At 41.6% G+C, this 71,576-nt stretch overlaps 4 protein-coding genes across 10 annotated transcripts; 1 reads left to right on the top strand and 3 right to left on the bottom strand.

Annotated features, from left to right (window-relative positions):
* Nucleotides 1–24,730: 24,730 nt before the first annotated feature.
* LOC103712850 (serine/threonine-protein kinase D6PKL2-like) lies at nucleotides 24,731–33,455 on the bottom strand. Of its 3 annotated transcripts, none has more exons than XM_008799530.6 (3): nucleotides 33,083–33,455; nucleotides 31,297–32,415; nucleotides 24,731–25,795 (listed from the first exon to the last, which is right to left on the bottom strand). In XM_008799530.6, exons 2-3 carry the CDS (start codon nucleotides 32,283–32,285, stop codon nucleotides 24,931–24,933), a joined length of 1,854 nt encoding a protein of 617 aa, XP_008797752.4. In that variant the 5' UTR covers nucleotides 32,286–32,415; nucleotides 33,083–33,455; the 3' UTR covers nucleotides 24,731–24,930. The 3 variants fall into 3 exon arrangements, with proteins under 3 accessions (XP_008797752.4, XP_008797754.4, XP_088572570.2); XM_008799532.6 differs by having other exon boundaries at nucleotides 31,297–32,454; nucleotides 33,083–33,447; XM_088716444.2 differs by having other exon boundaries at nucleotides 31,297–32,218; nucleotides 33,083–33,222.
* Nucleotides 33,456–34,981: 1,526 nt separating this feature from the next.
* Nucleotides 34,982–44,674, bottom strand: RPAC43 (RNA polymerase I subunit 43). 2 transcript variants are annotated; one of them, XM_008799528.6, is made up of 9 exons: nucleotides 44,404–44,674; nucleotides 42,989–43,174; nucleotides 42,607–42,736; nucleotides 42,429–42,509; nucleotides 41,838–42,025; nucleotides 38,372–38,467; nucleotides 38,175–38,268; nucleotides 35,609–35,722; nucleotides 34,982–35,269 (listed from the first exon to the last, which is right to left on the bottom strand). In XM_008799528.6, exons 1-9 carry the CDS (start codon nucleotides 44,512–44,514, stop codon nucleotides 35,166–35,168), a joined length of 1,104 nt encoding a protein of 367 aa, XP_008797750.4. In that variant the 5' UTR covers nucleotides 44,515–44,674; the 3' UTR covers nucleotides 34,982–35,165. The 2 variants fall into 2 exon arrangements, with proteins under 2 accessions (XP_008797750.4, XP_088572571.2); XM_088716445.2 differs by having other exon boundaries at nucleotides 42,989–43,170; nucleotides 44,404–44,574.
* A 2,495-nt stretch (nucleotides 44,675–47,169) lies between these two features.
* LOC103712848 (tropomyosin) lies at nucleotides 47,170–52,652 on the bottom strand. 4 transcript variants are annotated; one of them, XM_008799526.6, is made up of 13 exons: nucleotides 52,565–52,652; nucleotides 52,207–52,330; nucleotides 51,971–52,057; nucleotides 51,134–51,267; nucleotides 49,646–49,704; nucleotides 49,515–49,569; nucleotides 49,335–49,382; nucleotides 48,917–48,959; nucleotides 48,584–48,630; nucleotides 48,404–48,517; nucleotides 48,248–48,295; nucleotides 48,016–48,135; nucleotides 47,170–47,512 (listed from the first exon to the last, which is right to left on the bottom strand). In XM_008799526.6, exons 2-13 carry the CDS (start codon nucleotides 52,253–52,255, stop codon nucleotides 47,429–47,431), a joined length of 888 nt encoding a protein of 295 aa, XP_008797748.3. In that variant the 5' UTR covers nucleotides 52,256–52,330; nucleotides 52,565–52,652; the 3' UTR covers nucleotides 47,170–47,428. The 4 variants fall into 4 exon arrangements, with proteins under 4 accessions (XP_008797748.3, XP_026662649.3, XP_026662647.3 ...); XM_026806848.4 differs by having other exon boundaries at nucleotides 52,207–52,318; nucleotides 52,565–52,627; XM_026806846.4 differs by lacking the exon at nucleotides 52,565–52,652 and adding an exon at nucleotides 52,401–52,539.
* A 12,397-nt stretch (nucleotides 52,653–65,049) lies between these two features.
* On the top strand, nucleotides 65,050–66,624 carry LOC149768325 (uncharacterized). Its single transcript, XM_089928184.1, has one exon. It carries the CDS (start codon nucleotides 65,050–65,052, stop codon nucleotides 66,622–66,624), a length of 1,575 nt encoding a protein of 524 aa, XP_089784310.1.
* The last annotated feature ends 4,952 nt before the right edge of the window (nucleotides 66,625–71,576 follow it).

Genomic DNA, 71,576 nt, shown 5'->3' with positions numbered 1-71,576 from the left:
CCAGGGGCCAGCCGGCCAGGCCGCCAGGGCCCAGGCTCCCACGGTCCCACTCCCACCGGGCCACCTCCCGAGACTCGAGTGGGCCGAGTCCCGACCTCCTCCCCTCACTCCCTCAGGCCTCAGTCCTCTGTAACTGTAAGGCTGTAACCCTATTCATTAGTTTTTAATTATTTTTTGGTCTAATTAATTTTTATTTAGTTAAGTAATTAATTTAAAATTTGTTATTTTATGGTTCAATTGTAGATTGGTTGTGACTTCACTACTTCAGCGGTTCGGCACTATTCGGCCTCTTCTCGCCGTCGAGTTCGGAACTATTCCACCTCTTCTCGACATAATTAAGTTCGGCACTACTTGTCGGGATCCAAGTTTGTTTTTCTTGACACAATTAAGTTTTATCATTTTTAACTTTTTAAATAAAAATTTTAAAATATTTTTATACTTATTAAAAAAATTATTATTTAAATAATAATAAAAAAGGCCCCTTCTAATGAGTTCGCCTAAGGCCCCCAAATGTATTGGGCCGCCCCTGGTTACGTGTATGCACAAGTATACATAAAGTTGGCACGAACGGTTTGCGTAGAGGTTCGATTTGGCAAGGGTTTGACATTATCTGGCTAGACCACAAAATATTGCCCGGTAAAATATGGCAATGTTGTTACACGTATGCACACGTATACATAAAGTTGGCATGAACGGTTTGTGTAGATGTTCGATTTGGCAAGGGTTTATCCGAGTCTGCATTATCTAGGCCACAAAAAATTGGCTAGGAAAATACGTATCAAGTTAGTTTTGATGAAGCACCAACCATTTTTATGATATTTAGTTTGAATCCTCAGCTTGATTTGCCATGTATAAAACATATGGTGCATGGATGACATGTCCTGTTTTTAAACATTCACTATTGCATGTAAGCTAATGGTGAGGGTCAAGTTGGTTAGATGAGTTTATTATATGAAATTCAAAATAAGAAATGCATGCTAAATGAGAATTTATAAAGTTATTATGAATAGTTGGGATGGAGCTTAATAGTTATATAGGGATATGCTTATGTCTTGGTAGGAAAATTGTTGCCCCTCTTTGCTAATAGCGGTCTATTGTTCACCAGCACTCAGCTTGGAGGATAGGGTTCTCTGCCTAGGTGGTGGAATCTGAAACCTGTGTATCTATTGCAAAAAGCTAGGGATGATAAGTTGTAGGATTCGCTTTCCGGTAAAAAGGCCACTAATAACCAAATTTCATTCAAATTTCTTCACTAGTTATATTTGCTAATTCACCAATGTAGAGGTAATATACACAAGGATTGATTGACCATAGCATACGGAAGTTTGAAATGGTCGTAGCTGATTTTGTAAGGGTATGAACGTAAAAGAGACGAACAATTTGAAAGATGGTCAAATAGTTATTCAAAAAACAACAACACGTAGAATACAAAATTCAAAAGAGAACCACATCTTGTAACCAAGTCTATGGTGGAATAGTATTAGGCCTTGACTAAGAGTGTCACGACGTGCTTTGTTGGTTGGTTGAATTGTTTACTTCATCATTGTTGTTGTTTCTTGTGTATTCATATTTTTATAGTAAAACAATTTTTTGCTTTATTTGCCAATATATTTGATATTTTGTTATTTATTATAATATATTTTGGAGAAATATGGTGAGATTCTCTACCGCAATATTTGAATCCTAAATCTTCTCTCTTTTTGAGAGAGGGTACTAATAGTTCTTATAATGTAACTTCCTCTTGTTACCAATTCTTATACAGATTTGAATCCTAAATCCTCCTCCTTTTCGAGAGAAGGTACTAATGGTTCTCATAATGTAACTTCCTCTTGTTACCAATTCTTATACTCGGAAGACAAATTTTTATTAGATCCAACACACCTAAATCATGTAGAAATGCATCGAACAAACTATGAAATCAAGTTCCATCCCTGTTACTACAAGTCAAATTGGGATGATTGAAACCCGCAGTTTTGATCTTTTATTTTTAGTTTTTAGCCTCCTCCCACACCAGTTTGATCTCCGTGGGGCATCTTATTAGTAGTGCCATTTTTTTAGGAGATACTCTTATTCCATTCTAAAATAACTAAAAGAAAGAAGAGAAATACATTGGATTGAACAAAAAATTCATTTATCAATCTTATTCCAAACAATCTAGATCATTTAAATAATAGCTGGTTAACAAATAGTTTTAATCTCGAACGTATTGTATGCATCGTACGTGCCAAAAAATAATAAATTTTAAAGGACATATTGTTAGGTGTACACGTGGTTCTAGAAGCTAATTTAAACTTTATTTTTTTTTTTAGATCCACAATCTTCTCGTGCTAAAGCTATGCATGCTTGGATTGAACTAGAGGATGCTCGGGTTAGACCGTCAAGCCTCCAGCTTAACTACATATACCAAAAGTCAAAATGTTTAGGCAGCCCCACTTTTTTTGGAATAAGAATACTAATGGTGGATAAGGTTCGCAGTTGTGGGGTCTAAAATAAAGTGGCACGTAATTGTCTAAATGTTAGAAGCAAAAAAAATGCAATTGAAGCTCCAATAAATGTTTCGAGCTAAATTGAATTGTTATGATGGCTTTGACTATCAAAAGAAGGGTCAAAAAAATTCCCTATCCTTAAACGAGCATAGTCATGCAATGAAGATTTTAAGACCTTCCAGAAGAAAGGGGGAATTTTTTGAATGGGAATAAGGAAGAATTAGGCGCAATCCCTTTTTCTTTGAAAAGAAAATTAGGCGCAATCTCGAATAAAGGCGAAGTTATATACTTATCGTCCCCAAATGCGGGGATGCATGTCTTATAACCGAGGACACGTGATGGATTGCTACTCCACTTGCGAGTTGACAGCATATTTTATTCGTATTATATTCTTCAAAAGGACTCGTGAGCTGGCAGTAATATTTGATTCGTGTTAGATTCTTTGGAAGAAAGAAAAGTAGGAGCTGATGACGGTGTGTTTGCAAATTTTGGGAGCTCGGGGTTGGAAATTTATTTTTCCAATCCTCTCGTGTCCTCAACTTGGAGGGAAGGGAAAAAAAGAAAAGGAAAAAAAGAAAAGGAAAAAAATTGATGGAACTGTGGAAGATCGTCGGATGCGAGACGTGGAATCTTGACTGTGGCCACCAGATCTGAAGCTTTTTACACGAAGACGACGAGAGGGCACGTGCTAACGGGACAAAAATGACGTCGCACCGCTTTATTGCGACGTGCGGAAGCATGTGGCGTAATCGGCGCTGGAATATTTTTGATTTTGAAATATTCTTGACATCGCACCTAAAACTGGTTGAAGGGCATATGGCGGAGAGGATCCGATCCCTTCCGTTATCTAGATGTGCAGGTTCAAACGTGCGGATTTGGAGCACCTCTACCGAAACCAACATCAGGATAGGCGACCTCCCACATTCTCCGGCGGCAGTACAAGCCTAGGCCAGACTACGCCAGGATTTGGCGCCAGGGGCGGCCCAATACATTTGGGGGCCTAAGGCGAATCCAATGAATAAGGCCTTTTTTTTAATAATAAATTTTTTTAATAAATATAAAATATTAAAAAAATGATATGAAAATGGATAGCTATCAAGTACACTATTTCAACAAAGATACATGAATCTAACAAAGATAGGCCAGAAATCTTTTTAATTTAATATTATTTTTGAATGGAAATGCAGAAAAGTAATTATCCTAAAAGAAGGGCCATAAAACTGATTAAATAACTGAGATAATGCTTGGCAATTTTGTTTATCATGTCAAGCAAGAGCAGAATAGGAAAAGGTCATCCCATGGCACTTCATGGTCAAGGTAAAGAAAAGAATTTCTCCAGGAGCTTCTCCATAAGAGAAAGTAGGGGCATTATGAGAAATTGACTCCATCTAATTAATAAAAGTCCCATCCCTCCATCTCCCCTTCAAGTGAGTACCCAAGCAGCAACCGCAACATCACAGCACAGCAGCCATTCAACCCCCTCCCTCCTTCTCTCTCTACCACCCAAGTGGGGAGAAGAAACCGAGAGGAGAAAATTAAAAGAATCTCCACCCTCCAAGAAGTCCATTTCCAATCCCCCTTTCTTCGGAAAACCAAGACCAAAACCAAACAAGAGAAGGGATGAAAGGTAAGAGTGGCTTCAGCCTTCAGGCGTGTATCAAGCCAACCAAATCCCTCCTCTCTCTCTCTCTCTCTCTCCATCCAAAACAAAACTACCGTCCCCAACTTCCTAAATTTCCCCTCTGCAGGCCAAGAAACTCTCCACCTCCCTTCCATCAAGGGGGAAGACTCGTAGCCAGCTCATCCCGTTTTATATGGGGCCTTTGCTTCCTTTTGGTCACGGTCCCTCCCTCCCTCTCTCTCTCTCTCTCTCTCTCCACCTTCCGGGGGCCTTCCGTTGGCCCGGGGCCTTAGGCGACCGCCTCAGTCGCCTAAGGCTCGGGCCGGCCCTGTCTGGCGCTTGGGACTCCACCCGAGGGTAGCACTATTCCTCTGAAAGATGGTCTTGGACCGGCTTCCGACGAGAGCAGTTCTTAGTGAAGGAGGATTGAGGATTCCCTCGGTCTGTGGGGATTGTGGTGTGGACGAGATGGTGGACCATGCCTTATTTCAATGCACATGGGCTAGGGCGACTTGACGACTGGCAAGTTTCCCGCGGAAGGTTCGGGGCCGAAGGGACCAGTTTCTATAGGCCATATGCCGATGCTCGGAGTCCCCTCTACTTCGCTAGGAGGTAGCTCGGGTGATTTGCACGTCCTACTAGATCTAGCTGGCTCGGAACGCTCGAACTTTTGGCGAACGCAGTATGTCGCCGAGACTTGTGGTGGAGAGTGCCCGTGTACAGGCGGCGGAGCTCAGTCACATCTTATCTGTCGAAGAGACCTTGACAGCTCGGGACATCTGGAGTTTTCATTCTGCTTCGGCATTCCTGTACGGTGTTATTCACCTGGGAGCCCCCACCCCTAAGTTTTCTCAAGGTCAACTTCGATGGGTCTATCTTAGATGGAGGTACGAGGAGCAATGCGAGTTTTGTTATTCAGGACCCGTCGGCCAGGATTGTGGCTGCAGGGGACAGTCAACTCTTCAACATGCCAGTTCTGGGAGTGGAGCTGAGGGCTGCTTGGGCGGGCCTTCGTCACTCCTGGTGTGTTTTACGTGCCAGTTCCATTATCCTGGAGGGACATTCGGCCACGATCATCGGTTGGGTCTATAGGGGGCCAAGGGGTAATGGTTGTGTCCACCTTTTGCTCCGAGATATCTGGGCAATAGTGGGGGCTGGAGGGGCCTTTCAGGCCAAGCATGTTTTCCATGAAGTTAATGGGGCTACAGACTAGGTGGCTGCTTATGTAGCCAGTTACTTTGGTAGTACCCTATAGGCTGAAGATAGAGAGTTACCCTGATACTTCGTAGTAATTTATTTTTCGATTTTATTGGGTGTATCCATACTCGTCAGGTATGATCCACCTGCCTTGGCAAAAAAAAAAAAAAAAAAGCTGGTTACAGACAATCTAAATTCTATTCATTTCTAATCGGACCTCAAGCTGGGTTTATTTAAAATTTATTTATTTATTAATTTAAGTCTGGCTTATGATCAGCTTTATTACTGAAATTTAAGATTCTTCTCTAGAGAAGAAAAGAGTTGTAAATAGAGAAGAAACGAATTGTCTGACCCATAATTTATGCTTTTCTCTATTAGTGAGATTCGAGATCTTCCTATAGAGAAAGGAGGAATTATAAATAGATAAAGAACGAATTGTCATTTACCCGTAATTTATGCTCTACCCTTTCTTGTAATTATTTTCAAAAGTATATTATAATTATCTTCTATAAATGAGATACACAGCAGACCACACAAAGCGTGCGCGTTTCTTGCTATTACTCAATTCAGCATTCTCTCTTTGGCCATATCACAACTTGTATACAATAAAAACCAAGAGTAAATCATACTTTTAATTTTGTTCCAAACTATTCCGGAAGCTGATATCAGATCTATGGAGGACAAGTGTCCTTGCCATGGATGTAATTTGGTGGTCAGATCTCGGGTAGGTCTAACCGGTCGAGGCAGATTCAGCTAAAAAAATGATTATAAAGAGAGTAAAAAGAGATTAAGAAAACCGAAAAAAAGCACAATTAGCACAGTTAAGGATGGATTTTTTATTAAAAAAATAATATTGAAACATCAATTGATATACAAGTTTAGTTATTGTTTTAAATTTTGCAAATTAAATTAAATATTCATTGACAGTGTATTGAGATCGTGCTTATTGATATTTGGACATATTTTAATTTATATTAGCGAGTGTTTTTCTTCTTTTATTGGAGGGGTGGGGGTTAAGATCGGTGAATGTTTATCAAGCTAAGCAAAATTATTTATGTATGGTTTGTTAATTTGATTACTAGAATTTTGACATATTTTTCCGGCAATACTTACAAAAGCTATAAGGATGGTGTATTAGAGCTTATTTTGTAATCCAACCGAATTAGGCTGAATTTTTTGCTGCATTCATGGATAGAGCAATCTATTTGGATATATGCCCATACCAACCAAAAACTGTGAAAGTTTAAAAGAAAAAACAAGATCTAGTCTTTTTTATACAATACAGCATAGTACAATACAATACAATATATACATACTTTGTTAAACAATTAGTTGCCGACCAAATTTTGGTTTCTTCCTTCGAAGCATCTTTAGCCATAATTGCATCCTAACAGTAGTAAATCATGTTATCCTTTCAAATACCAGCCAAGCAAGAATTATTTTAAAACGTCCCGAACTCTGCACAAAGCCAAGCAAGAGTATTTTAAAAGGACCCATCACATGTAATCCAGCGGAATCTTTCAATGGCCAATTTTGTGGCTCAAATCAACATCCGTTGAACGTGACGTGAGAGAACATGATTTATTTCAGACATAAAGAAAAACTTACTAAAGGTGTGGGAGAATATGTGGATGTATATTTACTCCACATTGGCTATGCACCGAATAGATCATGGATACTTATACAGAGTCAAAGAACTCAAATAACACCTTTCAACTAATCTTTTTACGTAAAGTTATGTCGAAGCATATTCGGCCGGTAGCTTATATGGATTAGAAGATATTGCAGCATGATCCATTGAAGTGGATCACAAGTCGATCATAGTGCTTGTGATTAGATTTGAATGGATTTGAATCAAGTATACCATGGCTTAAATGGGAGAGTATATGAGTATCTGTGTGGGCATGCTTTTAGGTCAACATCGGCTATGCATTGGAGTATTTATACTGAACCAATGATCCCAAATAATATATTTTGGCTAATTTCTGAGTGAGATCCTAAATTGTGACACTATGGAATCCTCTCAATGGTTCGATTAATCGGGTGACCAACAAGAAATAACATTTCGGGGTAATGTGTTAAGCCATGATTGGCCGATGAGGTAGGGCCCAAATGTGTTGAGCCATGATTGGCCGATGAGGTAGGGCCCTTGGGCCATGCCATGGTAAAGACATGTTGGCAGCACATGAGCCACTTGATGCGGCTTGCAAGTGCTGCATTCGCTAAAGATTGAAATTTGAAACATATGCTGCAAGGGCATCAAGTTGGACATGATAGCTAGGGTTTGCCAAGAAACACAATGTGAAGTTACGCATGAACAAGAGAATGCAAGGCAAGCGCTCATCTAGCATCTAGCATTTTCAAGATGCATGGTGTCATTCCAATGAAACGCCTAGAACTAGTAAAAAGTACAAATTACTTTTTAAAAGACTAATTTTAGGTAAGTTGGATATGAGTATTTGCTAGTTTCATTTTCTAATGGTTTCTAAGAACATAGGGATTTTGTTGGATTTTCAATTATACTAGTGGATTGGCGACTCCTACGTACTAACTTGTGAGCCAATACAAAAATAATTAATATAATATATAGTAAAATATCTTAGTGATATGGACATATAATACCGTATTAAATATATTTAAATATAAATATGCAAATTATATAAAAATTAAATATATAATATAATATCAAATTAATATGAAATAATCAAAAAATAAATATAGAGTATTAAATATTATTTATATGATTAATGTGAATGCATTATAAATTGAATATAGTTTTATAAAGATAATTCTAAAAGTTGATTAAGTTGGGTCACCAATCCACTCAAAAACCCGATCGAGTTTACACAGATACAATCTGATGAGCAATCCATCTAGAAATTCTATTGATTTGACTCAAAGTGGATGATCCTTGCGTTAGATTGCTAAATTTAAATAATGCTTTCTAATATCTATAGCTAGAGTATGGCATGTGCCATGCACATTGCACAAAGAAAATGAATAATAGAATATAGTGGGGAATGCATGTACACGTTAATAAAAGAGTAGTTTATATAAGAAAAAGATTCTAGATGTTCATATTGCAAAAGGATTCTAATTAATATAAATGCTATATAATTGGAGAAAAATAAGGAACATCACTGTTCTTGAGTACATGAAGACTATAGTAACATCAACACCAAATGCAATATTAATACTAAAGTTCACATTAGATAATAAATTAGATTCTGTAGTTAATTATGTACATCTAGTGCACGTGTTTTTTTCTAATTGCTCAACCCAGTGAGGGGAGGAAGAGGCAGAAGAGGCCACAGTTTTTTGCTCTCTCATATAATATGATGGATCTTAAAAAATTAATCTAGACCATGCTTCAGTTCATTTGGCTAGCCTCAAAGCATTTTCTATTATACATTATTTTTATTTTTTTATTACTGTAAGAAAATATAAAATATATAAATAAATCTACCTCATTCTATCAATTTAAGCTTTTGGGATAAGTGATGATTTTAACATGGTGTCAGAGCATTGGTTCAAAGTTTGAATCCTGTTTTCGCACTGTTTAACCTCATTATTAAAAAAATTTACTTGTTGGGCTCACCTATTAAAGAAAAGTCCGGCCCACATGTGAGAAAGAGTGTAAAAAAATATAAAATATATAAATAAATCTACCTCATCTTATCAGTAGCTTTTGGGACAAGTTGTGATTTTAACAGTTGTCTACACCCAAAAATTAATCAATCATTGGCTATATTTTATCATGATATTTAGAAAGACTATATTTGATAGTCATCAAAAATGTAGGTAACTTTTTGTTGGAATCAACTTTAAAAAAAAGGTTATTTGGATAAGGAGAAGCTAATCATGCAAGAAATGACTAGTAACCGCCCAAGAGAAGTTATTGTTGGAAATAACTTTTTCTTTCATGATAAAAAGGCAGCAAAAAGACCTTATGGAGTCTCTCTCTTACATTCTTATACAAGACTACAACAAATATGCCATGGTATCTGTAATGTCCGGGCCCACAACCTACTAGGCCCAATAAGAAATGGGCCCAGTTAAGGGTTTGGGCCCAAATTTCACTGTGGGCAGTGCTGTTATAATGTTTTAAAAAAAAAAAAAAAAACGAAGGGATAAGACCGACAGGGAAGGGTGACCCTCACCCCTGCTGGCAGCCGATGCCTGCGCACCGGAGACAGGGGGGCGGCGGCCAGTCCCGGAGAGGGGAGGAATGGAGCGGATGGGACCTCTCAGAGGGGGGTCTCATCCTCTAAACAATTGTTTAAGCCTCTGCCGGCAACCCTAAGTCACAGACCCCCAAGAACACTGAACGAGAGAGAGAGCCGAAGCCCTGGAGCCGAAGGCGAAGGAGCCCTGAAGCTCCAAGAGGAAGGAGGGACTACCAGGGGGAAGAACTGCCCAACGGTAACCAGCAAAAAGCCAGGTAAGCCCCTGCCTTCTCTCCCCCTGTTTTGTGCAAGACAACAAAGAAACAAAGAAAGAAGGGAGGAAGGGGACTGCTGGCAGACCAAGGGAGCGGCCGCGGGCATCCCGCAGTGCCGCCGGCTTCTCCCGGCATCTCTTCCCCGTGGGAGAAGAGAAGGCCGCCGCAGGCGCGGCCGTGGGCTCAGCCGCAGGCGCGGCTGTGGACGCCGCGAGCTCGGCCGTGGCACCGCCGACTGTGGCTCGGCCCTCCCAAACCCCCCTTCTTCCTTCACAGGGGAAGAATGAAGAGAGGAAGAGAGAGGGTTTGGGAGTGAGAGAGAGAATATGGGGGGTTGGTGAAGGGAGGTTGAAGAAAAGACGAAGAATGAAAGAAAGAAAGGAAGAGGAAAAATTAGAATGAACTCACCGGAGGAGATCCAGCCGTAACCCCACCTCCCGGCGCTTCTCCCCTTCTCCGGCATCGCTTCGGAGAAGAGGAAGGGCAGGCCTTCCTTCCGCCGGCCCTCCGGGGGGGAAACTCCGCCTCGGTCTGTGGATCGGGAGGAGCCTCGCCTCCCCGGCCGCCTGCAAAAAAGAAAAAAAAAGGGAGAAGGTGGAGGGTTACGAAAGGGACAAAGGGGTCGGAGGCTAGGGTTTTCGGCGGAAAACAAAGAAGAAAGAAAGATAGAGGGAGAAAGAGAGGGAAAAGGGGAAGAAAGACCGGAGCCGGAGAAAGCCGAGGGCTCGGCCGGAGGCTAGGGTCTCGGCGAAAACAAAGAAGAAAGAAAGAGAAAGAGAGAGAGAAAGAGAGGAAGCTTCGGGAAGGAGAAGAAAAGAAGAAGGAGAAGAGAAGAAAAAGGGAAGAAAAAGGGAAAGAAAAAGAAAAAGAAAGAAAGAAAGAAAGAAAAATATAAAAAGAGGGGGTTTAGCCAAATTTGACTAACCTAAGCCCAATTAGACTGGGCAAGTCTAAATCCGAGCCGAATTTAATTGGGCTAAGTCTGGACGAGCCCAAACTGCAAATTGGGTCAAATCCGAACCAAATTAGGCCCAAATTGATTTGGGTCCGAACCCAGTTGAGTGGAGTTAATCCCAGCAGGCCCAATTAATACTAAATTAGGCCCAGTAAATTAACAGAGGACCCAATTGGCTAGAAAAGATTGGACCCAATTATAAACGAGGCCCAATCCTTCAATTAAAAACCCAATCAACCCATGTGGGCCCAATCTGGTTTCAAACTGAGCCCCAAAGGCTCTAAATTGGGTAAATTGGACTTGGCTAGATCCTTGGATGGGATCCAAGCAAGTAAGTTCATAGTATGATGAACTAAGAGATTTTATAATAAATAAATGGGGAATAATGTAAACCCTATGATGTTGTTTTAGGTGATTAAGGATTTGTCACCTGGACTTGAGCAATTTGGAAAGCGAATTGAGGTAAGTAATCTACCTTAATCTTATCGTAGATCGTGTATTACGTTTTATAAGATGAACCAGTGTTTTTCATACAATTTGAATTGTATACATGATTTGTGAAGAAAGTAAGTAACTGGTTTTAATCTTGTTGTGAATCATGTATGTAAGTAGCCTGCCCTTATCTTTATGGATCATACATGAAATTTAACATGTTATGCATGTACTGTAGGCTAAGAACGATATGTGTATCTGACATGCTCTAGTTACACAAGATATGATGATATAGGCTTTATATTCCGTTATGCCTACAAAATACTGGGATTACACTACATGCTAAGATATGAGTTATGAAATATGAACATGGGTGGTACATGTCAATCACATAATTCATAGTTGTGCACATATTATGTTTTCATAGCTCTTGTGATACATGCAAAATGAATTGAATTCCATATCATGATTTTTATCAGCATGAGTGTAAAGAATGATAATGATTTGCTCTAGCGGCATATTGCTTGTAAAGGAGTACCTAAGAACTCCTATTGCTACGGGCCGAATGCAACTGAGCCGGCCTTGCCAGTGGCCGATAATGACTGAGCCAGCCCCGCCAGTGGCCGACTAATAACTGAGCAGGCCCCGCCAGTGACCAATAATGAATTCGCCGTAGCATCTATGAGGTACTACCTATACGAAGCATTATTTACTCTTAAGAGCTACTGACCCAATGTAACTGAGCCGGCCTTGCCAGTGGCCGAGAATGACTGAGCCAGCCCCGCCAGTGGCCGCCTAATAACTGAGCCGGTCTCGCCAGTGGCCAAGAATGACTTCGCAGTAGCATTTAAGAGCACGACCCCGGCATGCCGGGGGCACGGTTTCATATGCATACTTTATGAAAATGATATTTGAAGCATGATCATGAGGCTCATTTCAGAGCCTGGGTATATGAGGCGGGTGCTTCCAAATCCTGCAGATGTGTTTTTGGGGAGAAGCATAATCGGTGAGGGGTGAAGGACGCTTGCGTGAAGCCCCGGAACCGGCCAGCATCTGGCAGGGGAGCCCCGTGTTTCCCCCTCATGTGGGCCCGATAGTCACGTGCCCTGCGCAGGCGGGCCGTGACATTTATGAACGTGCTTCGCCAAAGCATACATTGTTTTACAACGGGTTTTTTTGAATATATCCTTATGCAATGTTGTATTTTGCTATAACGGCTATCTCCTTTAAATTGCATACATATTATGCCATGATGATGATTAGATAAATATGCATGTCAGCTTCTCAAACCCTGCATAAATATGGTTACCGTTATGTTCGATCCGGTAAGATTATGTATGATTACTTACTGAGTCGTGTAGCTCATATCCGTTCGTTTACTTTTTCTTTCAGATCCTTACCACTGATAGCTGCCAGAGACACGTTAGTTTGGTATCAGGGCTTCTTTCTTTTGGGGTAAAGCAAGAATACTTTTGTGTACATAAACTACATAGAAGCTCTGTATTTGGGTACTGACCAGCATGATGTACTAAGAATGCTTTCATATGAAAAGATTCGGTTGGTTTGACTACCCTGTTACCCAGGTATGAGGCTTCGTGCTATTGTGGGCGATAGTCGGCAATAGCACGGCCGTGTCACGGATCCGGATCCGGGGCGTGACATTTCGTGGTATCAGAGCAATAGGTTAATCATGAGTAAAAAATTTCAAATTTTAATAAGGGAATGGGTAGTTAAGTCTCATTCGGGAGGATTCTGCATACTTGGAGAGAGAAAAAAAAAAAATTGGTGTTTTCAAACAGAATGGTAGCGAGCCATGCCAAAATAAGAATAAGCTAGTTTGGAGATTTCTCGATGGAGTAATTTGTATTTTGGATTATGATTAAAGTATATTTTGACTGATATTAAGTGGAGTACTAGCTATGGAATATTAAAGTACATGGTGATTATTTGTGTATTAGTATATAGGTGATTTTGGAAGTTTAACTTGATACCGGGTACTGTGGATAATACTTCTAGTTTGAAGTTAATTATTTTGATGGCAAGATAGGGTTCATTCATAAGTGGTTTAAGGCTTGGACAAGGAAAGATATTTTTTAATATTCTTCGAGGATAAAATCTGTATGACAATTATGCAGGCAACTATTATATAGAAAGAAAGTATATTTGAGAAATGAGATTTAAGAATTTCTCCTTTGTTTACTTGGAATGTGAAATATTAGATCTTTGCAAATTATAATGCAAGATTAATATTTCGATTGGAAGTCATTTAGTAAATTCTGAGAATAATTTTCAATGTTGAAGAATATTTTAGGCTCAAATGTTCTACTATGGATAAAGTGCAGTAGTTTGTGATCCTGTGATAAATCAATTAAACGAATATTAGTTGATGTTTTGACAAAAAAAAAAAAGAAGAAGAGAGAATGATGATGATATGGGGTCATTAGGAAATGCGAGTGGAATCAGTAATAGAGTTGATATGGGAACATGCCCAATAGCACATGATGTTTCAGGAGTTTGTATTTAGCAATCCCTGCTTCTAAGATTTGGAATAAAGTGTTTCATCTCTAATAGATGAGCAATTACTAAATGCCTTCGTTTATCATTGAGAAGCAAGTTTAAATTGTTTCATGAGGAAGGTGAAAGTAATGGATGATAATTTTACATATCATCGTCTAGTGGAAGGAGCACAAAAGAAGAAGATTTTTAAATAAAGATCTTACGACAAAAGTATGCATCTCTTTCTTTTAACGGATATGTGAGATCGAGAATCACCTTCTAGCAATGCTAAAATAGGGCAGATTATTGTTCATGCAATTTAAGGATACCTAATATAAGAGATTGGGATACTAAGGAATAATTTTCAGAAGTTTACATAATTCCGAGCTTAAAATGTTCTAAGATGGCTTGAGGGCTAATCTCTTATTAGGAAAGAAGGCTTATTTTCAATAAATGAAGTTGTTGAAAATGTAAAATTCATTTAAAGCGTTGTCGCTTATTTAAGAGGATCTTATGTTGGGATACCCTTTCTTTACTCGCTCATGGAAAAGTAAAAAAAGAAGTTTTGGCTAAGTAACATTCGATCAAGATGGAGGAAAGATTTGAAATGCAAATACAGATGAGGAATTAAATAGTTTTGTTTGTAGGCAAATAGTATGTTGATCAAAAGTTATTTGTGAATTCAAAGGAATTTGATCAGAATGCGCAGCGAAAACATAGTGATCTGAATTATTAATCTAAGTTGGCCAGAAGTATTATTCTTTTAATTCGGAAAGTTTTAATAACAAAAGATTTGATCTGTTTTCCTGTGTAGTAAGATTTTTCTGGATAAATAAAAAGAGAATGTTCTGATTTTTGGATAGCACTGTGCTATCCTAGATTCTCCAGTTTTATGTCATGCTAAGAAACTTCTTAGCATCTTTTGACATGAATTAATAGATCATCGATTTTGATCTTGGATCTAGAATACGTTGGTATGAACCTTCTCCCTCCTAAATTTGAAGCTTGAATTTTTTAATTAATATCCATCCTTTATTCGATTGAAAGAAATTGAGGTTGTCAATTGACTTTGATGAATATCTATCAAGGGTGGATTGAAGTTGTTTATGATCTAATCTTGTGATAGATCGGGTAATCGAGAGCAGTTGATACTTTGACAAAGAAACTCGAAGTTCTTATTCAGAATTGAGATGTAGATTTTTGTGTATAAGAGAAAAGTTTGATTTAGATCACCTACCAAAAGAATCAAATCTGAAAATGTTAGACCTTATTCTTTTGATAAGATCTAATAATGAAACTGTATTGATGAATAGAATTATTGAAAAAATTTGAATTAGAATTCTAATGGAGAAAAGTGTTGTTGATTCTCTGAATAATCTGGAGATAGCTATATAATTTCACCAGTGAGTTTTTCTATTGTTGGCAACTCCTGGGAGATTTTGAGCATCTTAAATTTAGTATTAACGGATTGATGGTGCCTTGGATGGGCTCAAACCTGGAATGTTCCTTACTCCTAGCTATGACATTTTCGATCTACCTATTTGAAAGGGGTTTGAAGTTTTGCTAGGGTAAAAGTTGATCATTAAATTGTAGGCAAAATCAAGAGAAGAAAGAGGATTATAGATTATGAAAAGTGTTTGATGTTAATGCTCTCACCTATTTCTATTAACCCGATTACGACCGTTGTGTGGACTTAATCGAGAGCAATTAATTTCTTGGGCCAAGAATCATAGCATTTAAAATCTAAGGTTGGAAGATTAGTCTTCTTTTGGGAGAGATCAAAAGAACTCCTATATCATAAATAGAAGGGATCAAGTTTTGAGATGCCATGATTTTGCCAAAATCTTATCAGCAAGCATTTTAAGAGGGAGACTAACCGAGAACTAGAGGGTGACTCGATGGTTGAATACTTTTAAAGCTTGAACCTTAAGGTATGACTAATTTCGAGGACGAAATTTATTTTAAGGGGGGTAGGATGTAATGTCCGGGCCCACAACCTACTAGGCCCAATAAGAAATGGGCCCAGTTAAGGGTTTGGGCCCAAATTTCACTGTGGGCAGTGCTGTTATAATGTTTTAAAAAAAAAAAAAAAACGAAGGGATAAGACCGACAGGGAAGGGTGACCCTCACCCCTGCTGGCAGCCGATGCCTGCGCACCGGAGACAGGGGGGCGGCGGCCAGTCCCGGAGAGGGGAGGAATGGAGCGGATGGGACCTCTCAGAGGGGGGTCTCATCCTCTAAACAATTGTTTAAGCCTCTGCCGGCAACCCTAAGTCACAGACCCCCAAGAACACTGAACGAGAGAGAGAGCCGAAGCCCTGGAGCCGAAGGCGAAGGAGCCCTGAAGCTCCAAGAGGAAGGAGGGACTACCAGGGGGAAGAACTGCCCAACGGTAACCAGCAAAAAGCCAGGTAAGCCCCTGCCTTCTCTCCCCCTGTTTTGTGCAAGACAACAAAGAAACAAAGAAAGAAGGGAGGAAGGGGACTGCTGGCAGACCAAGGGAGCGGCCGCGGGCATCCCGCAGTGCCGCCGGCTTCTCCCGGCATCTCTTCCCCGTGGGAGAAGAGAAGGCCGCCGCAGGCGCGGCCGTGGGCTCAGCCGCAGGCGCGGCTGTGGACGCCGCGAGCTCGGTCGTGGCACCGCCGACTGTGGCTCGGCCCTCCCAAACCCCCCTTCTTCCTTCACAGGGGAAGAATGAAGAGAGGAAGAGAGAGGGTTTGGGAGTGAGAGAGAGAATATGGGGGGTTGGTGAAGGGAGGTTGAAGAAAAGACGAAGAATGAAAGAAAGAAAGGAAGAGGAAAAATTAGAATGAACTCACCGGAGGAGATCCAGCCGTAACCCCACCTCCCGGCGCTTCTCCCCTTCTCCGGCATCGCTTCGGAGAAGAGGAAGGGCAGGCCTTCCTTCCGCCGGCCCTCCGGGGGGGAAACTCCGCCTCGGTCTGTGGATCGGGAGGAGCCTCGCCTCCCCGGCCGCCTGCAAAAAAGAAAAAAAAAGGGAGAAGGTGGAGGGTTACGAAAGGGACAAAGGGGTCGGAGGCTAGGGTTTTCGGCGGAAAACAAAGAAGAAAGAAAGATAGAGGGAGAAAGAGAGGGAAAAGGGGAAGAAAGACCGGAGCCGGAGAAAGCCGAGGGCTCGGCCGGAGGCTAGGGTCTCGGCGAAAACAAAGAAGAAAGAAAGAGAAAGAGAGAGAGAAAGAGAGGAAGCTTCGGGAAGGAGAAGAAAAGAAGAAGGAGAAGAGAAGAAAAAGGGAAGAAAAAGGGAAAGAAAAAGAAAAAGAAAGAAAGAAAGAAAAAAAAATATAAAAAGAGGGGGTTTAGCCAAATTTGACTAACCTAAGCCCAATTAGACTGGGCAAGTCTAAATCCGAGCCCAATTTAATTGGGCTAAGTCTGGACGAGCCCAAACTGCAAATTGGGTCAAATCCGAACCAAATTAGGCCCAAATTGATTTGGGTCCGAACCCAGTTGAGCGGAGTTAATCCCAGCAGGCCCAATTAATACTAAATTAGGCCCAGTAAATTGACAGAGGACCCAATTGGCTAGAAAAGGTTGGACCCAATTATAAACGAGGCCCAATCCTTCAATTAAAAACCCAATCAACCCATGTGGGCCCAATCTGGTTTCAAACTGAGCCCCAAAGGCTCTAAATTGGGTAAATTGGACTTGGCTAGATCCTTGGATGGGATCCAAGCAAGTAAGTTCATAGTATGATGAACTAAGAGATTTTATAATAAATAAATGGGGAATAATGTAAACCCTATGATGTTGTTTTAGGTGATTAAGGATTTGTCACCTGGACTTGAGCAATTTGGAAAGCGAATTGAGGTAAGTAATCTACCTTAATCTTATCGTAGATCGTGTATTACGTTTTATAAGATGAACCAGTGTTTTTCATACAATTTGAATTGTATACATGATTTGTGAAGAAAGTAAGTAACTGGTTTTAATCTTGTTGTGAATCATGTATGTAAGTAGCCTGCCCTTATCTTTATGGATCATACATGAAATTTAACATGTTATGCATGTACTGTAGGCTAAGAACGATATGTGTATCTGACATGCTCTAGTTACACAAGATATGATGATATAGGCTTTATATTCCGTTATGCCTACAAAATACTGGGATTACACTACATGCTAAGATATGAGTTATGAAATATGAACATGGGTGGTACATGTCAATCACATAATTCATAGTTGTGCACATATTATGTTTTCATAGCTCTTGTGATACATGCAAAATGAATTGAATTCCATATTATGATTTTTATCAGCATGAGTGTAAAGAATGATAATGATTTGCTCTAGCGGCATATTGCTTGTAAAGGAGTACCTAAGAACTCCTATTGCTACGGGCCGAATGCAACTGAGCCGGCCTTGCCAGTGGCCGATAATGACTGAGCCAGCCCCGCCAGTGGCCGACTAATAACTGAGCAGGCCCCGCCAGTGACCAATAATGAATTCGCCGTAGCATCTATGAGGTACTACTTATACGAAGCATTATTTACTCTTAAGAGCTACTGACCCAATGTAACTGAGCCGGCCTTGCCAGTGGCCGAGAATGACTGAGCCAGCCCCGCCAGTGGCCGCCTAATAACTGAGCCGGTCTCGCCAGTGGCCAAGAATGACTTCGCAGTAGCATTTAAGAGCACGACCCCGGCATGCCGGGGGCACGGTTTCATATGCATACTTTATGAAAATGATATTTGAAGCATGATCATGAGGCTCATTTCAGAGCCTGGGTATATGAGGCGGGTGCTTCCAAATCCTGCAGATGTGTTTTTGGGGAGAAGCATAATCGGTGAGGGGTGAAGGACGCTTGCGTGAAGCCCCGGAACCGGCCAGCATCTGGCAGGGGAGCCCCGTGTTTCCCCCTCATGTGGGCCCGATAGTCACGTGCCCTGCGCAGGCGGGCCGTGACATTTATGAACGTGCTTCGCCAAAGCATACATTGTTTTACAACGGGTTTTTTTGAATATATCCTTATGCAATGTTGTATTTTGCTATAACGGCTATCTCCTTTAAATTGCATACATATTATGCCATGATGATGATTAGATAAATATGCATGTCAGCTTCTCAAATCCTGCATAAATATGGTTACCGTTATGTTCGATCCGGTAAGATTATGTATGATTACTTACTGAGTCGTGTAGCTCATATCCGTTCGTTTACTTTTTCTTTCAGATCCTTACCACTGATAGCTGCCAGAGACACGTTAGTTTGGTATCAGGGCTTCTTTCTTTTGGGGTAAAGCAAGAATACTTTTGTGTACATAAACTACATAGAAGCTCTGTATTTGGGTACTGACCAGCATGATGTACTAAGAATGCTTTCATATGAAAAGATTCGGTTGGTTTGACTACCCTGTTACCCAGGTATGAGGCTTCGTGCTATTGTGGGCGATAGTCGGCAATAGCACGGCCGTGTCACGGATCCGGATCCGGGGCGTGACAGTATCTATAACAAATGGGTTACTCAAGCCTTCTATTTTAGAAATAAGATTCTTCTCTAGAGTAGAGGTTCGATCTAACCTGCAATGCATCTCAGTTTTTGTATATCAAAGATGCTTGAAATCAAATTGAATGATGGTCTAATATTCTCCCTCTTTTAATCTTATTCTCTCTTTGGCGCCCACCTTATTTTATCTTTTCTTTCTCAACTATATATATTAGATGTATCAACAATTGTATGAAATTAGATTAAATAAAGATTGATTCGATCCCTTTGATTTTATCTTATTCATGCTTTTAGTGCATATTTTATTTCCCTTCTTTTAATCACTCATTAAGTCCTTTTATTTGAGGTGTGGAAAAATTCAGGGATTATATAGAAGTACATGCTTGGTTTGGATGAGAGATATGAAATGGATTTTTTCTGAACTCTTCTAGAGGGGAGTAGTTTAGCTGTCTCCATTTAAACAACTATGAGCTGACGTGAAAAATCTACTGACAAGCACAATGAAATCTCCCCAAATTACCAAACTATTATCCTTTTTTTTTTTGAGGAATTTTCACAGCAAACTAATTAGGCCTGAAGATATAATCTCATAGAAATATATATTCTTTAGATTAGTTGATAGACATATGGAAGTACATGCTTGGTTAGATGAGAGATGGAATGAACTTTTCTAAACTCCCTTTAGAGGAAAGTAGTTTTTTTTTTTTTTTATATTACCGAAATGGATGATTCATACAGTTTTAATACGGATCAATCAAATAAGGTTAGAAAACAACAAGTTCTAGAGCGCTCTAGGCAACTCTCCTTCCCCAACCTACAGGGTACTTCCAGAGTGACTGACCACATATAAAAAGTTATCCAGTTCGCGACCCCGTTTGCATCTCTAAAGACATGCTTGGTTTGAAAGGCCACACCACCACTCATCATAGGTAGGGCTGGAAGTGGGCTCGGGCCGGCCCGAAGCCCATCGGGTCGGGCCGTCCGCGGGCCAGGCTCGGGCTGAATGAGTAAGCATTTCGGGCCGGGCTCGGGCTGAATGAGTAAGCCCATATCTATTTCGGGCCGGGCTCGGGTATTTCATTGGCCCGGCCCGGGCCCGTCCAAGCCCGAGCGCGCTGCCAGCCCGACTCGCAGGCCCGAATGAAGTGCCAGCCCCGACTCGGCTATGAAATACTCGCAGGCCCCCGAGTGAGCGAGTCCCGACCCCCGTTGCCCCTATCGGCTATCAGCCTATCACCCGATTCACCCCATTTGCAGAGGCGGAGGCGCGGAGCCGCGGAGGCCGGAGCGGACGAGCGGTGGAGGTGACGAGGCGTGGTCCGCGTGGAGCTCGGGTTTCTCCGATCGTCGTCGTCGTCGACCGGTCGTCGTCGTCGTCGACCGTCCGTCCGTCGGCGGAGGGGTGAAGAGGAGTTCCGACCACCCTATCATCGGCCAAGCTAGGTTTTGAGGTACGATTACTTAGTATCTTCTTCCGTTCTTCATTTTGGTTGGGATTTGCAGAGGATTAGAGCGGACGAGCGGCGGAGGCATGGAGCTAGGGTTTCTCCATCCAAACTCGGCGAAGCGGTGAAACCCTAGTTCTGAGGCAGCCGTCGTGGACGCGTCGTCGACCGTCCAAGCTCGTCGTCGACCGTACTCGACCGTCCAAGCTCGTCGTCGACCGTACTTCAAGGATTATTGCAAGTTGAAAGGCCTAATGAATGGTTTTGATCTAAAAATCCTTGAAGTACGGCAGTAGTGATGATATAGAAAAGCTTGAAAAAACATTAGAGGCAATTGTTGATAGGAATGCCTGGAGAAAGAGGATTTTTAAATATTCTAATGTTTTTTGAGTTCAGAGAAAGAGAGAGAGAGAGAAAGAGGGAGATGGAACTCAGAGAAAGAGAAGAAATTAGATTGCTTATAGATGATGGGAGGATGGCTTCCTCTTGCTCTCCTCCTTCTATTATTCTTTCTTCTTTTTCATCCATACGTCTGTGTAGAATCTGTCATGAAGAGGAGGAAGAGAGCTCCACAAGCATGGAATCTCCCTGTGCTTGTTCTGGGACTTTGAAGGTAATAATCTCTAGTTTTGGTTTGCTATGAATTCATTTGAGATCTATTCATCAAAAAATGATCTTTATTTGCTAATATTGCTGATTTGGTGTTCCCCTGTTCCAGTTTGCTCACAGGGAATGCATACAGAGGTGGTGTGATGAGAAACGGGCCGGGCTGGCCCAAACGGGCTCGGGCCAGGCTCGGGCCGGGCTCGGGCCTGGTTCCTTTAAGATTTTTCGGGCCCGGGCCCGGCCCGAAGCCCGGAAAAAAATTTCGGGCCGGGCTTGGGTAGGGGTTTGGCCCGGCCCAGCCCGGCCCACTTCCAGCCCTAATCATAGGCCGAATATTCCAAAGCAAAAGGTGGCCCCCTCCACTCATTTGAAAAAGATTACAATACCAATATCTCAAAGGCTTTTTTTCATGGTCGACATCCATTTTCTTATATCTAGCAAAGCAAGGATATATATATGCCAACTAGTGGGCATGATCACTTGAGTTAATGGAAGTCGGAATAACCTAGTCATCCTACTAAATTGATACCATAATGTTGTTAAGTACAGTACGATCAAAAGGTTGATTATTTCTGAAACAGAATGTTCTTTCTTTGTTTTTCCTTATTTAAAAATGAAGTGACCAAGGTTAGGAGATGAGATGACACCTCATCGGCACTTTCACTAAACTTGGAGAGTAATCTATGGATTAAAGTTTGGAATTAATGAGTAGGAGACTTACTAATCGTATGAACTACCCATGTCTGATCCTAAAAGCTGCAGAAAAATAGGACGACCCTTGGAAAAAAGAAGAGAGGTGTTTACTCAAAAGGAACTCTTTTGTTTTCTAATATCAATCATAGTGTGGGTTTCATTGGATGGTGGTATAACTTTAATTCCCTGCAACATAACCTGATTACCAATTTAGAGATTGAATATCAAGTTACTATGTGGCAGGTCATAGGGCACCATGCCAGGGTTCGGGTTGTAAAAGAATGATCGATCTTCTTTCGTGATGTCGATCATTAGATCACGCTTTACATAGATCTTTAGGCACTCCGAACTACTTCATTCAACCATCTCCAATGGTGGATTCACATAAAGAAAAATAATTCTTCCTTTCAGGTGAAAGACACAATCTCTGTCCCTATGACGCTACCCAACCCAACGACTTGACCTTGGAGGTATATAAAGAGAAAAAAAAAAGGAAAAAGTTTTGGCCCAACTAAACATGCATCAAATCGCGCTGGTTTTCTCCTTTTTTTTCCTAATTGTTTAAATGTAGAGGCATGAGTGGAGATTCCTAATACTTAAATTACTTAAAGCAAGATTATATTCTAAGCACGGGTACCATCATGGCCTTAGATGACAAAAGTTAAAACTTTTTACTTTAATTAAATAATCCCAAAGCAGCTATATGAAATTATATGTATTCAGTTAGCAAGCACTCGTGGATATAAAAGTAACGACAATTCTTACAGTATTTTCCTTTTCCGTTGCGTAATTTTATTGAATGATCAAGTTACGCAACGGGACGTCAGCAGCAGTTTCGCTTCCCGACCTCACCGAAGTGAAACGATACGATACTATCGCCGGTTTTTCGGATGTTTGGAACTTTTCACTTTAATCCATAAAGGAATAGTGAATGAGTAGGAGGCAAGGAGCGAGTTGTTTTTCAACTTTTACTTTATTCTATTAATTGACTTGGGGGTCAATTCAAATTTGTAGGATCAGATGACTCAATGCCTAAATCTTCACTAAGTTCCTGGTTTCTCCTTCTTATTAGATGGAAAAAATGGAGAAATTTGCCAAGGTCGTTGGTCATTTATCTAGGGATACTAATTGATCAAGAATCAAAATGGTTCGGTTCAGGTCAAATCAAATTAGTACAATAATATACGAGCCTTATCTGAAATTCATACTTTTCTTCCAAGCCCATCCCCATCCATGTGTTAGCTTCCATGACTTAATTTGATATGTTTGACTTCTTGACTCCCCCAGCCTCACTTATATCTAACCTAGTTAAATAGACCATGAGTTGTTTGGGATAAGAAAAAGTTATACCAAAATATTAATTTATATTAGTATAAATAGGTATATCATAACTTTTGTTTGGAAAAATATTTTGTTATACCAAGTAATGATGGCAATTATTCTTTCTGCATGTTGGGATATTTTATATTGGTAAGAAAGCTATTTGGATATGGATAAGCAGATGAAAAAGATGCTTGTTTTTGTGATACTAGACAATTTTACCCTCCAAATCCCTATTATGTTGTAAATATTTTTATAGGAAATTATAACATGAATATTATATGATGATATTATATAATATAATATAATGACATTACATAATAAGATTTAAATGTGAAAATATTATATAAGCATCAATTCTAACTTAGGTTAGGTCCTATTAACTAGATTCTCAACTCTGACCTGCATTTCCATAGAATTATGGCTTGCTAGGCATCCTAATTAGATGAAAGTTTATTTATGTAAAATTACTTGAACACCATATAATTAGCATCTCCAGGCAAAACAAATGTCCAACAGGTATAGAGGGCAACAAGTAGAAATCGAAATCGGATGGGTTGGGTCGGGTCGGATCGGGTTAGCCTAGTTCTAAACCGAGATGTTAAGACCTCTGTCAGATTGCAACCCAACCTTTAACATGAGCTTCTCAACCTAACCCAACTCAACTCAACCCAACCCAACCCAACTTTAATTATTTGAACTCTGATTCAAAATCAGGTTGTTTTGCTTGTGTCATGCCAAGTCAGGATAAGTCGGGTTGGTTGGATCAATTTAGTCTAAGTCATTTTTAAATGCTTCCTTGTCATACCAATAATATCTAAATGTATTTGATTATTCAAAAAAAACAAGAAAAAAAGGAAAACAAAACAATTCCAAGAATTAGAAAATATTAACCAAATCTATCTATTTTCGCAACTCAGCTTTCTTGTCATCTAAATGGCTAGAAAAATCGATTTGTATAAATTCTCTAATCTCTAGGGTGTTTTCCAACAAATCAAATGTACTCTAAAAGTAACACAAAATGAGCACCCAGCCAGTTTCCATCCCTAGTTCTATGAGAGCAACTGTCACTGCTCTCTCTCTCTCTCTCTCTCTCTTTCTTTTTTTAGGCCAGACGGTGGTAGACCACCAGCTCATTCATTGGTTAATTGGGACTCAAAGCCTTCTCTTGCTTTGGTGTTTCCATAAAAAATCAGTGACCAAGTAGAACCTCAATCCAATTAGATATACCGTTTGGCTGCACCGTAGCTCTACAGAAGGGCAAAATAACATCCCATCCTCAAAGAACAACATATAAGATTTGTTTCAAGTCCTGCGCAAAGAGAAGAATTGGATTCTAATCTTCTGTATTAGCACAGGAAGCCACCTGAATAGCCTTATAGCCCTAACATAAAGCAGGAAGATAAACAATGCCCATTGCTAGCCTCAGCTGCCACTCTGGTCGATGCATGGAAGTTGTTCTTCACTATAACATGAAGGGAACAATTTTAACATGGTCATGGGGCATTCTTCCATTGCACAAACATCCTTTTCACAAACCAATCGGGACCAAATAAAAGATGGCAGGCCTTTCAATGATGATCATAAAGATGAGAGCATCTTTGGCATTTGTTGAATACAGATTTGTAATCAAAATAGTCCAACCTGACAGCAGCAGCAGCATTACAGACACCAATCAAAATCTGTATGGGAGAAACCGCTGACATTCTGAAAACATTTAGAAACTCTACATCTACCCTCAAAACAATAAATTGGAACCAGTTCAGAAGAATTCATTAAAAGAAATCAAATTCCAGATAGTTGTCGGAACCTTTCTCAATGGCAGATTTGACCTTCTGGCTTGTTGATGCTGCAGGACCTGAAGGCCTCTCAATCTCGACAGGCTTTGGGATCTCTGGAGGGCTTGCACACCGTATCAAGGCCCAGTTCATGCCCTCAAAGAATGGGTGCTGCTTTATCTCTCCGGCACCGCGCTTGTAGGCAAGCCGGTGCTGCGGCTCCTTCACAAGCAATCCTCTGATGAGATCCCTTGCAGAGAAGCTCACAACTGGTGACTCGGGGAATTGCAGGGGCTGGCCGACTACATTAAACAGAGTAGCTCGGTTGCCTGATCCCTTGAAAGGGGTTTTCCCAAACAAAAGCTCATATAAGAATATCCCAAAGGTCCACCAATCCACAGCACTACCATGACCCTCGCCCTTGATGATCTCAGGGGCCAAGTATTCATGTGTACCAACAAATGACATGGACCGAGCATCTGTGGGCTCTGCAATGAGCTCAGGCAATGGGCTGACCTGGTTGCCAGTCTCAAGCTTCAGCTTCCGCCCCTTGGACTTTGAGGAGAAGAGGCGAGGGGAGAAGCATGTGGTGGGAGCCACACAGGAAGGCTGGATGCAGGATGGCTTGATGCAAGCAGGTTGGACACAGTAGACAGGGTCGTGCCTACGGAAAACTTCAGAGTCAAGGTTGGAGGACTTGATGAGTGTGGGGCTAACGGCACAACGGAGTGAAAGGTCAAAGTCAGAGAGCATGATGTGGCCATCCTCTCGGACAAGGACGTTTTCTGGCTTGAGGTCACGATAGATGATGCCAAGCATGTGTAGGTATTCCAAAGCAAGGAGGACCTCAGCTACATAGAACCTGCATTTGTCAAAAAGCATCATTGAATGTTCCCTGAATCTCCAAACAGAGAAATTATTGATATTCTTTTTTTAATTACTCAATGCCACGTGACCTCATGAAGAAGAATGGAAATAAAGCAGACTGATGGTTTCAGAATTACTCAAAAAGTAAAGTGAGAATTGCATGTTGTAAAATAATTAATACATGGACTGTCTAATTCTTAATCCTGTCTTGCAGAAGATGTTTTTGCAGTTTTCATGTGAATGAGCATGCCCAAACATCCCAGTATAACGTACGGATAGAACAAAATCTTTCTAGTTACTTGGTATTCTTATATTTAGATCAGAAAGTGGAGAACAATGTCTCATAAGCAACCAAATGTTGATTTGGGGGGTAACCATAAAGAATGGAGCTGCATTGCAGGAGGCTGTTTATTTTTGACTCGGTTTCATCGCAGTTTTAAACCTGTATCTCAAGTATGAAGACTAACAGTCATAAGGTCCCCACAAGGTCATAAAGATTTCCCAATTCCATGTTCTTCAAAAGGATGCCTTCTCTGTTTGGTTTTTTTTCCCCTTAGCTCTCCTTTTCCTTTCCTCATTCTGTCTAGGCTAGCCAATGCACAGAAAACAAAGACTTGACACAGTCCATTAGCAAAGATATTATATCTCAGCCATGCTGAATAATACTTTTCCTTGACATTCTACATTGCCTTTCAACCAAGACATATAGCAAAATCATCCTCAACATGAACATTTATAGAAATGTCATATGCATAATTCCTCCAAAATTTGTTCATTCCTTTATCTTCTAATGCCTCTACTATGTGTCACAGGTATGTGAAAGGATTCTAAGTATCCTGCTCTTTATTGATGTAAATAGCAAAACAAAATTCATTGTACCCAACCAAGAAATAAAGCGTGCTAATTCCAGCATTTATTACAGTAGGAAACAGATCACTACAAGCAGTGATCATATCCATGACTAAGAAGACCTGAAGCAACCCACCAGGATGCAGATAATTCAAGAGTGTGCTGGCAGTTTGCACTTAAAGGAAAGAAAGGAGAAGGAAAAGGAAAAGAGACAATGGGTAAGATGCATTAAACTGCTCGGGACCGAGCTGAGTGGCTTAGGGCCAGTTTGGCCTGGTTCGGATGTCAATAATTTTGTGAATTCTACCTCCATTTATCTTCACCAGAAGCAATTCTCGGCATTGATTTTTCCTACCTAACTTAAGCACATAAGATCAGAATGAATAAAAAAAGCTACTATTTTTTTTCAAATATTTTCCACTCCCCAAATCTTCACCTAAATTTTTGGCCATATGCTGCTTTTCTAGAAGCGGTTCTTTTAAAATCCAGACACCAAGATTCAACAGTTATTACTATGCAAAGACAAACCTTCTGTTTAGAATTCCCATCTAAATTCCTTTTTCTTCTTCTTCTCTCCTACTTTGTTTATTGGTACTTCTTTACTAATTTAGAAGTAACAATTTTTCCATCCTCATCTTTTGCGCACCATTCCCAGATAACTAAAAAGCCTAGTGAAACTCCAAGAACATGCACAAGCTTAGTAGCACCAAATATGTCATCTGCAAATTGCATAGGAAGGATCATCATACCAATTGATATGCAAGCTTTAATGCCAATTTTGACAAAAAAAAAACTCAACGGCCAGCAACAAAAGCGCCCCCCCCCCCCCCCCCCCCCCCTTTTTTTTCTCATGGCAGCACAAGCCTTTTTTTTTATCATATATCAAAAGAGTCAAATCGGATCCTGAATCCACGTTTTCATTATACCAGGCTAAAAAAGTCACCAACACTCACAGTCAAGCACGCGGTATCAGCCACCTTTTGTATTGCTTACACTCTGGAAAGACTTGTCTCAGATGTCTCAAACCCTTGAGTAACATTTTTGTAACAAGAGACTCCATCATCAATCCTCCTCCAAAAGCCATGCCTACCACTTTCAAAATTTTAAGCCCTTTCAAGTATCTTGTAGTACTTTTGCATTAAAACATAATGATTTCAGCATTAGAAACAATCAACTATTATTTAACAAGAAGGGTGGAACTTATTTCGATAAAATGCCTAAATAATTGATGAACAATGTCATCCACGTTTTCATTATACCAGGCTAAAAGTCACCCACACTCACAGTCAAGCACCCGGTATCAGCCACCTTTTGTATTGCTTACACTCTGGAAAGACTTGTCTCAGATGTCTCAAACCCTTGAGTAACATTTCTGTAACAAGAGACTCCATCATCAATCCTCCTCCAAAAGCCATGCCTACCACTTTCAAAATTTTAAGCCCTTTCAAGTATCTTGTAGTACTTTTGCATTAAAACATAATGATTTCAGCATTAGAAACAATCAACTATTATTTAACAAGAAGGGTAGAACTTATTTCGATAAAATGCCTAAATAATTGATGAACAATGTCATCCATCAGATGGTTGCCATGTAGATGGAAAATGCCTTCTGAAATAAAAAAGCCACCATAATAGTTATCTGATATATATCTATGTTAAAAAAAAGGCCTTTGTTTGTGCAGGTTCCAACCCCCCCCCCCCCCCCCGCCCGCGTCCCCGGGACTTGTACCGTGGGATAGGCTTGTCCTTATTCCCTTCAATTACAATTTTTCCGCTATAAACACTCAGAAAAGTGAGAGGGCGGCAATTTGATCTTTGCGATAAAAACCAAATTATCAAGAAGTCCAATGCACATTAAATGCAGCTTAGTTCCTTCACCTATTTACTGCACTTATTACTCAACCAAACACCAAAACACGCCCATTCTGCAGAATAGGCCTGCTTCTTTGACAATGCAAGGGGATCCCTCCTCCTCACTTAGTTTGAAACCAAAAATCACCTCAATGCCTAAGATTTATCTTCTTAAAGACCCACATCCAACCATCAGACTAGTACCCACGTCTAAGTGTCAGGTCCGGATGCTTAATGCTAAACGAAAGTGACAGGGAAATATAGTCCATTTCAGAACATGGGACGATTAAAACAATCATTTTCAAATGTGCTCCCCAGCCTTTCCAGCTCAAACCTGCCTTCCAAAAGGAAGAGCACCTCAAAATTTTCTTCCCCAACTCAAGTTGCAAAAGTGCTCACCATTTACTAAAACAACTAATTTTACAACTATAAATGTACAACACCAAACACTTAAGTGTCCGATTACAATCTTACTTTCAATTTTAAAGGCTAAGCATAAACAAACTATTGTGACACATCATAAATTACCAAAGTAAAATTGCTGAGGATTCTAGTTTCAAAGTTTTATAGATTATTATTTTATTAAAAAGAATTTAAAAATCCTTACAATGAGACACTGTATCTAGAGTACAGAACTCAAACACATGCTTAAAAAAATCCCCTCTCAATGGAAAAGAATACCAGAACTTACTCAAGTAATATATAAATAGCCCCAATAATTTGTAAATACACCCTCGTGAATTAAAATTTAAATAGTGCAACATTAACTAACCAGCTGAAATCCAAAGACAATAAGCATATATAGCAAGCAACAAAGGAAGCAACCTCTGCACAGGTGAAAATACATACATACTTATGTGTACATATATGAATGTACAAATAAGTATAATTATGTATACATAAACTTATACAGTGATCCATCAAACACAAAGATGTACATTTAGTAATCACACCCAAAAAGTAGTCAACCATACTATCACGTGCATGAGTAAAACCCTTAAACAGATTGTGGAATACACAATCTACATTTATACTCAAGACTAGCATATAAGAGGACAGCCAATATACATGTACGTGTTATATATTAGGCTTTAAAGTTCAAACCAATGCGGGTTTCATCAACTTATAAAGAGATGCTAAACAGAAAGAGACTAAACCTATTTCCAGTAATAACAAAAAAAAGCAGAGAGCATGGTGAGAAACATTTACTCTTGCTATTTATGTATTGAACCCCCGCCATGCAAATTAATATTGATGGCATTTGGTCAAATAGTAAGGCTGGATAAATTACAAAATTTAAGCATTGGTAATATATTCTGCTCCTAAATATAATATTAGATAACACAAACTGCCTTTTAAATTTAATAACCAAAGCAATCTATATATCTGAAACTGAAGTCTACTACCTTTGGTAGGATTAGAAATACAAATGGAATGCACTGGGGGGGGGGGGGGGGGGGGGGTCAAAAATTGCACTTACAGGGCCGATTTGAATCAGGTTCAAATAGCTACAATCTTATTGGATTGGACCTAGGTGGATCCACTTGACTGAAAACCAACTATCCCTCAAAGTTACCACTCCTAAATGAATAATACCAATGAAGAAAATCTAATAGCTAACTACTCTCCCTTTCTGTCACAGGGATTCTGTCCCTCATTCCTCACCAAAAAGTTAGTTTTATCTTTGCAGTGCCTTTATTCCTGTAAACAGTAAGTTGAAAAGATTCTCGAGTCCCATTAGATTGAATAAGAGGAGTAAAGGCAAGGTCTACAACAGTACAGACAAGTTGAACATAGATTCAACATGATGTAGATGAAGGTGAGCTAAGTCAACCTTAAGCTAGCCCACTCGCAACTCCAATGAGAATAAAAGAACAACATAATTAAAGCCTAAGTCAACAAGTTATTCATTGATCCTAAGGACATCAATTTGTTAACAAGTAAAACGTTGCCTGTAGGTTCACATTTGTTGTTTATTGATATCAATCATTTGATTCTATGTTCACAAGTTTCAGATGACATGGTCATATTGGCCAGTATTAATGGACATAACCCTATTTTTGCTGAGCTATTACTGTATCTGTTTCCACATGTCAAGTAATTCTAACATTTTGAAAAAACACTAGTTGCTGTCTTGCCTAATGGATCATAGACTAAATTTAGAGAATAGGGCTGCAGCACTTGCTCCAAACAATTTGAGGACTTTGTTGAACTTCCACTGCATCCCTAGGTTGATATTTTGGTTTCAAATTCCAATTAATGTTCTATTTATTAATGTTCAAAAAGATGAAGCAGCTCAGATGCATTTAGATCAATTCAATTGCAAAACTTATATAGGATAGCATATGTAGAGCCTGGCTTATGGATTAAAAAAAGAGACTGGATAGAGAATATCATGAGAGGATAAAACGTAGGGAGGATATCTTTATAAACTAATGGAAAGAGAAAGTCACATAATAGGGACTTACAATAGTAATCCATTTGTGTAGCCTAGCACCTGGTAGTGACATGTCGAACAGGTTTTAAAATCTTTTTACAGGTCAGTCGCCCCATAGTAATTTTAAAAAAGATATACTACCTTCTGTCCGTAAGACAAGGAAAACAGTAGTTCTATTATATGATTCATTTACCGTAGACAAACATTAGAACAAAACTACAAGGCAATATGGTTTACGTATACACATGTTTAAAACAAGCAAACAAGAAGGCTCATCAACCCATGCAACTAAATTCTATCAACAAAGAAAATACACATATTTTATAACTAAATAGAGATCATAAGATATGGGTTCCTACTTGACAGCTTGTTCTGGAAAATATTTCCCAGGTTGCCTCTGCCGAAGCATATGCAGATCTCCTCCTGGGCAAAACTCCATGACCAAACATGAGAATTTATCAGTCTCAAAGTGCGTATATAATGTTGGTAGAAATGGATGATCCAAGCATTGCAATATCTCTCTTTCGGTCTGGGCTCTAAGCAGCTTTTTACGGCTTGCTAAAGATTCCTTGTCCATAACCTTCATTGCAAAATAGCATTTAGTCCCACTCAATTCCGACAAATACACATTGCCAATATCACCACAGCCTAATCTCTTAAGTAGCCTGAAATGGCTCAAACCAGGAACACCATCTCTAGCCCGGATGGCCTGAATCGCTTCCCATCTTGAATCATTTGCTTTGTGAGGTTTGTTTACACTGCTGCTTAAGCTACTACAAGTGCTTTCGTCACTCACATCACTGCTTGTACTTGCCCTGCACATGCTACTCTTGCTACTCTCAATAAAATCAGCACGGTCACTTATCTTAGCACTTCCACTAGTCTTTGTCAGACAGCTGGTGCCATCACTAACTTTAGCAGAAGCCAAGCTATCCTTCGCACCACCCTGCTTGCAATTGTTCTTTTCTTGTCCTCCTCTGCCTTCCAAGCCTGTAGTTCTATTTAACTGAAGCAGCTCCACAGGATCACCTTGTTGGGTAGGTTGCTTCAGACCCAAATTGTTAGGCTCAGAAGACTTGGTAACCTTTGCAGGAACCTTTTCAGTTGTTGAGTCAGCAGACCCCTTATGGTGGTGATTCAATTTTCGGTCTGTTAGAACTGCTGTAGCTGTATTTTTTGATGTGTTCGTCGGCACAGATTTTTGCAATCTTTGGGTGGTAGGCTCTGACTTGTTTGTCTTAGAAATTTGCAAAGGGCAAGGCTTGCGGGAAGCAGGTTCCACTGCATGACAAACAGGTGTTTTGTGTTGCTGTTCAGAGCAGGCCATAGAAGTAGTCTTTGAAGCCATTTATCAGACCACCGATTATCGAATATATAAGACCAATACAACCCAAAACCTGTTGTATTGCTAAGAATGAATGCAACATCGAGGCACCTCAACGACAGCATAGAATGCCTCTTCCCCCACCACACACATCCTGATACAGCAATGAAAGCAATCTTCCTCTAGTATAAAGCTTCAATAAAGAAAAGCTCAGTAATCAAGCAAGACCATTTAAAAAGAGAAAAACATCAAGCTCCAGTGCAAATTTAGCATATTGATCATATTACCAGAGAGAATCCACTGAAAAACCAATCCGTATAAAGGTAAAATTGTTCTCCAGAAGACAGAAATTTGGACCAACTCCCACCAAGAGAGGCATGATTCTCATCAGTTATAAACAAAATGCAGCGGGTTAGCGGTCATCTATTCCTTCATCAAATTTCTGTTCCCCGAAACCCAAAATAAAAAAATTGTAGCATAGAAAAAAGAAAAAAGAAGATAACAGACAGCCAAAAACAAGGGCTGGGGATCGCACTCTTAATGCAACGAAAAGCAATAAAGTCCAAAATCCAATTAGTAAAGGGCTGCTGAAAATAATAATAATAATAAAGGAAAAAAGAATAGAGAAGGGGAAGATCAGACGGGTCACAAGAGTCCAGAAGGAATGCGAACCCTACTTAGCCCCCGAAATCCTTTCTAACGCAGATGCAATCCCCTCAGATATATATACACACACACACACACACATATAACCCACTGAAAGGGAACGGTAGATGCCAAAAACCCTAGGAGAAGTGAGGAAGGGGGAGACCGAACAATACCTTGTTCCCCAAAGATCGCAACTTTAGGATTCCTCCTTAGTAGATGAGAGACTGTTCAGCCATTGCAATACCCTCTCTTCGTATCCAAGAGAGACAGAGAGACGGAGAGGCAGCTTGAGAAAAGGTAATAATAGAGGAGTGGTCGTACGCGGAATGCGGGTGGTGCATTAGGACGCATTCAACGGGAGAGTGAGGGATTAGAGCCAAGGTTAAACCTTTTCAGCGATTCCTCGGTAAATTATATTCATTTTGCTTTAACCTTTGGAGAGAGAGCCCCTCCCCTCCCTCCAACACCAACCTCTCTCGCTTGTCCCAATGCCTTTCAAATTTACACGACAACTTGGCACAGCTTCCCATGGCCTCCCTCGTTACCGTCAGTTTTCCCTATTTCACCATTAGATGTTCATTTGTCATTTCTCAAAATGACAAACCCATCCCTCCTCATCTCTCATATTTCTCAAAAGATGTTCATTTTAGAAATGCAGTTGACACCAAACCTGAAAAACTCCTGCTTAAAGCTTTGGTTTCAAAGAAAGAATTATCACGTAAAAATATGTGGGGCCCCTAGCAGATGATGTTTTTCTTTTTTTTTCTAAAACGCATATTTTTGGACTGCTTGATTGTACGCTTCTGGCCAGAGGCGGATTGCACGAGTGATTTAGAGGATTTTGAGAGAGTATTGCACAGCTTTTGAACAACAGATTAACCAGGCCAAGTTAGTCATCTGCTTCAATTTCAAGGATTGGCCTTTTCATCTAAAAATTGGCATGGAGTCACCTCCCCACTATGGGAATGCTCAGAGATCGAGGGGTGAATATTCCTCTGACCTGCCCTTTCTGTGATATGGAGGTGAAAATTGTATATCATATTCTACTTCGTTACCAGAAGGCTCTACATATGTGGAGGCTCACTAATCAGCCCACAGATTTCCTCCAGTCAACAATTCCAATCCTGACTTTTCTTGAGACTTTACAGAGCAGTATTAGCAGCAAACGATCCTGATTCTAAAGCATTAGTACCGCTTATACTATCCACCAAATCTGGCTGACTAGAAACACTTATATTTTTATCGGCGAGGTTGTATTGGAGAGGGCTATGATTCTTGAGGTAATTCATCCTACTTTTATTAGAGTAACTGTGACAGCTCGAGACACCTAGAACTCCTACTTTGTTTCTGCAGTGACACAACTAGTTACATTTACCTAAAAACCCCACTTCTAAATTTTCTCAAGATCAATTTTGATGGTAGCATTTCTAATAGTGATAGTAGAGAAACTGGATTTGTGATCCAAGATCCGAATTTGAGATTGCTAGCAACTGACAGATTTGCGATCTTTGATGTATCAATTCCTAAAGCAGAATTGAGAGTGGCCTAAGTAGGTGCTGCCTATGCTAGGCAGGTTCTGAGGGCAAATTGCATCTCAGTTGAGGGTGACTCAACTATTATGGTCAGTTGGATCCAAGGCCAAGCTGTGGTAGCAATCTCTCACCCTCTCTTGCATGACATTAAGAGGAGCTCGAAGAAGTGCACATCCTTCATAGCCGGACACATCTCCTCCAAAGCGAATAGAACAGTGGACTAAATTGCCCCTTATATAGTGGAGCATTCTGAAGAGTTTTTGTAGACCACCATGTCAGTTGTCCTAACCATGCTACATTATATTTTATTTTATGATTTTTTTAGACCTATCTGCACCGAAATTGTATAAACCGCCTACTCTAAAAAATAATGCATGCTCCCAAAGGGAACATAGACAAACTTGGCACGTCCACTTAGGATCTTTTAGTTACAAGGTGGTATTGAATCTCAATCACAACCATTCAAGGAGGATCTGATGCCTGTTGCGCCTGGATCCCTCCACACCATCAGAAACCTAGTTGGTATATTTAAACCAGTACTGCACCGGGGCAAAGGACTCGTGCTTCTCTGATTACAAGAAAAATTGATAATGTTCCCTAGACAATTATATTGCTACTATATTCATAGTACTTCGTCCATGCGAGTTAAAGCTGCAAGTTCCCAGGGAAATGAAGACTAGGACCACTGTTACATAAGTTACTTAACATGGACCGGTAACGAGTGTCAAGAAAGCTCAGATATCACTCGGTCGCACTTATCTTCCAAGATTTTCACAGCTTCAGTAAACAAAACTTCTGGAGGTAAAGCACCAGCTGATTCAATAGTAACTGCACAAATTCAAGTAACATATGTTAAATATGTAAATTCAAGCAGCCACAATTTTTTTTTTTAAAAAAAAATGATCTCAGAGAAAAACCCAGCAACAATCAACGAAAAAGATAGGAAGGCAGCTCTAAGATTCATTTTCAATAATAATTAGGGAACACCAAATAAACCTATCAAAAGACACACTAATGCTTCATTAAGTTTATCTCATGATTATTTAACTTTTTTTATCTTCCAAGGTCCTGGAGAAGAAAATTAAAATCTATGATGTAGATAACATATTAAATCACTAGATCAGGATATCTTATGGGTCTGTGTGAATTTATTAATTCTGTACTTACAGATGAAGTGATCTTTAACACGCCTTAGTTCCACAAGTTCCTCATTCACCCCACGAATGCATTCCCTACAAAGTGTGCAGGCTCGGGGCTTGGATACCGTTGCTTTCTTCTCGCCTGCTCAGGGGCCAAAAGCATCAACAAGATAAACACTAAAGACAACATAAAGTACTATAATCATCCAATTGGTGGTAAGAAGCCATAAGCATTGTTTACATCAAAATATCAAATCATAATTAGTGGTCAGAGAATATTATGCTCAGGCTGAGGGATTATCGAAGAAAGGATACCAAGAAATATCAAAATGTGAGAGATTTAAAGATTACCGCCACATATAAAGCTGATCCAAATAGATGGAATAGAAATGCTATGAGTGATTAAAGTTGACATACTAGTGATAGTCCATAATTATTATGACAGAGAACAAACTTGCCCCCAACAATTTTAGGGATGATTGTGGCAGCAAGATCTTGTAAGAATGGTCTCAAATAATTCATGAAGATTTCTGTTTTAATTAAAGATGTAACAAAGAACCTCTCGTGCCTAACGGCATCTTGCAGTTTAAAAGATTCGAAACAGATGTACTTGATGCAAGAACATGTTATGCACTAAACAAATAAAGAGGCTTCACAGGCACTCTATTTAACAGCTTAGTATAGTAGAAATCCAGAAAGACAGGTACAGTATTAAACTAGAGGTTAGAATGGAAACCCAGATTACAACAAATTCAGAACTCTAACCTTCCAGTCTAGATGACACAAGAAACAATCAAAATCATTAAAATGGCTTATATTTTTGAAAGAAATGGGAATCCCCTATAGGAGATACTAAATTGTTTGAAAAGGTAATATAACAACAGATCAAGGAGAATGTACAACATACCTAATAAGTTGGGCTGAAAACGGTTTGGATACGGACCAGATATTGGTAATGTCCATATCCATATTTTTTAGTGAATACGAATATGGATAAGGATTAAACGGATACCAAGATCAGCATCCATATTTATTCTAAATAGATTATGAATACAAGTTGGATATTAGTTATATTCAATGTAAATCATATATTACTACGATATAGATCGAATTTTAAACGGATTTCAATAATGAAGGCCAACATAAATGACCTAATCATAAAAGATGGGTATGATGGAATCCAATATAAAGATCGCACATCACACATAGCTAACTAGGTAAGGATCTAAATTATAATTATTAAACTCACATGGAGACCGGCCTGGCCAAGGGACTAGATCATTGGAGCAATTGGATTTATATTAAAAATATATTAAAAAATTATTTTTTAAAAAAACAAAAAATTATCAAGAATTATCTATTTTACAGACAACTTGTAAGAAAATTATGTATAGATGTTAGAATATGTTATATGTATTTATATTTTCAAATATTTTAAACAACAAAGTTTTGAAATAAGGGGAAAACTAAATATTTCATTTTATAAAAAGGATTGATGTTTTATAAAAAGAATTAATAAATAACATATGAAAAATCTTTTTTATGATATGAACAAGTTTCAAAAAAGTATAATAAAATGCCAATAGAGCAGGAACAAATGCTATTTTGGTGATTGGGCGGTTGGGGACTAACTCAAATGACATTGGTTCGATACTTGATAAGAGCAGTATTTTAAATATTTCTTTACCGGATATCCATCCGACAAAATTAATGAATGCATATCTGAATCCGGATCCAGATCCAATCGGATTCAAATATTCCTATGCAAATCCGATTCGGATGAGGAAATGGATACAGTCGGATAATATCCAACACGTTTTCAGCCCAACTAACAAGACAAATGAATCTCCACAACTCTGATTTTAAAGAAGAGAAGAAATATTAAAAGGAAGAATTGAAATTTGAGCTCCATGATCAGTTCTGATAACTCTATATTTATTGATTTTGCCAGCACCAGCGAGATGGTTAAGAAACAAAGTCAGGAAGATGATATATGTTGTACTGGACTGTACCATATAACGAGCGGCAAGTCTAACATGATAATGGGGTTGTATCATGTAGTAATCTCTATCAACAAGTAGCCATCCTTGTCTTAATTATGTTCTGATTTAATACAACACATGCCGGAACAAGTTGGTATACCATGGGACTATACAGACTATCCAAACATCTTAAAATCATTGTTGATGTAACCATAAGAGTTAAATAAATACTTTAAAAAGTAAACTGTTATCCGTATTTGATTTTAATGAAAACCTAATTTGTTCAATTCTGTGGGTTTCATATCTTTGAATATCATTATCAATTCAATTTGCTTGTCTTTGTCAGCAACAATATGAGTTTCTAATTACTCTTAAAGAGAAAAAAAAAATTCTTTTTGTGGTGCACAAAAATGTATGACTCTAGCAAAATAGCAATTAATATAATCTATGTGCCAGAAGAATAGGTTTGCATAGCATATTTTAAGTGCCTTCGAGGTTCCAATGCACAAAAGCCAGATGTGACATTTTCATAAATGCTTCCTCCCTTTGTAGATGGTAGCATATATAAGACATGATAAGCATTCAAGCTGCCAAAAGCAAAAGAGTTCTAACCATTTCCAAGGTCCTCAATATCAAAGACGTTAACTGGACACTTCTTTACAAGCTTTTCTGCATCATCACCCTTTATATCTTTTAATAGTACAACCTATTAAAAGATTACATTTAGGATTAGAAACTATTGCAATCTTTAATATATAAGCATCTCTTTATAGGCAATGAAGTCAGAACAAAGTATGCTTTCTATTTACCTCTGGAAGCATCCTGTACCATGCTGTAGAAACAGGAGACCACTTTGCATGAACTTTGCCAATGCCTTTCACAGCATGTGCTTCAAGCTCAATTGCCTGCAAAATTCAATCACATTTGCAAAAATAAGATTTGGCACAAGGTACACATGCATATCAGTTAAAGAAGGTAATCCCGCTAAAAGATTCCAAAAAAAAATTGAGGAAAAAAGATAAAAACATGTCCAAGAATAGTAGGTGTCGAAGCTTAGACGCATTTGGCGTAACACCAAAACTAAAAAAAGGATAAGCAAACTTATTATTTGCCAATATTGAATGATTCAACGAGAACGCTTCAATATATATATGTACATACATATATATATCATACATATATATATATATATATCATACATATATATATATATATATATATATATATATATATATATATATATATATATATATATATATATATATATAATAGTTAGCTAGTTAGTTAGGCCGGAATGCTTCTGAGAGCATCTAGCTCCAAATACTTCCTAGTGACAAGAAATGAAAGACATCTTAAAAAGAAAATCAGTACCGTTGATAATGTCTAAGATGTATAACATATTTAGAAACTAAAAAATATTTATTTTGGAGCTCTTTTGCCTATGCATCAATAATTTACTATAAGTAGTGAACAAGAACACATTATAGGCTATTTAATTTTCAGTACAAAACCATTGACCTTGATATAAATATTTTAAAACATATGCAGATTAAATTACAGCTAATTCGGATGTCTCTAAGCTGTAGATCAAAATAAAACATGATATTACACTGTTGAAATTGTCAACTTTGCTTTCATGTAATACATGAGTTAAAGACCTCAAAAATTCTTGATTTTTGTTTTATATATCATAAACCGTGATCAGCTGATAGGCACTTTAATTTATTTCCACTAAGAAACATTTAGAGTCAAAAGCTCTCAGAAGCATATTTTACACAACACACAGATATATATTTGTATCAATTTTTTCCCAGAAAATCTTAAGAAGTGCTTGATTTTGATTATTCAATCACATAAACCCTTAAAAACTCAATTGATGCCCTAGAACCTACGTCATGAGTTAGATAATAGTCATCCATTACATATTTCCTTCAAGAACATGAACTTTACAATTTTATTGAAAATTCAGATCTAAACTATAATTTCAGCCAACCAGCGGAAAAGTCTTAGCATCCCGAAATACAATCAACCTTGATTTTTCCTTTCACCTATGTAGTCCAACATCAGTTTGTTTGTGATGCATGACGCATTCTTTTGGTGGTTGAAAAAGTTTCTGTCAGCTAATTACAGTATGAGGGGAAAAAATGGAAGTGAGGTGCATGCTTGATGTGCTTCAATTGTTATAGGAGACTGCTCTAGGAGCAGGATATATTCATTTCTTCTCTGTTCCAGTTGACATGTTGACCAAGGGAGTAACAAATTTATCAAGTATTAGTACATGATTTCATTGGGCATATAATGTGTCAATTTAGGATGATCAGCTTCTGGATCCAGTTTATGGAGTACAATAATTGAACGGCCTTAGGTTTCAATAGCTGCCCTAAAATTTATCTTTTGGAAGAGCAGTAATCTTTGTGAAAAATAATCATTTGGAACAAATTTTTCAAGCATCTCTATTACCTTTTTTACTTTCAAAAAGTTATGTCTCCCTTTAGATGTAACCTATAAAGTCTTACCATTAGTCACCTGGAAAAATAACTACAGACCTGAAAAGAAGAAAAAGGATTAGTAAAACCATCTTTATCTAGAATATCTTCTTGCTATTTGCTTGTTTATTTCCTTTTTGAATTTATTATTATTTTTCTTTTTCAAACAATTAGAACCTTAACAAACCTTTGTAATTTTTTTTAAAAAAAATACAAGACATGTTTATATATTTGATGTACATAGAAGCTTCAATACAGAGCCTGAGTATCCATTACTTGTAAGCCATCTAATTTCTGTGTGTTTATGGGTCCAATATTAATTTAATTTCATGTAAAAATTTGATTTCCTTACAGTTTCATTTGATGCCCATTTTCAGGGTTTTATTTTCTGGTATTTTCTTTCCCTTTGTTTTCGTATGATATCGCTTACAATTACTTTTAGTCATTAGTAAATGTAATGGGGGATGTGTAGGCTTTAGCGTTTGAAGCTATGCCTTATTTCTGCATGAACTGCATCTGTGTCCTTACTGTTGTACTTGAACATATTAAATACTGTTTTTCTATAGCATGTGATATAAGTTTCTCATATATATATACACATATATATACATATATATATATATATATACATATATATATGTATATGTATATGTATATGTATATGTATAGCATGTGATATATATATATATATAAGACACAAAAAACCTATGGATGTATGTGAACTAGAAACAACAATATTTTTTATCAAGAATGACTAGAAGAAAGATATCTTAGGATTTTACCTAGAAAGGAAAAGCAAAGCAGAACTAGAAAAGGATAAAGGAGAAGGTAATGCCTTATGGCCTCACGCCACTACAAAACCTAGGCATCAAATCAAGCATATGAAGGATTTGCTCCTCCATCGCAAAATTACACCATGAGAGAAAAACAAAGCACCAATGACTATTGACTACATTAATTTCTTCAAAAATCCAATCACATAATGTAGTAAACCTTCACTTTCATAGACTTCCTCAATCCCTAACTTTTTCTTGAATTAAGACCTTCCTAAAGGAATCAAAACTTTTCAACAAGTGCAAAATTCAGATTCCTATTGAACTGCAAATGAAAGATATCGAACTTTCTTTAGACACAATTAGTCATTTGAAAAGATTCCCCACCCAACATACACCTCAAGTAGGACTCACAGAAATGAATCATATGTAGAATAGGACTCAAGGTTACGGAAAAGCATAGGTGGAGCCATTCAATGGAACCCTTGCAGGACCTAGGCTGAAGCCTAGGCTATTGAGCAGCTGGCTATGGAGGAAAAGACTACATGGATCCCTTTCTCATCATATATGACACCAGCAATCTGCCGGTGAAGAAGAAGAAGAATCACTTGCTGTTGCCGGTGGCACCACTGGTGGCTGGTGATCCCTCTCCACAACAGCCTGGTTCAATGGTAGTCCGCTGCCCAGTTTGGTGACCGGAGTAGGAAAACAAGAGGGAGACAAGAGAGACTAGCTGACAGAGGAATATGGAGAAGGTGGAGAAGTTTAAGCGGCATGGGCCTAGGCACCCCAGCCAACTAAAGTGCCCAGGAGAGCATCTTTAACAACACTGACAGGACTACAAAGCCTACAAAAATGATAGCCTAAAGAATGAATCCTCAAGTTACTCTTAACATTGAAAACAAAATGCTTGAACTGCTATTGGTCCTCTTCAAACAAAAAAATGCAACAATGATCCTGCACCACAAACAACAACTAATCATCCATTTCTTAACGTCATGGATCCCAAAAATTACCTGTCCTGGCCCAAGTTTAGCAATAATAATATCTTCCTGCTTCATGCCCAGTGGTTTCTTGGAAAATTCTGGCATGGAATCTTGACTACAACTGAATGAAGTATAACTTTTTGGTTTTGCAGATTGGTTAGGGGGTTCCATTTCAAGCTCACTTCCATTTGGTAACCATTTCAATTGATCTGACTTCACTGCACATAATCAGCAAAATTATTATTAGACTACAAATCACAGCTAGATTTTAGCACCTTAACAGCAGCAAAGAAAACATCTGGAGGGGTAAAGTACTGGAAAACTGAGATTGTTGGATAATGTAAAACAAAATAAAAGTAAGGCATGGAAGCAGAGAGGAATGGGTTGTACGTAAAGATCAGCAAAGGATAAAAACCCTAGAAAGCCAACAGAAGAAGCTGGCACTGAATGAGATGCAATCCTTTATAAGAACGAATAGAGAAGAAAAACTGGAAAACCAGTCCTCCATTCATACAAGAAGGATTATTCATCATGTTGGAAGTGAGAGCCATGAGTTAAATCCCACCATGGGGTGAAAAAAATTGCAGCTCCACATGTTGATTAAGTCTGCAAGGATGATACCTGTCATACGTGGACCACCTTTTCTACATGACACATCCAGCTTATAGACTATTGTATTGCGCTCATTGGGAGAGTCATTTTCTACACACAAAAAAAAAAGAAAGAAAAAAATTACAAGTATGCACCATGACACATTCAATGTACAGAGGGGCATTCCATCAGCAATACTTGGACAAACCTGAGAGATACTCAAATAGCCTTGGGTCAGCATTGAGAGGAATAAGGCCCAGCCTATGAGCTAGCACCTCATCTGCTATAACTGATGTATTGTTAACCATTAGAACCTTCTCAATAGCCATTGTAGGAACCTGGAAAGATTATTAACTACAATCAGATAGCTATAGGGTCAATTAGAGTAAATCATGGAAGCTGAGTTAAATATCATATTCAGGGCATAAAATACTGAGTAATTTTTTAAATTGAAACATGCACATAAGATGATGATTCAAACAACAAAATAATAAGGTAAGATATAACTAATAAACCAAAAGGCAAGTGGTTGAGAACTGCTTTTTTCTACATAGTTTTAACACAAAGGAGATTTTTATATAATTCCATACCTCAGCTATAAGAATTCTTCTGAATGCATTGGCTAATGAAGCATCAATACCAATCATATCAAATTCCATCTCATCCTCGGTAAGCCGGATAACTTCAATTTTAAAATTTTTGCAGAAACTTTCCAGCCGCAAACTATTGTCAACCCCCATTGATGCATAAGCCCCAGAGTATTGAATAGCCTCTGTCTTCAGATATAAATGCATATTTATCATCCATGAGTCATATGAACGAAAATAATTATTATGCAAGATATTAGAAAAGGAGGAAACAAAACAAATGAAGAAGATCCAGTAGCCCGAAACTAAAGCCGCAAAAATAATATCAAACTTCATCATCCTTTTATCTCTTTCTATCTGTAACAAATGTTGTTGAAAAGTAGCATACCTCTTTTTCCTAATCCAAAATTCTTACAGAATTAACTCAAATTAACGATACTTCCATCACAGTCAAGTCCAAAGAGCAAAAAGTACACTACATGGCAAGCAATGATCACATAAATGGGCAATCATCACCACGATACAAAAGCAAATTCAAAAAGAGGCAACCGGGAGAACATATAGAAACCAAAAAAATATCTCTCAAGAGCCCTGAAGCTTTTTTTTTTCCTTTTAGGTGGTGATTTTCAGAGAAGGGACAACAAGGTAAGGATCGAGTTAACTCCTCCATGTCATAATCCACTTCCTCTGAAATTTTTCTACAAATACGTCAATGCTACCAAGCATGAAAAAAAAAGGAAAACCACGATTTTGTAAACTTTGATGAGAGGCATTCTTTTATTATTGCATTAATGTTTGTAGGGGTCTAAACTAATTGCGGTTATTTGTTTCTGTTACTTTCTCCCAAACTACAGGGCCTAATAGACCAGAACTTGTCCTTGAAAGTCTCTACTTTCTCCCATGTTTGGCAGAACCAAGGGATTGTCTAAATTATTTTTTACCTGAATAAGTGCAACTCATGCCTGAGGTAAACGAAGAACATAATAGGGTTTCCAAGTTATAAGACAAGATACACTGCGAGCTCTAGAAAATTTAAAATTCCTCGCGTAAAGGTGCATGGAAAAGTAACAACAAACAAGAAAGATGCCCCGGAGTTTTCTTCTCCCAGAAATCCCACGACCCTGGGCAAAATTTTTCAAATAAATAAGCATTCCCTTGATATTACAAACAGCAATGCATCGTCTATTGCGATCTTCGCATAACACTTGGAAGCTTCTTATCTTCTTATTATCATAATTCTAATTGGTAAGGGGACGATTTCAATCAATGATAACTAGTTTTTGATTGTTTCTCAGTTATCGTCACTTTCATTCTTCCCTTCGAGAAAGCCCCTAAAACGAAATCCAAGAAAACCAGACTAAAAAGCTCCCTTTAATTATTCAGGTGGATGGGGGTTGATCAAAAGGCTTGCAACATACATGGATGGGAGCGTCGGCCTTGCAGACGACGCGGGTCCGCTGGAGCTGGAGGTGCTCCGGAAGCTGACCCATGGGCACGTCCGGCATATCCAGCGCCGAGACTCTCGGCATCCTTCAATTATTATGGTCTCCCACCGCCAACGCTGAAGCAAACCAGAGAGACGAAAGAAACAGGGGCGAGGGAGAAGAGTTGTGAGAGAAATAGGGGCTAGGGTTTTACGAACCTTCCCCTCGTGGAACCTAAAAAATATAAAGAGGGTGACGACGGCTCGCATCCGAATCCGCAGCGGGACAGAGTTTGTATCCGTCGCGCGGAAGAAAGGATGAATCCACACCGTTGGATCGCGCGATGGTGCCTTCGAGATCTATGCAGCGGATGGATGGGGGAGGTTCGGAGTGCTTGCTGATCCGTGCGTAGTCGATCCAACGGTCGACATCGGAAACAAGATCGATTATTGTTCCGTGACAAAGATCCGTACGACCCGAACCCATCTGCATAGTCCTCGCATGCTCCGAATCCGATAGGGTGACCGGAGGAGTTTTAGTCGGATCCGGGTCAAATCATAACAGCAAATCCAATAGAGTGTACGTTAAAGATACTTGGACACCGGCCGAGTCCGACCCTACATTGGGTTGGACGTCTGCATGCCGCGTGCTGCCGGGACTCGTTCGTGTTGGAGTTTTAATTAAAACAAAAAAAAATAATTTTTTTAATTTTCTAAACTTTAGTTGTTTGAATTCTTTAAAATACCTTGAATCATACGCTTTTTTTTCCGAAGAGCTATGACTCTTCGTTGAAAACTTTATTCGTTGAAACTCTTGTTCCAGCAGTTCTGATGGTTTAATACGGGAGTGATTATACATTTAATTATAGTTTTTATGTACCTGCATGAGTATTTCAGCGGTACACTCTCTAGTCTCTTAAGCGAGAGACTAGGGCTTTATTTCTGAGAGATGTCAGCAGTGGAGAGTATCAGCCCCGTAAGAGATTTTTTTTTTTTTTTTTTGTTTGACACAGAAGGGGCAAAGGCCCGAAACAAAATACAAACAAAAATCGAAAAACTAGTGACGAAAAGCTTTATCAGCCCGGACCAAAGCTTTTATTCTTTGACGCAATACAGCAGGCGATGTGAATTCAGAAGAAATACCAAGACCTGCTAAAGCACCAGCAGGCTAATTTGCCACTCTGAAAGCATGGATAGCCATGGAGAAATTTAGTAATGATAAAGACTACTTGATATCAGCAAGCAAAAGATGAAGATGCCCCGAGTCAGAGTACACTGATGGGTTTCTATGAAGATCCGAAATCCACTTGATAACAGCCACTGAGTCACCTTCTGACCAAACTGATTTGAATTTATAATACAAAATTGCTATAATGAGACCTTTCCAAGCGGCTTGGAGTTCAACCAGGGGCATCGAAATAGATTGAGCTCTCCTAGATGCAACGTGATCCAAATTGCTTTCGTGATCCCTGATTATGAAGCCCAAATCAGCAGAATCATCATGCCAAGATGCATCAAAATTAACTTTCATCAATCCACATGGAGGAAATAGCCAAGAAACCAATAATGTATAATGAGAAAATGCGGGCTGATTGTTGTTTCCGTTGGGGATGAAAAATTCCTCGGCTATGTTGATACATCCTGACAGAGATGATTTATTTACTCTGAAATATATATACTCATTCCGTACATTACAAATTGCCCAACATGTGTAACAAAAGAGAGACTTGACAAAGGTGCTGACCAGCCGATCTGAAGAGAGATTCATGATTGATTTTATTGAAGTAAATTCAGATAAAAGTGGATAGATTCTTCGCAATTCACTCCATATATCCAAAGCTAAAACTTCTGGTCCCACGAGCAATAGCACTCAGACTATATTAATAGTGGGATGGCTCAAGCCTCCCCATTCTCAAAAATAATCATAACTTTGTATGAAATAAATAAATAATATATCAAAAATGGTATATATATATATATAAAACAAAATAAATGAATGTTATTGTCCACAAAAATAAATGAAAATGGTATATATAACCATGGGTTAGACTGAACCTGGCTATGACAGCACGGGGTGTACGCTGGTCAACCAGGTCAAACGTGAGTTAACTTCGAACCGTACATGGGCTAGCCTGCAAACGTCTCGCTGATTTGAGAGAGTAGGGCCCCAAGCGAGCACCAAAATCCCAATCCAGCTCAAAGCAGGTCCAATCCAAATCTACTTCAAGACTAGGGTCAAGATTTAAGTGGAGAACTCCTGATTTTGTTATTTTTGTGTCAAGCCAAATCACATTGATTTACATTTAAATCAAGCAAGTATATTTTCGCAAAACCTGAAGTATGTTCTCAATTAGAGGTCTGGTCTAACTTTGAGACAGCCCTGACAAGTCTTAAATCCATCATGGATACAAATCTGTGGAGGGCAAGCACCTGTCAAACGCATGACCAACTCACCCACTTTCATTGAGATTGACATTTTGTCAAAGAAACTTCCTGCAGATAGTTTCGAGCCACAGGCTATACTAATCATTTGATTTAATTGATCAGAACTTAAAGTGGTAAACATACTTGCATTTCTTCGACTTATTGTCATTCTCCACGATTTTGTAGATGATGTTCCAACGAGAACAGCAAACAGAGGTTTAGCCATTTGGGAGGGCAATGGCAATCACAATGAGCTACTCCTTCCTCATTCTAATAAATCAGATCTCACACGTTTTTCCGCTGTTTGCCAGCTTTCAGTTACATTACGGACCAAAAGTTCTGCACGTCAATAATTGGCTCATCCTTTCGTGATTAGTCGACCATCAATCAAGAAAACAAGTGGCAAAAATTACTAGATCTGGTTACAATCCAAATCTACCAAAAAAACTACCAGTTTGCTTTCTTTCTTCTTTTTTCAGTTATATTGCCTTTACAGTTATACAAAGACCAGTATTTAGTGCCCAGCTGACCTCTGTACTGTGAGTTTTTCTCACACTATCCCATGGTTTTGAATAGTGTTAAGGTCTAGAGCTGCTTTATGCAACCCCTAGCTTTTGCCCATCAGCTAGCTCCACCCTGTACTCCTCTCCACATTGACATGTAACAACTTGTGAAATGCCCTGTGGGAAAAACATAGAAGAGGTTACTACAAATCTTGAGCATCACAATAAGAGTTTCTCAAATCACAGGCACTGTAGTAACCATCGATATGATTTTGCTACAAGGATACAAGAAACTAGTAGCTGCTAACATATACAGATTATTTCCACTTCTCCTATCAGAAGGTGCTAAATCCATGTGGCAAAGCAGAAGCATCAGGCAAAGTTAATTGAATCTGCTACATCTGCGCAGCTACCAGATCCCTGGTACACTAAGGGCATCTGGCTTGTTGGGCAGTAACAACAAACCCACTAAATTCATTTCAACACTCATAAAAATAGTGACCTGTGTATAATAACCTATAACATTGCTTAAGCATTTAATTATCCGTCTCAGCTGTTTTGGACCTTCCATTAGCACTCGACAGGCAATACCCAAAGATTGCAGTAAACGAGGACCATATTTTCAAATTTTAACCACATGCATTTGATATTCACATATGTAGAAACAAAAAATCTACTACCTCCAGTTGATTTATCTGATCCTTTAGAGACTGCAGGTATTCCATTTCTCTGGCTTTATCAGCCATCAGAGCTTTGTATTCCTCTTCCAGGGCATTATCATCCATTTCCTTCAAAGGAGACTGCATGAACCAGCGCATCATATGAACATACGTGAAGCAGAAAAGATTTGTGAGGACTGAATTTGGAAGGAATGGCAGTCAATCATCTATGAATTTGGTTTGATGGACTCACTGAAACACTCTCGATTTGGTGCTTTAGTTGCTCGACAAACTGCTTTAACTGTTAAGAAAGAAAATCATTTGCATTTTCTTATTGTAGGATGTTTGACTCAGAATATTAGACTCCATCTCTGTAAATTGATTCCATCAATTGTGATAAAAGACATACCTTGCTGCTTGCTATATTAATTTCAGATTTTTTCACTTCTACTTCTTCAAGCTTATTTTTTGCAGACTCCAACTGAGTCATCAGGTCCTTGTATCTCCCACTCATCTCATGTCCCTGGTTTTAAAGAAAATAATAAACACATGGTGATATAGATAGAAACATAATAACAGCATGTCATACCATATTCTCCAAGCTTGTTTTTTTGGAAAGCATAATGCTTGTGCTTCCTGGAATATAAACAGTTAAAAACAAAAATAGCAGCAGATTGCTCAACCAAATCAAGAGAGGACTTCCAGAAGAAGATTGCAAACATTTTCATTATGCAGCTGTGCTTTCTGTATTAACTATCAAGCATATAAATTCTTATATAATAAGATAATAAAATCATATATAGTTTTATTCTTCCTCAGAGGAGAAATAAGAATATCCCACCGCACAATTCCACCATCTTCTCTAACAGAAAATTATGTGTAAACCACCAAGAAAATTATATATGTATCAGAAGCATCATACCATCAATATGATTGCCCATTGGCTTGCTGGGATATTCCTCAACCTACATCAGTAACATCATCAAATTAGTGGGTAGAACTGGTAATATTTTTATCTAATTGATAGATAATAACAGCTGTACTATGATAGAAGAGGTTAAACTTTATTGTACAATCAATGCTTTTCAGTGAAGAAAAATGAACTTATAGAAAAGAGTAGCTGACGTTAGTCCAACTTGGTGCAACAAGAACTGCAGATGAGGATTTCAACTATCATGATCTTCCTGAAAGTAGACCTTAACATAGAAAGCAAATTGGTACTACACCTATTTTCATGTTGAGACCATAAAGCCGAACCAGTCATCAAACAAGGAGAGCACATAACTTATTATTGTATAATAGTGTGGAGAAGGTCATGGTGAATGCCAGTGAAAGCTTACCGGCCGAGCATCTTCTATCATTTTCTGTTTATGTGAGTTAAACCAATCCTATCCACACAAGGCAAAGGAGGAAAAAACATTAAAAATTTTGTTATAAATACCTGCAAATTAGAAGCACAGACATGTAAAGGGGAGACATGACAGGTCAAAAGAACTTTGAAAGAATTCATTCGAGCCTACCTGCTGTTCCTTTAGTTTAATGTTCAACTCTTCTGTGATCTTTGAGTAGTATGATCTATTGAAGACAAAGTACACAAAATTCACTAATCTATATGATGAAAATGACATTGAACTCTCACTCTGATGCACACCTCTTTTCTTTTATTTTTACTGATAGGATGACCCTTCCTTGTTGAAGAAGCTCCAGTGTCTGCAATCAAGCAGAGACAAAATAAAAGTGAGAAACAGGATGTATCAATATGTACTGACAAATTAAGAAACCAGTTACAATTTTCACTATCCTTGTGTTCTGTACACATTGTTGTGCGTCGACAAATTCATAAACCAGTTATAAATTTCGCTATCCTTTTGTTCTGTTCTCATTGCTGGGTTAGAACATAAAATCCTAGCAGCCCACAAGCACCACTCATGCTCACATCAAGAGAGTCATAGGATGAACATAAAAGAAAATTCAGTCATTCAAAGCATTAGCAAAGGAGATCTTCATGGGGGCATAAAATTTTAAAAGCTAAGACCAAATTTAATTCAATTTGTTCTCCCGCAACCTAATCAACACTTAGAAGTTAGAACCATTACCAGATCATAGAAGTAGTCTGGGCAGGTAGTGGAAAATTTAAAGTTCGATATGCATCGCGTAAACAAACAGTTATGAGGAGAAGCAAGTGGCGGATCTGTGGAACAATGGCAGATTTCAGAAGGTGAATAGTTTCCAGAAATCCTATACAAAACTAACCAGATAAGCTGGTTATTGCCTTTATTTTTGGAGTCAAGAAGCTATGCTTCAATTAAGTTTCATGGTCTGTTTGGATTTATGTATCAATTTTCCAACCTGCAATTAGCCCAATTTGCAAAATATTGATATATATATATATATATATATATATATATAATAATAATAATTCAAAAAAGGTTCCATATTTATCCGTATTACATCTATGATGCAATACTAATATATTACGTTGATGCAAGAGAATCCCAATAAGGTTATAACTTAAATAAACAAAAATTCAAATATATACAAAATAATTTAATTGCTGTTCTAGATCAAAAACTGGGCCTGCTCTAGCCAGCTCAATTAAAAGCTTTCTTCATGAGCCCAAAAATGGAGAAACTGGCTTTTAGGTGATATCTGGCTCCAATAATAGAAGATCAATTGGCAAGAGTAGTTGACAATTTGGAGTTACTGCACGAGAGAAGGAGGAGGGGGAGAGAGAGAAGTTAACCAAATACCAGCACAACACTCAGCCCTGCCATCCAGTTCTTCCCAGGTTAATCATTGCCAACCATGTATCATACTTCTCCAATTAAACTCGCAAGAATCTACACATGCAGTTGGGCGAATCTATTTTGTAGAAGGGTGTTGTAAAATTTTTATGCGGGCATCAATATAGGAATACAGGTCTCATATGCAAGCATACTTTATATGCATACTCCACAATTGACAACTTAAATTATATTCAAATGAATAATACCCATGCATGGTCAGAAAGAACTAGGGCAGCAGATAAGCAAATATATGCAAATTAAGTGTACAGTCGGTTGTATAAAGATTCTTGGATTAATACGGATATCATATATATACATGGTTAGCATTTGTGGATTCCTTAGAATATGATAACCTGGGAAAGGACGGAGGATTCTTTCTGCATGGATGAGAGCTTCCTCTGCTTCTCTGCTATCTCAGAGTTGATATGGCTTCTTGTCTTCACCATCTCTTCAACCTCCTCATTCAACTGCTCTGTCTCTGATCTCACTACCCTCAATATCCCGAGATGTTGTTAGTAATTACAATAAACATACGAAAGAATGAGAAATCTGAATCTGGTATCTATGGAATCCTGTCTGAGTGAAATGTAAAGCAATGCACCTGCAGGGTGAACTGCAATTCGACTACTAAAAATGGATGCTACTGTCAAAAGGCTAAAAGTATCCACATTGGACACATGTCAAGTACTGAAAGGCCCACTACCTTTCTTGGTAGTGGGAGAGTCACACCTGATCTTTCCAGAACGAAAAGGCAATGAGAAACTGATGCGCAACATTTCCTCGAAAAGATGCCAAAGAGCACCAATTATGTTAACATTGCGCCTTTAACACTGTTATTTCGCTGTATAATTGTTTTTCTTTGGCCCGGCTCTTTAGAGAGTCTTTTTTCCCCTATTGTAACAGCTAACAGCTGTTATCTGGACAAATAAGACCAGACATGGTTATAATGGGCTGTTATTTCCCATATAATGGCCACAAATTGCAACACGAACGGCCATTATAACAGGACAAAGGCATAACTAAAAGTCTCGACTCTCCAGTAAAATGCGTTGTCCTCTTGCTAACAAGCACTGCAGAAGGTGCTTAAGAGAGAGATTGAGAGAGAGAGATTTGGCAATTGAGCAACAAGAGAAATTAAAAAGACAAATACAAGAGGCGAAAAAAGGGATTATTGGGAAGGAGAAGAAGACCTAGCTGGAGCTCTTTTTCCAAGGTCCCGACAAAGGTCTTCTGCTTCTGCTCCTCAATGGATCTCATCGCTGCCTCCTCCTCAATCACTGAATCCCCAAACCAAAAGAGAGTGAGACATATATAGAGAGAAAGAAGGGAAGAATATTCACCCGATCTACCCAAAACCCAAAAGTGACATTGAGAACCAAAGATAAATCAGCCGAACACAAGAAAGGAAGAGTGTAGAAGGAATCACCATGCATCTGAGAACGCAAGCTCTTCATGTTCTCCAAGTACATCTCCATCTCCACACCTCTCTCACGCCTCAATCTCTCTTTGATCCGTGGCTGCCTTAGAGATCAAAGGATCTGAAAGAGAAACTTTATAGAAAAAACACAATTATCGGACGAAAATAAAATAAATGCCAAAAATCTAACTAATGATTTGTACGGTATCTTCTTGGACCCAGAGCAAAGAAAATGAGCTTCGTATGCGTATCTTCTTCTCCGGCGATGGGCGGATGGAGGAGACCGATCCGATCGGGGAGTTGGCCGTGAAGGAGGAGCGTGGGAGCTCCGGGGGTATGGTCGGAAGGACAAAAGAAGGAAACCCACCCGGTTTCGACGGAAAGCGGGGAGGAGGGAGACGAATCGCTCGACACGAGAGACAAGGGGGCGGGACGGTGAGACCGTTGGGGTGGGTGGGAGTGGGAGATGGAGGTGATATTTATAGGCTACGACGGGATACGATGTGAGTCGTATATGGATTACTTACGGCCTTCTCGTGAATAGAAGGCGCTGAACGGTGCGAGTCGTATAAAATACATGTAATTATGTATAATTGTTGCTTTTATAAAGACGGTTAAGCAAGGAAACATGGACTACAATTACCATTTGGATACCACCATATAAAAAAAATAAGATTTTTTTTGATGATTACGCTTCTAAAAAAATTCAAATTTACGTGAATATCCTCTTAAAATTTATATTTATTTTTGTACCTTATAAAATACTGTTTTTTCATAAATGCTCCTAATATAACGGTTCTTCTAATACGGCTAATAAAAATCATATTTGTTTTAATCAAAAATAAAATAAAAATTTAAAATTACTTTTTTGTCCTCCATCACAATCATTTTATAAATGTTTTTTGTTGCACATCTACCCATTATGAATATTTTAGTCATTTTAATTTGAAACTGTTAATTTTTTAACGGTGTTAGATGGCATGAGTACATATACAAAAATAAGAATAAAAAAAAGTAGAATAGCAAAACAAGTAGTTTACGAGGATATATATGTAAATATCAATTTGAAAGAGTATTCATGCAAAATTCGATATTTAGGAGGGTATTCATGAAAAAACCTAAAAAAATATTACTATGTATTTAATATAAAAGCAGTCAAACTGACATTCGCCGATAGGAGGCCGGATAATGATCAATCCATCAATCCTCCATAAATATTACCATGCACGCAAAATAATATGCACAATCCGGGGAGGTTAGGCTTGCACTTTATTCCTCTTGGTCAACAAGCTAGTGAATTGCCATGGCACTCGCACAACTCGGTGGTGATATTTCACCATATATCATTTACAGCGGTACCTAAAATGAGTCAAGCTGAATAAATACAGTAATATCCATGGTGTCATGACTGCGAAGAAAACAATGAATTATGGCGGAGTATATGTTGGGTCAGGTTAAGTCAGGCATAGGTCTAATTTATCAAAATTAGTTTCTTTTTTTTTATACAGTGGTAACTTACATCGTGCGCACATGAGTACACCCATGAGAGTCAAAAAGAAGAAGTCGACGAATGGGTGGGAGAGCAAACTCCGGACTCTCCCACCAAAATTCTTCTGAGTGGTGCGCCGCATAGGATGCAACCCAATCAACCGTACTATTCGTCTTCCAATAAACATGGGTAGCCTGGAATGCTGCAAGCCCTCCCACAAGCTGACATATATCCAGCAGGAGCGGGTGTCTGTCCAGATACCTGTCTGTTGACATTTTTCTGAATCCAATCGGTCACCAGAGTCACATCACCTTTAAGATGGATACGGTTCGCCCCTGGAGCCAATCTGGCACAGATAATGCCCTCCCATGCAGCTCTCAACTCCACACCACTGACTGACTCATTGAAGACGTGCCATCCCTCGGTTACAATAAGCCTAGACTCATGATCCCTAATAACAAAGCCCACTCTACCTCTATCTCCATCGTCAATATTACTGTCGTCAAAGTTAACTTTGAGAAAATCAGGGAGTGGAGGCTTCTAGGAGACCAAAATGGTCTTGGGCGCTACTCAAGCTAAGTGGGAGCTCCAGATATCCTTGGCCGACCTAAGCAACGATGCAGCAATAGTAATGGTGATCTCTGCTGCATGAAGTGAAGCCGTGTCTACCATTGTCCTCGGGTGCACTCTTCTTCCCTCAAAAATATGTTTCTGTCCAACCATATGTGATAGGCCACATTAGTACATCTAATACCCCACTCCAGAGTGCTCAATCGCCGCTGAGCTTTCTTCAACTAGTCTAGGAATTCCTCCACCGACGCCACACCCTGTGACGACTCCATGATCCAACCCCACACTTGAGCTGTATGGGGGCATCCAAATAGTACATGACTGATAGTCTCCTTCACGCTAGGGCATCCCTCACATGCTAAAGTGACCCGCACGCCCGTCTTGCCAGCACACCTCTCGTTGGTAACAACCCCATGCCACTTTCTAAAGAAAAAGGGCGATACAGGGATGAATGCGTAGCCTCCAAATCCACCCTCCATCTATCCGTCAGGCTGACCCCTCGCTGACCAGGCCTGTAGGTCTTGGGCACCCACCCTCGTCCCTTTAGTCGCACTCCACACCCTCCTGTCCATGGTCTCCCCAGTAGGAATTGGCGAGGCCGAGACCCTCTCCACTAGCTGCTCCCCAAAAGCACTACGGACTCGATCCACATCCCATCTTCTCTCCCCAAGTGCAAGCAAGTCACATACTCTTCTTCCTGCTAGGCACTCTAGGTCAAACATGGTGGGCCATCAACTGAGAGGCAGCTCTAACACCCAACAATCCTCCAACACGACATTTGATTCAATGGCTCATCTGATCCAAGGGATTGCCATCGGAGCAGGGCATAGATCTCTCTCCAAATAAAAGAGTAGCACTGTCCAGTGCAAAAGACCGACCAGACCACCCGCTCTTCGTACTTTGTCCTCATTAGTATGCACCATAGGCTCTCGAGTTCCAGGAGGTACCTAGTTACATGTCTGGTCACCATAATCTCCCACCTGGCTATCAGGGAATGAACTCTCAAACCTTTACATGTCTGGTCACCATAATCTCCCACCTGGCTATCAGGGAATGAACTCTCAAACCTCCCCATCTGGTCAACTGACAGATCACATCTCAAGCAAGGAGGTGAGTACTATGCCCTCCTCCTTGCTTCCCCCAAATGAAGCTCCTAAACATCTACTCTAAAGACCTCAACAGTGCCACCGGTACAATAGTGTTAGACAATAAATAAATTGGGATCGGTTCTAACAAGGGTGATCCTCCCCATCATCGATAAAACGCTCGCCTGCCACCTCTTCAGCTTGTGCCTGATGCTCTGCTTGATGGTTGAGCAGTCCCCTCGTTGCAAGCATCGACCGATGATCGAAACTCCAAGATATCTCAAGATGCTCCCTGCTCACCCATGCTCAAGATCTCCATGATGGCCCTCCTAAGTTGTGGCTTCGTCTTCGGGCTGAAGCAAATTGCTGACTTAGCTAGATTCACCCTTTGCATGGAAGTCTCACAATACGCCACCATGATCCCTCGTAGCACCTGTGTCGAATGCCCGTAGCTCAGGCCAACAATAAGCAATCATTAGCAAATACCAAGTGAGAGATTTGGACTAACCCCTCCACCGGTCTATAAGCCTTCAACGCCTGATCCTTAGTAGCTCGTCATAGCCATCTAGACAGAGCATCTTCATAAATGATAAATAAGAGAGGCGATAGTGGACATCCCTGCCGCAATCCTACTGCAGACTCAAAGAACGGTGAGGGTGTGTCGTTTACTAGGATGGCAAAAGAGGGAGTCCGGATGCACCCTAAGATTCACCTGATCCACTGCTGATGAAAATCAAAGCTCTCCAAGGATTGCGCCAGGAAGTTCCAATTCATCCTATCGTTGGCTCTCTTTATGTCAAGCTTAATGCCCATCAATCTCCTCCTTTCAGACGCTCCCTGGAGGTCGAACATGAACTCCTAGGCTATCAGCAGATTGTTATCCCAACAAAAGCCCCCTGCTCGGGGCTGATAAGCCTAAGCAAGAGTCTCCCTACTTGTCTTACCATGATCTTCACTACAACCTTATATAAGATAGTGCACAAGCTGATCGGATGTTAATGGCTCGGCTCTATGGCATTCTATCTTTTTGGAATTGAGGTGATGAAGATCTACTTCCACTCATGTGGCATGCTAGCTGAGATAAACTACTGAACTGCCTCAGTTACGTCTTTCTTGACAATGTGCCAGTATCTCTTGAAGAAGACTGGGGGAAAGCCATCCGGACTCGGTGTCATATCCTTAGCTAGTGACTAGATAGCCACCTAGATCTCTAGGCCTGATACCAGCCTAATCAGCTTTGCGTTCTCCTACTCCGTCACCCTCGCCACCGGTGTAGGCATCGTGGATAATCCCCTGCCACCCGATATGTCTGTCCACCTGAATTTGAAGAATGGCTCTAGCACACTCCTAACGCCCACTACCTCCCCGACGCTGCTAATTATGTTCCTCTATTGGCGTATGACCGTCGATTGGTGGAAGAACCTGGTGTTTCTTTCACCCTCCATCATCCACTGAATTCTCGACTTCTGTCTCCATAAAATTTTTGCTGCCTAAGAAGTGAGTTGTGCATAGCTAGATAGGCTCTCAGTTCTCCCTGCTCCTCATCCGTCAGCCCCCCTTCCTCTCCTCCCACTTCTAGACATTAGCAATTGAAGCCTCGATCTCCTCAACCCTTCTGAAGACGTTCCCCACCTCTAATCTGTTCTACTTTCTTAGTCGGCGTTTAGTCAGCTCCAATTTTTGTGTCACCCTGTACATCATATTTTTTTGCACCGACATCTACTAGGCCTCCCTTATCACCTCTAACGGCCCGGCGTAGGAAAGCCAAATCTTCTCAAAATGAAAGGGACTAGGAAAAGGGCACACGATTGAGCTACTCACCAGAACAGGGCAGTATCCGATGCTATACGACGTAGATGAGTCACTCAGTTTGAGCAATGCTGAATCCATCCCGCCATGGCAAACACTCGGTCAATCCACTACTATACTATCGCTCGGCGTAGCCTGTTGTTGCACCAGGTGAATCTCATCCCGGTGAACCCCATATCAACTAGTCCATTCGCTGCGATGAACTCTTGAAACTCCTCAACTTCTATCTTATTGGTGAATGCCTTGCCCCCTCTCTTCTTCTGAGGACCATCAATACAATTGAAGTCACCCTTCGTTTTCTATAGTCTGTGCTGGCATAAACTACAAAGAAAACCCATGGGTGCCCATTTCTATTACCATAATGGTCTATTGATTACATTTATGGAAAATATCAATGTTACAACTTTCTTGCCACTAAGTCACAATAATTCACCCGCGAGCCTCACCTCCCCAACCTCCCTCGCAACCGTCTCTTCTACGTCCTTGCTCTCTACTAGCCCCTAAAGGGCCATTTTCAGCTCTGCCACTACTTGCCTGTGGCCTGTCTGACTCGAACTCATCCCAACCCAAGCCTCTGCTTTTCTCTCCCCAGCACACTTCCCCTGCCGACCATGCCACCTTTCGACTAAACGCTCCCACCCGCAGGTGCTTACAGCCAGGGGTGGCCCAATGCATTTAGGGGCCTAAGGCGAACTAACCAAAAGAGGCCTTTTTTTTAAATAATAAAAATAATTAATAAGTGCAAAATTTTAAGGAAGTATTTCAATTACTCCATAACATCTACTCATTGTCATAGAGCTAGCTAAAATGGTGTATTTGTTTTTGCGTTTCCTACCATTATAGTATATTTTTTTCCTCAATTTACACTCACGTCTTTCAGTCAGCCTACCTCCTTATATATTAGTTTAAGAATACAACAGCTGAACCTTTAACCTTAAAGGCTGACTTGCAACCGACTTAATTTAATTCAACAGCCCGAGAATTCTATATATGAGTGGCACTGAAGCGCCAAAAACCAAAGACTTCTCTTTGGAATAAAAGCAAACATATCATGTACAATACAAGTCCAGACAACTAAAAATTAGAATACTCAAACCCCAAAACTAAAAAATGTACACCATCTCAACACAGTGCATTTATTAAAAAGAAAAAGGAACAAAAAAATTTTTTTGAGAGAAAGCGAGCTCACCAAACGGTCCAAACCTGCTGTTGATGGCATAGATCTCATGAAGGGTGACGTAGTGCATGACCTCCTTCCTCTTCTGCAGCTCCACTTCAGCCCTTTGGGCACCTCACAAATTTCGTATGGGGTCCAACGGCATCATGCAACCTCCCTTTTGCTTTCAAGAAGCACAGTGTTTCTTTCTTTCTTTCTTTCTCCTTTTGCTCTGCTCTTTGGCTTTAGTGGGGAGAGTTTGGAATGGGTTTTGCTCACACGGAAGAAGCCTTTCTTGACTGCAAGTGGAGGGGGGAGGGGCCCGCGGTCAGTGGTACTCCTTGTAAGTTGTAACCCCGGTGGCCGGCCAGAGACGACCTCGCCCGCTCGCCCTTGTTGGTCACGACGAAGGCGAAGACGGTGAAGCAGAACTGCAGAAGAGGATGACGATAAGGAGCAGAGGAAGAAGATGCAGAAGAGCTGAAGAGTATGTTTATATCCAGAGAATAACTGAGGTAGAGGCATAGTGCTAGAGCCCAGAGGAGCCAGGCTGCCAGAGGCGTAGCGTAGGTTTATAGCTTTTCGCCGTGGGTGATGGGATTGGGACGGGCGGACGGCGACTCTAGACACCCTCATCTTCCCACGTCTTGTCGACGTAGCTGCTGCTCTGGCTCAGTGACTGCAATTTACTGTAGATACAGATTCTAGGTGGGGGCCTTCCTTTGGGCCGGGGCCTTAGGCGACCGCCTAGGTCGCCTAAGGCTTGGGCCGGCCCTGCTTACAGCCCATCCATCCCCCTCCCCATGAGTAGTTTTCCCCGATCCTCACCTTCGCCCCCTTCTTCATGTCATCTCCTCACTACGCCGCCTCATAGCTGCCCTTCTCGTGCCGTGTGGGCGACCCACCAAGTGTGACTAGCTTGGCCCCGCTGCCTCCCCGGACCGCGACCCCACATGGCCGAGAAGAGGGAGGGCTCCTACTCCGCCGTTGTCTGCCATCACCACCTCGGCTCACCTCCTTCATGTCGATGTTGGGGCAGACGAGCCCTAGATCGCCCTGCTCCACCTCCGGTAGCCAGTGCTCCACCTTGGCTCTCGATCGGCCCTCAATTCCCTCCCAGGTACCATCCTTCCCCTCCTTACCTCCCTCCAATTTTGCATTCGCCACCTTGGGAGAGGGCGCGGGGCTTTTGGCTCACAACTAGTTGTGTCTTCCCCCCGACGTCCGACCTCCCTCCTTCGAAGAGAGGCCCCGAATCACCGGCCCCTAGGGGCCTGTTCCAACCTCCAGCGGCCCGCTGTGCCCATAGGCTCCACTTGGGCCCTGATAGCCCAACCCACTGCGGACCTCCGCCCTCCATGCGGCCAGCGGGCTAGTAGTCCTGGCCCAACCCATCCTTCATTGGTCTGTCCTTGGCATCCACTTTGGGCGGGCTCCAAGCCCGTTTCAACAGGCCCAACCCAGTGCCAACCTCCACCATAGCCACGTCGCCCTAGGTCGCATCGGCTCGCTCCGGCAGGCCCGAAACCTGCACCCAGCCCAGACCGCAGCCCCCATTCACCCCCGACTCAGAGCCGGTAGCCCCCATCTTCACCTCGTCTCCCGAGTTCGCCGGCCGAGCTACCCTTCACCGACGATCTCCTTCGTGCCACCTTAGAGGGTTTTTGCCATCCATCCAAGTCTGGCGGCGACTCGAGGGAACTCGGTCGAACCCTCGGGGAGCTCGGGCTGAAATGGCTGGACAACGGACCCGATGCCGACTCGGGGTGGTTGCGGTTGCCCTCCTCAGCCGCATCCCGATGTTAGTCGCCCTTGGTTGTCGGATCCAGTTAATGGCCAGCCACGGCCTGAAAACCAATCGACGGCTCAGACTAGACCCCTCCCCTCCCGACTCCGAAGGGGCCTCCACGATCATTAGTATAGGGATGGCCCTGATCTCCTCCTCCTCCGTTGACACCGACAACGCGGGGCGGGGGGAGCGACATTCCTCCCCCACGTGCCCAATTCAGGCACACTTGTAGCAAAACGTCGGCAGGTTTTCATAAATGAAGGCCTGCCGTGATTCATCTCCTCCCCCTGATGAAGATCTCTGGCTTAAAGGGTTTTAGGGCATCCACTTCCATCTTGACCCGAGAAAACCCTAGTTTCTGTAGCTGATCTGTGAACCCATCTAGGGCTAGTGGCCAGCCGGCCACCGTTGCAAAATTCTAGATCAACACCTTCTCCCAATACTCCAACGGGAGGGAGGGGAGCCAGATCCACACAACTACCCAGTTCATCGTCTTGACACCAGGGGCACAGTTCGACATCCATCGCTCCATGGCCAAGAGGTGGTCGGCCACCAGCCACGGTCCATTGGCCAGCGCCTCATCCCTGTCCCCCTCGCACTTAAATCGGACGGTCAGGTGCTTCTCTACCATTGGGAACACCTCGACATCATAATCAAGTTTCCCCCTTAGCCTTAGTTCCCTAGCATCCCATTCCATTGGTACCCACCTTCCTAGACTATGGATGATGATTGTTGTGGTCGCCCATGCCTTACGAGCCTTCTCCACCCTCTTCGACGGCAGCTCAAGCACCTCCGTAAAGTGCTTCTAGAGGGTCTCAAGCTCCTCCTCCGATGGTTGGTCCATAGTGGCTACCGAGGCGGTGCTCGAGCCACCATCGACAACGTTAGAAGCTTCTCCACCTTCCTCGGAGTTGGCCATTCACCACCTACTCATTTCCCCTTGGCCTTGCCTAGTTTGACCGGTTGGTATGTGCATCAATATTCATGCGACCTCAGCAACATTTCATCGAGCACTTAGTAGTTCACTATAATGAGTAAACAGAGCACGGTAAAGATGAGGGAGGAGATGGCGGAGGAGGAATGGAGGGGCAGCGAGTCCAAGGGGAAAGGAGTAGGTGGTGAACGGTCAAAATTAGTCTCAACTAATGCAATAAAAACATTATATTTATACAAAAGCATGTAGCAAGATAGATGGTGCAAGGTTTTAAACCTTAAGCAAAAAAAATGCCTCCACACATCATGCAAGATGATATATAACCACCTTCAATCTTAAGTGCATTAGTCAACCATGTCATCATTGACACAATTTTAATGTTGACACCTGTTAAAGAACAAAAATTCTCTGTGCACTAGAGAAAATCGTATGGAACAGATTTCCTTTTTTGCCACGTCCCCTACAATATGCATCTTAATGCAGAAACGTAGGTCATATTGGGAAGCATCTCTCTTACTTACGTCTCGTAACTTTAAAAAAAAAAAAAAAAAAGGAAATCGTGATACATGCATTAAAAGTTAAGATATGTAATGTCCGGGCCCACTACCAACTGGGCCTAATATTTTAAGGCCCAGTTATAGGGGAGTGGGGCCCGATTTCACTGTAGAGGCAGTACTGAGAGGGGGCAACCGTGAAAAGGTTGCCACCTCCTGCTGAGAAGGAAAGTGACAGGGCCATAGCTGGCCGGCGGAGGGAGGGCCACCGCGCACCCCTGAGACAAGGGGGGACAGCTGGGAGCTCCCGGACCAGAGAACAGGGGAGGATGGACCTCACTGAGGGACCCTCAGCCATGCAAAACCGGGGGCCGCCACCTCACGCCCCTTACTGGCAGCCGATTCCGGCGGGCCTGAGACAAGGGGGGGCAGCTGGAAGCCCCGGAGCAAGGGGGAAGGAGAGGATGGGACCTCTCAGAAGAGGTCTCATCCCTCAAACAAAAACTATTTAAGCCTCTGCCGGTAACCCAAAATCACGGACCCCTAGAACACTAAACTAGAGAGCCGACGCCCTGGAGCCGAAGGCGATGAAGCCCTGAAACTCTGAGAGAAAAGGAGGGACTACCAAGGGAGAGGTACTGCCCGACTGCAACCGACCAAAACCAGGTATGAACCCCTGTTAATAAAATTTTAAAGAGTGGAGAAACCCCTCTGTGGGGTGTTCTCCCCTCTGTTTCAACAATGAAACCGAGGGGAGGAAACCGGCACCGAGGAGGGAGAAAGGCCGCAGGCCGCGGGCCGGGCCGGACCCACAGGCCGCGGGCCGGGCCGGCCTGAGAATGGCCGCGGCCCAGGCCCGGGCCCGACGGTCACCCAGGCCGAGCCCGGTTGCAGATGAGCAGGGCACCGCAGCTTCGGCTGCGGCTACCTTAGGGCTCGGGGGGCAGCCCCGGGCCGCCGGTCAAGCCAAGCCGGCAACCGGCGTGGCCACAAGGCCACCAGCCCCGGCCGGACCACTGCCTCCTCTCCGGCAAGAGGTGGTGGTGCCGGAGGGAAGGACCAAAGAAAAGAAAAGGAAGAAGGGAAGAAGAAAGAAAATAAAATAAAATATATATGAATGAACTCACCGGACCTTGAGGCTTCATCCCCTCCGGCCATGCTTCACCGTGGACGGAGTGGGTGGAGGCTCTCGGGTATAGCCCGGATCCCGACCCATCTCCGAGCCCTTCCCCTCTCTGGCATCACTTCGGAGAGAGGAAGGACCGGCCTTCCTTTCTGCCGGTGCACCGGGGGGAAACCCCGCCTTGGTCGGTGGATCGGGGGGAGCCTCGACTCCCCGGTCGCCTGCGGAAGAAGAAGGGGAGGAGACAGTGGGTGCCGGTGGGGGCGACGAAGGGCCGGAAGCTAGGGTTCGGCGAAAACAAAGAAGAAAGAAAGAAAGACAGAGAGAGAAGGAGAGGGAAAGGTCGGAAGGAGGAATAGGCCGTGGATTCGGCCGGAGGAAAAGGAGGCGACCGAGAAATCGGCCGGAACCCCTAGGACTTCCGGTGAGAACGAAGGAGAGAAGAGGGAGAAAGAGAGCCGGAGGAGAGAGGGAGGCAAGGGAGACGAAGAGGCGGAAGCCTCTGGAAGGGGGAGAAAAACCCTGATAACGGGTTCACGGGTCGGATCCAAATCCGAACCCGCAACCCGTTAAGCCCAAAAGAAAAAAAAGAAAGAAAAAAAAAAATATTGATAGCGGGTTGCGGGTCGAATCCGGATTCAAACCCGCAACCGTTAGGCCTGAAAGCCCAATTGGGTTAAGTAAGCCCAATTAAACCGAGCCCAATCTATTTGGGCGAACCCAAACAACGAATTGGGTGAAAACTAAACCCAATTGAAACCAATTTAAGCCTGCTCCGAACCCAATTAAGGTTGTGGACCTGAGCAGACCCCATTGAATATAAATCAAGCCTAATTCAAGCCCAATTCAACTAATTGAGGTCAATTGACCTCGGGCTGATCCTGGTTCAGGCCCAAATGGGCCACATTGAGCAAATTAAACTTGGAATTAAGCTTATTGACCAATTAGAAGGCCAATTAACCCATATGAACCCAATCAAGGCTCCAATATGGACGCATTAGACTTGGGCTAAATTTAGGATAGGATCCAAACAAATAAAAAGAAAATAACATGCTTGTTATGATATGATTTTAGGTGACTCAGGATCTATCACCAGGATGTGAGAAACCTGGGAAAAAGCGAATCACGGTAAGTAACTTGTCTTAATCTTGTTGTGGATCATGTATGTAAGTAACCTGTCCTAGTCTTCTATGAATCATGCATGTAATTAACCTATCACAATTTTATTGTGAATTATGTATCTTGAGTTATGAATTATGCGTCATGTATATGAGTGGTATGTTTTAGCCATATAATGCATGATTATGCATGTATTAAGCTTATGCAGATTTTATTATGCATGCAAGATAAATTGGGTTACGTTGCTATATAATTGTGATATCCAGATGAAATAAGATAATGAATTGCATCTAGTTATGTGCACTGCTTGCAAGGGGTACTTATGGGTTTATATTGCTACGGGCCGAATGCAACTGAGCTGGCCTTGCCAGTGGCCGATAATGACTGAGCCAGCCCCGCCAGTGGCCGATAATGACTGAGCAGGCCCTGCCAGTGACCGATAATGATTTCGCCGTAGCATCCATAAGGTACTATCTACAAGAAGTATTGTTTACAGACTCTTAAGAGCTACTGATCGAATGCAACTGAGCCGACCTTGCCAGTGGCCGAGAATGACTGAGCCGGCCGAGAATGACTGAGCTGGCCCCGCCAGTGGCCGATAATGACTTCGCAGTAGCATCTGATAGTATGACAACGGCATGCCGGAGGCACGGTTCTATATGTGCATTTCATGTTATGAGATTTTCTGTTGATATAGGAGACTGATTTATTTACTCAGCATGGATATTTTATCACGATGATTTATTAGATAGTATACATGTCAGCTTCTCAAACCCTGATAAGCATGTTTAGCATTTTTTTAGTTGATTCGACAAGATTATGCAGGATTACTTACTGAGCCGTGTAGCTCATGCCTGTTCATTTACATTTTTTTTCAGATCACCACCAGTGACAGCTGCTAGAAGCATTTTTCTTTTGCAACGGGACTTCTTTATTTTTGGGGTGATATGAATATACTTTTGTATATATAAACTATATAGAAGCTCTGTACCTTATATATACCCTCTGTTGTAATGCACATATTTTGATATATGCAAGTTTGACTGCTTTTTACTACCCTGTTACCCTTGTATGAGGCTGCGTGTTATTGTGGGCGGTAGTCGGCAATAGCACGGCCGTGTCACGGATCCGGATCCGGGGCGTGACATCTCGTGGTATCAGAGCCCTAGGTTTAACAAGATCATAACTGTAAACATCTGGGTTAATGGGTAGTTAAGAATATTATGGCTTATCAAGATATGTTGATCTTACTTTAAACTTTGGCTGCAGTAACCACTGTAAGATATGGATGACGATAGGAGGGTACCGTCAGCATCCCCACATCCTGGCTACCTCTCAGACTCTCCGGATACGCCACGCATTGCGGTAGGCAACGCAGATCTAGCTGGGGTATACCAGTTGATGGCGCAGTTACTCCAGCAGCAGCAGCAGATGCAGCTGGCTGCAATACAACCAGCTAACTCCTATTATGAGAGGTTCCGACGGTTGAACCCACCAGTGTTTAACGGCGGACCGGACCCGATAGCAGCTGAGATATGGATTCGGAAAATGGAGAAGATGTTCCAAGCACTCCAGTTTCCTGAAGAAACAAAGGTCCGATTAGCCATTCCCCTGCTGATAGGAAGTGCCGAATTTTGGTGGACAACCATGGAACCAGCATACCCTGCCAGCAGGATAACTTGGAGAGACTTCACGAGGTTGTTCTATACAGAGTATTTCCCGGACTCGGTTAGCCAGATGAAACAAGATGAATTCTTGACACTGATGCAGTCCGAGCAGATGTCCGTCCTAGAGTATGCCAACAAATTCAACGAACTGGGCCGGTTTTGCCCCCAGTTCATGGACAATGAAAGGAGTAAGGCAAGCCGGTTTGAGCGGGGGCTGAGGTACAGGATCAGATCCCGGATATCTTCTCACCTATTCACCTGCTACAGAGACGTACTGGACCGGGCCTTGAAGGTTGAGGCCGACTTGATGAGGCCTGGCATAGAAAGAAATAATCTGATGAAGGCCAGGCCAGCAGGAGGACAGAGCAGTAGGCCCAGGGGCATCAAGGGGTTTATGATTAAGAAAAGACAGAACCGAGGTTGCCCCAGCTGCGGCAAGCATCACAGTGGGCCCTGTCTGAAGAAAATTGGGGCCTGTTTTACATGCGGGCAGCTCGGACATATAGCACGTAACTGCCCAAGAAGAGCCCCCAGACTTCCTACACCCGAGGGCCAGAGGCTAAGGAACAACCTTCGAGCATTCGCGCTGACTCGCCAGGACGCTAGTGCGAGCGACCAAGTGGTGACAGGTACACTGCCAGTTAATTTGATTGATGCCTCTATTCTGTTTGATTCTGGTTCTACACATTCCTTTGTGTCGGTTAGTTTTTCCAAACAGTTGCATTGCACATCTGAGAAAATAGAACCATTGCATGTTGCCACACCCCTCCAAGAAACAGTAATAGTCGACACTAAATACAAGAACTGCATAATTCAGTTGGGAGGAAAGGAGTTAGAGGCAAATCTTCTACAGCTTGACATGCATGATTTCGACATTATTTTGGGAATGGACTGGATGTCCCAATACCACGCCCATATTGACTGTTACCATAAGAAAGTGGTATTCCAGATGCCAGGGGAATCGGAGTTCTTCTTTCTGAATGACGATACACCTCCTCAATGTAATTCAACACTGCATTTCATTTCTGCCTTGCAAGCCGCCAAAGCACTAAAAAAAGGATGTACGGCTTATCTAGCATGTGTGGTGGATACCCAAAAGGATATCAAACTAGAAGATATTCCGGTAGTCAGGGAATATCCGGATGTTTTTCCTGAGGAATTACCGGGACTACCTCCTGATCGCGAGGTCTAATTCACTATTGACCTCACACCAGGAGCAGGACCTATTTCCAAGGCTCCTTATCGAATGGCCCCTGCTGAGCTCAGAGAATTAAAGACACAATTACAAGAACTTTTGGATAAAAAGTTTATTCAACCCAGTGTGTCTCCATGGGGAGCCCCAGTACTATTTGTAAAAAAGAAGGATGGGAGCATGCGATTGTGCATCGATTATCGGGAACTGAACAAGATAACTATAAAGAACAAATATCCTCTGCCCCGGATCGACGACCTGTTTGACCAGCTGCAAGGTGCCCAAGTCTTCTCCAAGATAGATTTGCGGTCCGGTTACCATCAGTTAAAAATCAAGCCTGATGACGTGCCAAAGACTTTCGAACCAGGTATGAGCATTATGAATTTCTGGTTATGCCATTTGGACTAACCAATGCTCCAACTGCTTTTATGGACTTAATGAACAGAGTCTTCAAGCAGAATTTAGATCAGTTCATGATAGTCTTCATTGATGATATACTGATTTATTCAAGGAGCAGGGAAGAGCATGAAATTCATTTGAGAATGGTACTGCAGACCCTTCAGAAGAAAACGTTATATGCCAAGCTGAGCAAATGCGAGTTCTGGTTGAGCAGCGTGGCATTCCTGGGGCACGTGATCTCCGAGAATGGAGTGTCGGTGGATCCCAAGAAGATTGAAGCAATGGTAGATTGGCCTCGTCCCACCAACGTCAAGGAAATTAGAAGCTTTTTGGGACTAGCCGGGTATTACCGACGGTTTGTGGAAGGATTCTCCAAGATAGCCACTCCCTTGACCCGATTGACCAAAAAACGGGCCAAGTTTATTTGGGATGGCAGTTGTGAAAAAAAGCTTTCAGGAGTTAAAACAGAGGTTAGTATCTGCTCCAATTTTAACTCTGCCATCCACAAATGGAGAATTTACTATTTATAGTGATGCTTGCAAAACTGGGCTAGGCTGTGTATTAATGCAAAATGGCAAGGTAATAGCCTATGCCTCCAGACAGCTGAAACCCTATGAGCAGAATTATCCGACCCACGACCTGGAGTTGGCTGCAGTGGTTTTTGCCCTGAAGATATGGAGACACTACCTATATGGGGAACATTGTGAGGTATACACTGATCATAAGAGCCTAAAATATATATTTACCTAGCAAGAATTGAATATGCGGCAAAGAAGATGGTTGGAACTTCTGAAGGACTATGATTTGAGTATTAAATATCACCCAGGCAAAGCTAACGTGGTGGCCGATGCTCTGAGTAGAAAGTCAGCGGTGACTTTAGCTGCACTACTCACCGCCCAGCCGCAGATTCAAAAGGATCTTGATAGGCTACAAGTTGAAGTAGTTGCACAAACTACAAGGAGTCTGTTGGCCACTCTGAGGATACAACCGACACTGATCGACAGAATAAAGATCGCCCAGCAATCTGATGTACGCACAGGTCAACTCAGGGATGAAGTAGAGAAAGGGTTACGACCCGAACTCTAGATTCACTCAGATGGTACCCTGAGGTTCGGTCATCGATTATATGTTCCGGCTGATGCTGAATTGAAAAAGGAGATCCTAAGAGAAGCCCACCAATCTCGTTTCTCCATCCACCCCGGCAGTACCAAGATGTACAGAGACCTCCGAGAGCATTACTGGTGGAAAGGTATGAAAAGAGAAATAGCTGAATATGTTGCTCGATGTATGACCTGTCAGCTGATAAAAGCAGAACACCAGAGGCCAGCAGGATTACTAGAGCCACTAGAAATTCCAGAATGGAAATGGGAGCATATAACTATGGACTTTGTTACAGGGCTCCCAAGAACAGTAAAAAGAAATGATGCAGTGTGGGTGATTGTTGACCGCCTCACAAAATCAGCTCACTTCCTACCTTTTAGGGTTGGAACCTCATTGGACAGGCTGGCCCAAATATATATTGATGAAATTGTGCGCCTACATGGAGTGCCAGTGAGCATTGTATCTGATCGCGACCCCCGATTCGTATCCAGATTCTGGGGAAGCTTTCAGAGGGCTATGGGTACCGAATTGAGGCTTAGTATAGCATATCACCCCCAGACCGACGGTCAGTCAGAACGAACAATCCAAACTCTAGAAAACATGTTGAGAGCTTGTACCATGGACCTAGGTGGAGGCTGGGACGACCACATACCTCTGGTAGAGTTTGCCTACAACAACAGTTACCATTCCAGCATCCAAATGGCACCGTATGAAGCTCTATATGGACGAAAATGTCGATCTCCTCTGCATTGGGATGATGTTGGAGAGCGAAAATTTATGGGCCCTGAATTGGTTCAGAATACTAGAGATAAAGTACTCCTGATAATGCGAAGACTACAGGCCGCTCAAGACAGACAGAAACGATGGGCTGACAAAAAAAGGAGGGAACTGGAATTTTTAGAGGGGAACTTTGTCTTCCTAAAAATCTCTCCTTCAAGGGGTGTTACCCGATTTGGGCGGCACGGCAAGCTGAATCCCCGCTACATCGGCCCATTCGAGGTTCTTGCCAAAGTAGGCAGGGTCGCCTACAAGCTGGCCTTACTTCCGGAGCTATCAGGCGTACATGACGTCTTTCACGTCTCTCTCCTACGCAGGTGCATCCCAGATCCCAGCCATGTAATACAATATGAACCCCTGCAGATAAATGAAGACCTGACCTATGAGGAAGTCCCTCTGCGCATCGTCGATAAGAAGGAGCAGATTCTTCGGAGGCGCACCATACATTACGTCAAAATCCAGTGGACCAACCACACTGAACGGGAAGCTACTTGGGAACTTGAAGAGGAGATGCGTCAAAGTCACCCCCAACTCTTCGAAAATTGAGGTATGTTTAATTTCGAGGGCGAAATTTATTTTAAGGGGGGAGGATGTAATGTCCAGGCCCACTACCAACTGGGCCTAATATTTTAAGGCCCAGTTACGGGGGGAGTGGGGCCCGATTTCACTGTAGGGGCAGTACTGAGAGGGGGCAACCGTGAAAAGGTTGCCACCTCCTGCTGAGAAGGGAAGTGACAGGGCCATAGCTGGCCGGCGGAGGGAGGGCCACCGCGCACCCCTGAGACAAGGGGGGACAGCTGGGAGCTCCCAGACCAGAGAACAGGGGAGGATGGGACCTCACTGAGGGACCCTCAGCCATGCAAAACCGGGGGCCGCCACCTCACGCCCCTTACTGGCATCCGATTCCGGCGGGCCTGAGACAAGGGGGGCAGCTGGAAGCCCCGGAGCAAGGGGGAAGGAGAGGATGGGACCTCTCAGAAGAGGTCTCATCCCTCAAACAAAAACTATTTAAGCCTCTGCCGGTAACCCAAAATCACAAACCCCTTAGAACACTAAACTAGAGAGCCGAAGCCCTGGAGCCGAAGGCGATGAAACCCTGAAACTCTGAGAGAAAAGGAGGGACTACCAAGGGGGAGGTACTGCCCGACTGCAACCGACCAAAACCAGGTATGAACCCCTGTTAATAAAATTTTAAAGAGTGGAGAAACCCCTCTGTGGGGTGTTCTTCCCTCTGTTTCAACAATGAAACCGAGGGGAGGAAACCGGCACCGAGGAGGGAGAAAGGCCACAGGCCGCGGGCCGGGCCGGACCCACAGGCCGTGGGCCTGTGGGCCGGCCTGAGAACGGCCGTGGCCCAGGCCCGGGCCCGACGGTCACCCGGGCCGAGCCCGGTTGCAGATGAGCAGGGCACCGCAGCTTCGGCCGCGGCTACCTTAGGGCTCGGGGGGCAGCCCCGGGCCGCCGGTCAGGCCAAGCTGGCAACCGGCGTGGCCACAAGGCCACCAGCCTCGGCCGGACCACTGCCTCCTCTCCGGCAAGAGGTGGTGGTGCCGGAGGGAAGGACCAAAGAAAAGAAAAGGAAGAAGGGAAGAAGAAAGAAAATAAAATAAAATATATATGAATGAACTCACCGGACCTTGAGGCTTCATCCCCTCCGACCATGCTTCACCGTGGACGGAGTGGGTGGAGGCTCTCGGGTATAGCCCGGATCCCGACCCATCTCCGAGCCCTTCCCCTCTCCGGCATCACTTCGGAGAGAGGAAGGACCGGCCTTCCTTTCCGCCGGTGCACCGGGGGGAAACTCCGCCTCGGTCGGTGGATCAGGGGGAGCCTCGACTCCCCGGTCGCCTGCGGAAGAAGAAGGGGAGGAGACAGTGGGTGCCGGTGGGGGGGACGAAGGGCCGGAAGCTAGGGTTCGGCGAAAACAAAGAAGAAAGAAAGAAAGACAGAGAGAGAAGGAGAGGGAAAGGTCGGAAGGAGGAATAGGCCGTGGATTCGGCCGGAGGAAAAGGAGGAGGCCGAGAAATCGGCCGGAACCCCCACAAAGGAGAGAAGAGGGAGAACGAGAGCCGGAGGAGAGAGGGAGGCAAAGGAGACGAAGAGGCGGAAGCCTCTGGAAGGGGGAGAAAAACCCTGATAACGGGTTCACAGGTCGGATCCAAGTCCGAACCCGCAACCCGTTAAGCCCAAAAGAAAAAAAAAAGAAAAAAAAATATTGATAGCGGGTTGCGGGTCGAATCCGGATTCAAACCCGCAACCGTTAGGCCTGAAAGCCCAATTGGGTTAAGTAAGCCCAATTAAACCGAGCCCAATCTGTTTGGGCGAACCCAAACAACGAATTGGGTGAAAACTGAACCCAATTGAAACCAATTTAAGCCTGCTCCAAATCCAATTAAGGTTGTGGACCTGAGCAGACCCAATTGAATATAAATCAGGCCCAATTCAAGCCCAATTCAACTAATTGAGGCCAATTGACCTCGGGCTGATCCTGGTTCAGGCCCAAATGGGCCACATTGAGCAAATTAAACTTGGGATTAAGCTTATTGACCAATTAGAAGGCCAATTAACCCATATGAACCCAATCAAGGCTCCAATATGGACGCATTAGACTTGGGCTAAATTTAGGATAGGATCCAAACAAATAAAAAGGAAATAACATGCTTGTTATGATATTA

The sequence above is a fragment of the Phoenix dactylifera genome, chromosome 2 (genome assembly GCF_051530095.1).
Source record: "Phoenix dactylifera cultivar Ajwa chromosome 2, Ajwa_hap1_PhDact_Kaust_v1.1, whole genome shotgun sequence".
Classification (NCBI taxonomy): domain Eukaryota; kingdom Viridiplantae; phylum Streptophyta; class Magnoliopsida; order Arecales; family Arecaceae; genus Phoenix; species Phoenix dactylifera.
This window is presented reverse-complemented; position numbering and strand designations above follow the sequence as displayed.

Coding starts and splice junctions, on each gene's coding strand:
- LOC103712850 (XM_008799530.6), bottom strand. CDS start 32,285: ATGGCTTCAAAGACTACTTCTATGGCCTGCTCTGAACAGCAACACAAA. Junction 25,796..31,296: donor TTTCCAGAACAAGCTGTCAA/GTAGGAACCCAT, acceptor TGACAAATGCAG/GTTCTATGTAGCTGAGGTCC.
- RPAC43 (XM_008799528.6), bottom strand. CDS start 44,514: ATGCCGAGAGTCTCGGCGCTGGATATGCCGGACGTGCCCATGGGTCAG. Junction 42,737..42,988: donor GAAGAATTCTTATAGCTGAG/GTATGGAATTAT, acceptor TAATCTTTCCAG/GTTCCTACAATGGCTATTGA. Junction 38,269..38,371: donor GGTACAGGATGCTTCCAGAG/GTAAATAGAAAG, acceptor ATCTTTTAATAG/GTTGTACTATTAAAAGATAT.
- LOC103712848 (XM_008799526.6), bottom strand. CDS start 52,255: ATGGAGATGTACTTGGAGAACATGAAGAGCTTGCGTTCTCAGATGCAT. Junction 52,058..52,206: donor CTTGCGTTCTCAGATGCATG/GTGATTCCTTCT, acceptor TTGGGGATTCAG/TGATTGAGGAGGAGGCAGCG. Junction 48,960..49,334: donor TGATAGAAGATGCTCGGCCG/GTAAGCTTTCAC, acceptor TTACTGATGTAG/GTTGAGGAATATCCCAGCAA.
- LOC149768325 (XM_089928184.1), top strand. CDS start 65,050: ATGGATGACGATAGGAGGGTACCGTCAGCATCCCCACATCCTGGCTAC.